A 58,031-nucleotide genomic window follows, 5' to 3' on the forward strand; every position below is an offset into this window, starting at 1 on the left:
ATAGAGCATACTATTATTTATTGAGGATATTGTGGAGTACATTAAACAAGATCTTTTTAATCAAGAAGTCAACTAAGTAAAAGGGCAAATAAATATTTTAATAATTTTGAATAACTAGATGGATATATTACTGCTGAATAACTAACTTTTTTTACTTCTTTTTTTTACAAATTCAATAAATTGTTTTGATAGTAGTCCTGTGATATATACTTTCTAAATATATAAATATGAATTCATACTTGTATATGTTTATTTAAATAAAATTATAAATATATATATATATATATATATATATATATATATATATATATATATATATATATATATATATATATATATATATATATATATATATATATATATATATATATATATATATATATATATATATATATATATATATATATATATATATATATATATATATATATATATATATATATATATATAAACGTATTGTCCCACATATATATTACACAAATATTAAAAGTATATATTTGCGCCATCACCCATATTTATTTAATAAAAATAAAAAGTATTTTTCTCATTCCTTAAATATATTAAAAATTGATCAAAATATTATATGACATAATAAACAAACTAAAATTGTTGATTTACACCTCAACCATACACACATAAAAAAAAATCACACAGTGTTTTACGATAGTTGATCAAATGATACATGATCAATACGAAACATTTTTATTTCCATAGCACTCTTCCTTTAGGTTTATAGTATTGGTTTTATCATGTGCTATGCGATACTTTGAGTTGTTGAAACATACCTGATACTTTAAGCTATGCGTATTTGATTTGTCCTCATATTTGAGTAAAACACTTTTTACATGGTGAAACACTTTTACGATACCATTTTTTGCATCGTTTAATTTGGAAATATTTTTAAGTACCACTCGAGTGTAAATTAAAAATGAAGTTTAAAAAATCCTTGTGCATTGATGAAAAATATTAAGAGCAAAATCAAAACAGTGAATTAAAATATTTCAAATCGATAAAAACTTCTCTGACATTTATAACTTTGTGTCCAGAGGACATTTTATATGTATATTTATGTATGGGCCCACGTTTTTAACCGATTGCACCTTCTCCTGATTATTTTTTAATGGTATTTCACTTAATGTCACTTCAAATTTTAATTAACGAGTATTTGTTTCTTTTTTATGTTAATCCAATGAAAAAAAATTATGTACCATAGACAATAAACAATGTCATTGGTCAAAGTTAAGACGATGTAACGAATAGGCTATATAAATATTTCTAGAGTAGCCATAAATAAAAAAAAGAACTATATGTAAATACTCGTCAGCTGAGACGCAAGTTCTCGATTATTGGCAGATTTTGTTTTTTTTTCTCGATTGGATTTGTGAAACATTTCTGGGGTCTGAAATCTTCATGGATTTTAGCGTCTTGCTTTAAAATCCGTGAGAATAATCACTCGAACGAGCCATCACCACGTCGTGATCGAAAATGAACGATATAAAGTCATTGGAACATCCAACATTGAAGGTAATTTTTCTGGATATATTATTGTCTTCGCATATGGTTAATTTAATTTTTTCAATGTTTTAGTCAAGATTCGATTATAATCTGTATTGTGTCATTATTGTTATCGAGAGCTATTTTAAAAAAAGGTGACAATATTTATTTTTAATGAAAAAATGGTTTTCAATCTCAATAATGGCGTTACACGATGGCGTTTTACAATTGAGATGATTTAAATTATTGGCCTTGAACCTTTGTTCTATTTTAACGTCGTCATGTAAATTAAGTTTAAATAGAAAATGTAGATTTAATCTTAAAGGTTGTTAAACTTTTTTTAATCCACATTCAAACTGTAATAATGTTGTTATTATTTTCAGTCCAGAGTTTGTTTTCCTTTGTTAATGGATTATTGATTTTATACAGCTGCTAAAAAAAAGCGTAATAAAAAAGTATTTTTAGTTTTAAGTGCAAGGTTCAAAGAATTGTCTGCATTTTAAAATATTCTTGGCTTACTCCGTTAAGTTTCTAACTCCTATCTTAATAATGTAACCATTAAACATTTACGGATTAAGCTAACTATAAAAATATATCGCTAAGCGGAGTGTCTATATTTTTTATTTATTATAATATCCATTCAATCTCAATTGTAAAAGATATTTTGGTTAACACATAGTAAAATTATGCATTATTAGAATGTTTGGAATGTAATTTTATTATTTTTGTGCTGGTGTAGGCCTTGTGGCCTGTTTTTAAGAGTCGTCGATTCCCAGCTGTCAATCCATCTCTTAGATGGTCTACCCGGGAGTCGTCGTCTACATTTGAGGTTGGCCGTGCAGCACAATGTGGGGGAGTCTGGATGTTTCCATTCTCCTCATATGCACATACCATTGTCTCCTTTGTTGCCTTTCCCACCTGATGACACCTTCGATCTCGCATATTTCTCTTATCCTGGTGTTCCTTATTCTATCTCGTAGACTCTAACCGGATATGCAGAAGCATATCCAGTTAGTGACACCAAGGATGGTGTCTTCGTTTCTGACACTATTAGGGCGTTTGTGCACTACCCGTAATTTTACCGTCCGGCAGTCCGGTTTTGAAAAATGAAAGCGACTACGACAGTTTAGCGTGATCAAATTAACGCGTAATGTGTTCACACACCGATCCGAAGAAAGATAAGACAAAAGCACAAGCCGATCCAAGCCAATCATCGTTTTAAAATGCTTACTGATGTGCCGGATGGTTAAATTCCATGTATTTCCGTGTAGTGCACAAACATCCTTAGAGTGTTTTTTGTTACTGCTGTATCCGTTCTACATTCGATCCCATATGTCATGATAGCGGGTCACCCACAAGTTTTTCCATGTATTTCCGTGTAGTGCACAAACATCCTAAGAGTGTTTTTTATTACTGCTGTATCCGTTCTACATTCGATCCCATATATCATGATGGGGGCTGCACATAAGTTAAATATATTGAAATTTTGCTGCTGATCTTCATGTCAGGGTTTTCCAAATAGAATTTTATAAAGTTAAATAATAACTTGTCGCTCTATTGACAGGTGCCATACGAAATATTCAACAAAAAGTACCGCCAGGCTCAGAAGACTCTGGATGGGGAAGTCCGGCAGGTGCAGAATGTTGTAAACGAAATACAGAGCGGACTGGACAAGGAGAATGTTCCCGCCGGAGAGATCAAAAGACTGCTCGGAGGAATGGTAAATAGTAACGCTTTAATTTGCAAACTTACCACACAAAAGCAGAAGCTGTGGAATATATTTTTTTAAATTGTTTGTTTAATACATTTTTTTAAATCTCAACACAGATGAAGAATTTTTTATTTATTTATAATTTTTTTTTACAATACTGTGATATAATTTTTTATATTATATTTTTTTAATGAACGCCCCACTAAGCATAGCCCGTGATGAGACGTTCATTTACATTTACTAGATGTATTTATTGATTTGACGTTTAATTTGTAGAACTCCATTTTAATTTATGAATTAATTTTTAAATCAAACACAGATTTTTTGAGTCTACTAAGTAAAATAAATTAAAATTAAAATAAATACCGTGACAATTGTTTCGCCTAGGTATGGCATTTTCAAACGAATGTGAAGATTAAAGATTGTCTCCCATAAATTATTGCTGCACATGTTAAAACTATCACTTACGTACCTAGAATTGTATAGCTACATAAGGACCGTCAGTCCATTTAATATTCACATTCGTTTGAAAATGCCATAACTAGGCGAAACAATTGTCAAAATATTAATTTTTGTGTTTTTAATAAAATACAACTTAGTAAACTCAAAAAATCTGTTTGATTTAAAATTTCATTAATAAATTTACTGGATTTGTTGGAATAATGTTACGGCTTTAGGTGGAAAGGCTACAAAGCATGAAGCGCAAGGCTTCCGAAGCCATCAGTGAGGAGATCCGGGCGGGATGCGTTTGCAAACGGAGGCTGGAGCATCTCAAGGAACATGCGGAAGCAGCGTCTGACTCCAACACACCTCAGGTTGGTTTTATACCTTATTTCAATTGGGTCTCCTAATTATATTGCATTCCTAGAACTTATAACTTTCCTTCTGTCAATGCACTGTGAGTAAATGTCTATGGAGAAGGTTTTCCCAGCTAGATATTTAATCTGATTATAATCTTTAATGAAATGAAAAGTAAACACGATTGGTTAATCAGGGCCTCCAACATCAGCAATCTAATTTCATTTATTGATTTGACAGCCACTTTGTGGTAATATCTATCCATTTTTTAAGTTTTACTTAGTAAATACCACTATTTTTTCAAATCTATTGTGGCACGTGTTTTGATGCATTTCAAACAGGATGCGGAATGATGCCGAATGCATTGAAATATGCGTCACAATGGATTTTAAGAAATAGTGGTATTTACCAAGTAAAACTTAAATCGAAGCTGAGGGCTGATCACCTTTCCTTCATGTGTTAACAATCAAGGTAACACCGCGTTTATATGAGGCAGTGCCCTATGCACCACTGGGTGCGGACAAGGGTTTGAATGAATGAAAACTTAAACTAAAAATAGTATAAGATTTTAAAGTTAAAAATGTTTTTACACGTTAACAAATTTTTTAGTTTGCATTTATTTATTTTGATCATTTATATATTTTGAATTTCTGTCCTCACTGGGTTTTTCCGTGCTGAGGGCACTCCCTAATCAGACAGTTTTGCGCCATTCTATTCATCTTCTTTGTTTTTTTCATATCTTTAAGTTAGAATGAGCCGTTTATATATTAAGACAAAAATTTTAGGCCATGTTACTTCAAACATTATGGACTGAAATAATGCACTCTGTCATGATCAGTTTCAGCGACAAACTTTAAGTCATATTGTATTTAATTTCCAAAGTATTTTTTTGGGAATTTGGAAGTTTTTGACAAATGAACAGAAGTTCAAAATTGGATAATCCAATGGACTGCATCAAATGACCATGATATCTTCCAGCGCAGAATCCGTGCTTTGCCAGAAAGGTGTGTGAAAGTGGTACATAGCTAGCAATGGCAATTATTTCGATTGATATATTCTTTCACTTTGATATCAAAATATATAGTTAAATTTAGCAAATGAAACGACAGTTTCAGATGCATACACCTAATACAAATGATAAAGCATATTGGAACATGAGAATTTTGTACCAATCGTTGTCCCTTATCCATTTTGTATTTATGTACGAAGCCTAAATGATAGGAATTTTGGAACCCATTCCATGATATATTTCATTTTGTATGACTTAATTTAATTTAAGTATGTTTGCGTATTTGTATTTTCTCCACGCGTCACTGTGTACTTTAGTAATTCGTAGGTAGTAATTTGTGGCTACTGTGGAATTGTAATAACTCGCTCCTTCACTAAATACTTTATTCTCACTTTAGACTCGCTATTTTCTTATTTTTATAGATATTTTCAAAACACAAATACAATACTTTATAGTTGGTTTTATAACACACAAGAAAATATGGTTATTAAATATGTAAATAATTCTTTATCAATTCTATGATAGTATACATAAATAAACAATAATAAAAAATAAAAACTAAATTAAAATTTAAGATTTTTTTTTCGGTATCTTTTCAGTATACTTCTTTTCTCTAAGTATAAATAGAAAAAATATCCTTTTGAACTAGATGTTCTGTTGTCATTTGAAAAAATTAAAAATCGATTGAAAATCGTAAGAAAATAACACACCTTTGGTCACAAAAAACTGTGCTTATAGTATGACAACTATAATTTGTGACGTTTTGGGAAAACGGCGAAATGTACAAAAGCGGAACGTTTACCTATCCGGGAGTATAATAATTAATGTCTGACTTTCTCTGGGGAGTGGGTTCTTTTTATATGAAAAAGATTTCTTTTAACAAAATCTATGTGTGTAAATTATGTAAAAATAATTTAAAAAAAATAATAAAACTCACCATGTCTAAGTTTTATTTTATGACAAAATTCCATACAAATATCCACAGATGTCATTGCTATACAAGTTACATCATACCAACTGACAGACGGACTTCTACGTTCATTAATGACAATACTCCTTTGAGGAAAATTTATGACAAAATTATGATTTTTTTTTTATGACAAAATTACATACAAATATCCGCAGATGTCATTGCTATACAAGTTACATAATACCAACTGACATACAGACTTCTACGTTCATTAACCTCGACGCTCCTTTGAAGAAAATTCGCACCGACACTCATTTACGTCAATACTCCCGGAAAGGTCGAGGCCTCCCTGTATGGGAATGTGCGAGTGTGGATAGGGTAGGGTAGTTTAGGAGCTTGCTATTAGGATTCCACCGGTGATGCTGTGTTACTTGATAGCCTGATTTGATGTGACAGAGTACTGAGACTGCGCACGAGAGCTTGGGGCTCTGCTGCCTGTCCAAGGACCCGGGCTATGTCCCTGGCAGTGAGAAGGTATTCCCGCTTCAGTATACATTATTACCTTTTCCCCTCATCCGACCCGAACGCCCGTTTGGCCCATGGACCATGAGGCATCACTATCTTAAAAGCATTTTAGATGTGAAATATTTACTCATCAAGTGTCTGTTTATTGGCAAGTACAGTATACCCCCCTGTAACGTTGAGATAGGTACCGCGTTTATCAATGGGAACTTTGCGTTAATGTTTTTAAATTGTATTTTTATTTTAAATGACTCATTTCAATCTTTTCCTCAGGTTAAACCGTAAAAATACATATAATTTATATTTGAAGTAATAACTTTGTTTTAAAATCACTAAAGTGATTTTAAAACAAGTGATTTTAAATTTGTTTATAGTGATTTTAAACAAAGTTTGTAATTGTAAAAGTACAGTTTTAAAGATTAACCACTTATAACATTTCCTGTGATAATGCTGTATCTATCTCAATGTTATAGGGGGTTTTACTGTATTTCAGGCTTGGAATGCATTTGAAATAGTGTAAAATGCTACAGAGAAAACCCTTTTTTTCTTTTAAATGGTCTGTAGACTAAATGGCAATCGGGCGACCACTAGTAGCCATTCAAGTTCACCCTCGATACAAATTAGGCTAAGTTTACAGATCTCTGTGCAGATCATACACATCTACGCAGTATACGTAGTTCTGTAGGATCAATTTCACTTTCTGCTTCGTTTGTTTCATGCCAAAAATCCATTACTTGAGCTCTAAGGGCGCTTGTCCACTACCCGGAATTCTGTGTAATTTTACCGTCCGGCATATCAGTTAGCGTTTTAAAACGGTTGACTTGGATTGGCTTGTGCTTTTGTCCATCTTTCTTCGCATCGGAGCTCTTGATCCGTGCGTGAACACATTGCGCGTAAATTCGATCACGCTAAACTGTCGTAGTCGTTTTCATTTTTCAAAACCGGACTGCCGGACGGTGAAATCCCATGTAGTGGACAAACGCCCTAAGAATACGGAACTGTTTCAAACTATCGCCAGACTTGTCAAACTAGATGAATTTACTTATATTCAGTTCTCTGTAGCGCATATGGTAAAATGCACACGTCCAAGAGGCGTGTAGTTTTTTGACAGTAATTTATGATAGAAATTAATTAATAATGATTGTGATTTCATTTTAAAATGATCAAATCAAGTAGAATGTTGAATGTCACCATTTGTTTGGTTGAAATAAAATACAGCAAGCCCAGTATGTAACCTTAGGCGTGTTCTACATGTTTAATATATTTCTGAGCTTTTCTTTTCTCGGATACAGTTGAACATAATTTTTTTGACATTCTCTGTCAGTAATAGAACCGCCATGTAACACTGCATGCCTAGAACCAAAATGTTATCTCATTTATTGATTCGACAGTCGCTTTGTGGTAATATCTATACTTCTTAAAATCCGTACTTGGAAAGTGGTTAAAATCCAAATTATTGAGACACTTTATTTTCTTAACTGTCAAAATAATCTATTAATATCACCAGTTAATGAATATGACAAAACCAAGTTATCAATACAGATTTTATAATGCGTTTGAAAACTTTTTTATAAAGGATTTTAAACTGATTTTATGAAGGGAGAAATAATAAAATAGCTGACGACTTATCTGGTGTAATTGATTAATTAAAAATGAATCGTTCAAAATAATATCACTGGACTGCGTGTAAATATTCCATTTAATAAATTACGTAGATATTTAGGGTTCCAAAATACACTAAACATGTTTTAATGTAGATTATTTGATAAAGCTATTCACCCATTTTTATGTACAAACCTCAATATCATAAATATTTATTGAAAATAAATCTACAACCCATTTTTTAGAAAAAAAATATTAATTTTATTTGATTCTGAAAACTACACTGTTTATGTAAGAAAATTTGGTATTTTCACTTTTTTTGCACTTATGTTAGGAAATTTCTTAAAACTTTCTACATTGTCGCGAATATGAACAAATTGTGATGTCATCAGGTGTGACACAAATCTTGCCATAAACATTCTGTATAGAGCCTTTTTTGCAAGCGGAGAAGCTTTATACTTGCCGTTACAGGGAATCCAAAGGGAAATACTAGGTTAGCAATCACACACAACCAGTCTTATAAAAATGATCAATTTCATTGAAATATAACAAAAATACTTGTTTATAAAAATGGTTATTTGTTTTTTTTGTTGTGTAGTTTTGAATATCCTTTTTAAAATTTGAAATTTTCTATCCCAATTGTTATATCTCGGAACTATGCAAGTTAATGGTTAAATTTCATTAATTGATTCGGCAGTCACTTTGTGGTAAAATCTGTCCATTTTGAATTAATGTTTTACTTAGTAAATACCACTATTTGTATAGTGTGAAATAGTGGTATTTACTAAGTAAAACTTGAATATTAAAATTAATGGTGTAGTTGGATAGACGGTCGACTGCGAAACTGGTGTCGCGGGCCTGATTCCCGCCAATTGCAAAACTAATTCAAGAAAGATTTATTTTCAATTGGTCTGGGTGTTTGTGATATGTTTTTCACATTTACCTTCCCTATTCTTACTATCCTACCTGCAGACAAGCCTCTAAAAGTCTTTATTTTTGCGCTTTTGCTTTGCAGATTATTCCTTTAAAAAAAATAACCTTAAAAGAATCGCTGTGCAAATTTCAGCCTACTAATTAAATTGGGCTTGCAATCATGATGCCAGATGTTGTTCATTTCTTCAATCGATTCATCAATTCACTTCACCGTATAGAAGAAAAAAAATGTGTAGGGATAGGAAGAATAAAAATGTGTAGGGGTAGTAGGGCCGGGCTATAGAATGTGGTTTTCTAGGCGTCGCTGAACCAGTGGAGGAAAACCCGGCTGGACAGAATGCTGATAGAATACTTCCTGCGTCAGGGCTACTACCAAGCAGCCAACGATCTCGCCGACAAATGCAATCTTAGGGATTTGACTAATGTTGGTGAGTAAAGTCTCTAATATCTCGATCAATTTCTTGGGCTGTGTGAAGTCATTCAGAAGTGCCAGTCAGGGGTGGCGCTCGGCACTGACGGACCACTCACCGGATCCGTTGGTTCTGATGGCATGATTTATAAAAGTATCAGATAGATTTTGGACAGTATGTTAGGGATTCCTTAAGGTGGAGTCTGACCGGAGCATTTCGTCGTAACATAACGTCGTAACATCGCTCGTGAGCATCACCGAGCATCCGAAACTATGGATGGAGCGCTCGGCTCGGTGTACTCACTGCCTGAATGCTCTGCTCCGGTCAGTCTCCACCTTTAAAGGTTGGGCAAAAAAATTTGATTCATATTATTATTTTTTTTTTTAATAAGTTATAAATAATATCGATATTTAGAATTAAAAGATCATTTATATCTTACAATTAGTTATAATATTATAAAAATTAAAGTTACAAAAATAAGAGAAACGACAAAAACTAAGCACACTAAACCAATTTTGTTTACGCAAAAAGTAAGTTATATAAGTAAGCCGTGATTTTATTAAAAAGATAGATATATAAGATAGATATAAAAGATTTAGATATATTTTTATGTATCAAGGTAAATAAACGATATGCAACAAATTGATACAAATATGCAACATATATTTTGCATAGCTAAAAAGTTTTTATTTGTGAGTTACTCGCACCCCTACTCCATTTCTTTCAACAACGGATGTCGTCAATCAGGTCAGGAGTCATTTGATGTGCAGTATTATGCGCACGGCATAAAAAGGAGGTGGACATTGAGCGAGCAGCATTTACTTGAAATTTAGTTGGTGATTTTTTATAATGTTGCATACATTTATTTAACCGCCTTACACATATGAATATAGGTGATACGCGCGGTTTTTCTACACCATTCTGCGCTAACCCGTTATCACCTACGCGCACAAAAAAAGATATCTGTTCCAAAAATATTGCATGCGTACCGCATACACTGACAAATTTTTGTCAGGTTTCACGCCTGACAATATTTTGTGACAATAAACGTTATAATTTTTTTGCTTCTTTATAAAAAATATGGCTGAAAATAACCCAAAGGTAGGGTGGTTAACTAATCTCCGAGAGATACTTTTGTTGCGTGATCAATCCTGTGCTCCAGATTTAAGAGAAAAGTGGAATATAATATAGAATTAGCGAAACTAATTAACTAACCTTGCTAACCATACACACAGCTCTTCTCTATCACTCTCTCTTTTATGGTGGGGACTGACTGGAGCATTACGTCATAATGTAACATTAACGTGATCAATCCTGTGCTCCAGATTTAAGAGAAAAGTGGAATATAATATAGAATTAGCGAAACTAATTAACTAACCTTGCTAACCACACACACAGCTCTTCTCTATCACTTTCTCTTTTTCTGACATTTCGTCGTTATGTAACATTCGCGGCGAGCATCCGAACATCGGATAAAGTATTCGGAATGAGCTCGGCTCGCTGTAGTGACTATACGAATGTTCGCATCGTAACGTGTTACGTTACGACCAAATGACTCCGGTCAATCCCCACCTTTACAGTTCACTTTACATCATTATATTAGTTTAAAAGGAAGAATCTAAGGTTGTAATGGTGGTCTTGCAGATATATTCCTGGTTGCACGCGAGGTGGAGAGGGACTTGAGCAACCACGACACGGGGAAATGCCTGCAGTGGTGCGCCGACAACAAATCCAAGCTCAGGAAGCTCAAGTCCAATATGGAGTTCAAGATTAGGATACAGGTACGCCTCGTATGCCCGTATGCCCATCCACACTAACGCCAACCAACTGTCTTATTATTATTTAGATGGGAATTGCATTTATTATTTACCTTGCTTATTATGCACAAGGTTTATAGATCATTTAGTGGATTTTTGTTTCTTCCAACTAAATAAATATGTTTAAAGTTTTGTACTGACATTTCTTGGCGGAAATGCATTTTATAGAATAAAATAACAACTATGTAATTTTTTCCAATTTTATTTGACCAACAATCGGGTTTCATTGTAACCGACATCATCAGACTGGTTATATACACAACAAGGCAGGAGTTGAAACCACGATTTTATATAATTTTTCTGACAAATTGAATTTAAATTGAACGAGTTTAAGTATTGTATTATATCGCTCACTCCTTTCAACAACGTCATAAATCAAAATTTACAATTTTCAGTTGTGCATTTTTTCGGAATGCCCAGAAAATGTACTGTATCCCAGCAAAAGCGGCATATTTTTAACTTAATATTTTCCCGCTACAGGGCAGAAAGTGTTGTTTTTGCATTTTGAAGAAAAGTATTGCTAAATATATTCTTTTTTAAATATACTAAATATTTTTCCAATGGAGAAAAAACATTCATCGTAACGGACATCATCAGACTGGTGTGAGGCTAGACAAAATTCTATGTTATATACACAACAAGGCAGGAGTTGAAAACCACAATTTTATATAATTTTTCTAACAAATTGAGTTTAAATTGAATGAGTTTAAGTATTGTACTAAAATAATAATTATATGTAATTTTTAGACATATCATCAAAGATGAAGAAGAATATGGAAGTCTGGGCATTTACGGGGCTGACGACCGTCGTACGCTGGTTTAAGTGATCACTTTACACACGTGTAACATTCACCAATTCTACCCATTATTGACAACCACACTACTTAAATTCTTGGAAGCTCTATATATATGAACCAATTTAGAAACCTTGTTCTTGAATCACTAGAACTTCACTAGAGACATCTATTGGTGAGGTGTAAAGAAGTTTTTTATTAAGCAGAAACTCTTATATTAGTATGTGAGGTCCGAATTCTGGATTATAATCACACACATGAGAAACGCCAGAAAATAACATTTTCATTTTTATTATTAAGCTTATAATTTGACCAGATAATTTATTTACAACATTTTGAGTGTGTCCAAATACTTGTTCACAAAATTAGGATAATCTCCAATTACAGGAGTTATTTTCATATTATTTTTTGTCAAAAAATGTAATTACATGTAAGTTATGGTAAAGGTTTTAGGCATGATTTGATATAATTTTATGTTGGAAATGGATTTTGTAGGTGAATTTAAATAATATTATTTAAATTCATATAGTGGGAAAAATTACGTAGTAGTTATTTTATTCTATAAATAAATATGTTTTTCTTTGAGTCTGTGTTGGGAACAGGAGAGATAATTTAGTGTGGGCCAATCAGGAATTTGTCAGCATTTGCTCATTGCTGGGAAGAAACCACGTTGCACTCTTCAGGAGAAGGCGGACTGTTGACTGTCATCAACTGAAGAGGGTTGGGCATGTTGTGTCCCAGCTGGAGCCGTCTGTTGGTAGGGAAGGAAGCTCAGATTGGTATTGTGGGTTCCAGGAGTACATCGAGATGGTCCGACAGGACAGGCGCCTGGAGGCGGTGAAGTACGCCAAGAAATACTTCTCCAATTACGAAGAGGGACAGCTGCCCGAGATCCAGCAGTGCATGGGCATGCTGGCCTTCTCACCTGACACGGGTAATATTCCCTTCCATTTGCAGGCGTAATTTTATTTTGAAAAAATAGATAAATTGTATAATAATAATAATAAATTTGGATTACTTATATAGCGCCATTTTCGTAAAATACTACCTCAAGGACACTTCACTGTGAATGAATTGGGGAAAATATTATGGAAATGATTTAGCAAACAAATGTGTTTTTAGTTTTTTTCTAAAGATCATCTCACTCTCTCTATTTCTAACCATCGGTGGAAGAGCATTCCACGCCATCAGCCCCGCAACAGCAAAGGCACGTTCGCCAAATTTAGTGCGCTGGTTGCGAGCTGGTAAGATCACTTTGCCCATTGCAGTTGTTGTAGCCGATCGTAGCGTGAGACGTCTATCGACCAATTCATCTGGAATACACAGCTCTTTTAGATACTCTGGAGCCATATTGTGTATTGATTTATACATGAGTAGACAGAGTTTATGCTCCCTTTCGGGAAAGCGTAACCAGTGCAGTTTGTGAAGTAGTGGGGTGATGTGGCTGAATTTAGAAATTCCAAAAATCTCGCTGCTGCGTTTAACACTGATTGCAGTCGTTACTTTTTATATATTCAAAAACATAAATTAAAATCAAACACTGATTTTTTGAGTCTACTAAATTGTATTTTATTATTAACACATTAACTACCAAAAGCCGACTAGTCACCTTATCGCTGCCAACCATAAACGACCATAAACACCGATTACATAGTCGGTTTTTCTACCCTACGTACTGGGAATAATTCTCACAATTATGTACATCATTATATCGATTTCAAATTTGAACTATTCATTTAAAAATGATATTTATCTTTAACTAAAAAATATTAAAATTGACATGAAATATTTTAAGCCTTTCAAAAAATCGTTTGTAAATAAAGTGTTAAGGATAAATTTATTATAAAAATAAATTTGTGACTATTGTTTGCCTTGTTATGGCATAACTGTGTATTTGCGTGGTATGTAACGTGTGGGTTGGTCATGTAGAGGTGCAGCCATACGCGGAGCTGTTCAAGCGGTCGCGCTGGCAGCAGCTGGTGTTGCAGTTCCGGAGGGAGAACTACCGGCTGCTGCAGCTGCCGGCGGCGAGCGTGCTGGCGGTGGCGCTGCAGGCGGGGCTGAGCGCGCTCAAGACGCCGCAGTGCTACTCTGCGCCCGCGCGCGTGGCCTCCTGCCCCGTGTGCAGCGAGCCGCTCAACTCGCTGGCCGCCTGCCTGCCGCACGCGCACTGCTCCCAGTCGCGCCTCGTCTGCCGCCTCTCGGGCGAGCCGCTCAACGAGCACAACCAGCCCATGATGCTGCCCAACGGCCAGGTCTACGGCGAGAAGGTATACTGGTCGCCACATAAGAAAGCCAAACTAACACTTCAAGAAATCATTTGTGGTATATTCTTCTCCGTCTTATTCCTCATTGCTGAGGGTTGTGACCCTTGCAGGAGCAATGACTCTTCTCCAGTTATCCCTTGACTGCGCTGCACGTAGCGCTCCGACCACTGAGGTGCCTGCTGCTGCCTTAATTTGATCAGTCCATCGTGTGGGGATCTTCCTCTCCCTCTCTTTCCCTCCAGGCTACCGATCACAACTAGTCGTTCCAGGCTATCCTCGTTGCCACACGCAACGTGTCCAAAGAACTGGAGAATCCGTCGGGTACAGATATTGGCCAGAGTCAAGCCATCCAAGCGTAGTTCTGTATTATTGTGTATTGTGTTATATGCAAGCATGTAAATGTAGTAAAATCACGTGTTTCGATAAGCTGGACTTCTGTTTGTATACATTGACCATGTCTGGAGTTTCCAATTTGGGACAAGGAAATGCGTTGTCCGGCAAACCAAGGAAGTTGTGTTAAATGTTTATAAAAACATTCAGAATAAACGTGAAGCATTGATGGATGGCTTGTAATATATTTATATTTTTTCACCACGGTCACCCTACGAGACTTTGGCATTCTTAACTGGCGACAACTCTACCCACCCCACCCTACCTTCCCTCATACAGAGTTACTATACACCCATGCATACAAAGTATTCTTGAACAATCAATTCATTTTTGGATATAACGAAAAACTAACAATTATGCAATCATACTAAATGTCTAGGAATCTTAACACACTGTTTGCGGGCACTTTTTTTGTCAATCCTGACCCTAATAACATTCAGACAGTCTGCCTCCCGACCCTCAGAATACAAATTATAGTAAACCCTACAATGTTGAGATAGGTACCCCTTTATCTTAGGGAATGTTATAAGGGGTCAATGTTTTAAACTTGTGGTGCCTCATTCGGCCCCGACCACCATAGACGAACTGTAGATGACGAACCATAGATGACCTCGCCATTGCAAACAGCATGACATCACCACGCCTTTAAAAGCGATGACGACGCAAAGTACCTTCTCTCGCCACCTCACCAGCAGCCATCCATAAACTGTATTTTTACATTGAAATGGGTCATTTAAAATTAAAATACAATTTAAAAACATTGACCCGCCTATAACTTCCCCTCCAATAATGCGGTACCTATCTCTACGTTACAATGTTTTTTAGTGTCTCTCGCTAGAGCTTTAGAAAGCAAACAAATAGAACGCTTATAAGCATCTCCTGCTTTGTATGTAAATAACGCTTTTAAGTGTTTCCCGCAAACAATTTGTTAGCCTGTGCGGGGTAGTGAGTATCCGCAAACAATTTTATTTTAATGATATAATTTTATCTTTTTTAAAATATTAAATTGTAGTATACACAATAACATATTTTTAACTAGAAATTTGAAAGGCTCTTTTTATCATCAGCATTTTTACAGGTCAAATCTCTTTGTAGCGAATACCGAATTAACGAAATTTCCAGTATAACGAAATTTCCAGTATAACGAATCTGCAATTCATCCCTGGAAAACTTCCATATTAAATGTACTGAACCAAAATTCAATGTAGCGAAGCCGATCTCAGAATAACAAACTTTAAAAAAAAAAAAATACAATTCATTTTAAAACATTGAGAAGTCCAAAAGAAAATTTACGATTTTTTTTTATCAATAATTAAAAACCTATGTGAGCTTTTAAATTCACTTTTCTTTCATTGCCTATAAATTTATTTTTTTCCAGTAAAGCGATAATAAAAATTAAAAATGTGTCATATACTAAACATCCAGTGTAACGAATTTTCTTCTTCTCCGTCTTAATCCTCATTGCTGAGGGTTGTGACCCTTGCAGAAGCAATGACTCTTCTCCAGTTATCCCTTGACTGCGCTGCACGTAGCGCTCCAACCACTGAGGTGCCTGCTGCTGCCTTAATTTGATCGGTCCATCGTGTGGGGGATCTTCCTCTCCCTCTCTTTCCCTCCAGGCTACCGATCACAACTAGTCGTTCCAGGCTATCCTCGTTGCCACGCGCAACGTGTCCAAAGAACTGGAGAATCCGTCGGGTACAGATATTGGCCAGAGACAAGCCATCCAAGCGTAGTTCCTGGCGAATGGACTCATTGGTGCGTCTAGCTGTCCATGGAATTCGGAGCATGCGCCTCCAACACCACATTCCGAAGGCATCAATTTTTCTCCTTTCTGCTGCTTTTATAGTCCATGTTTCAGCAGCATAGAGAAAAATGGAGTGGACCAAGCTCCTGACAAGCTTCATCTTGGTGTTGTTACTCACACCCCGGTCTTTCCAAATTTTGTCTAGCTTAGACATGGCACTTTTGGCGATGGCGATACGACGTCTAATCTCTCCTTCACAAGTTCCTTCATTGCTGATTTGAGATCCAAGGAACTGGAACTCGTTTACTATCTCTAAACCTTCCAGTGAGTTCCCGAGATCACCAAACTTCTTAGATCGATCTATGATCATGATCTTGGTCTTGCTTTGGTTAATCTCTAGTCCCAGTGCCTTGCTCTCAATCTCTACTCGTTTAAGGAGATCTACCATCTCTTTTGGGTCTTTGGCCAAAAGTGTTGTGTCGTCCGCATATCGTATATTGGACAGCTTTACGCCACCAATGGACACTCCTCCATTCCATTCGTAGAGAGCCCTGCGCATGATGTATTCCCCATAGATGTTAAACAGGTCAGGGGAGAGTATGCATCCCTGTCTTACACCTTTCTCAGTGGGGAAGCTTGCAGTGTTTATGCCATTGATTCTTACGATTGCCTTACTTTGGGCATAAAGTCCATGGATGAGTTTTATCAAATAGGATGGGACTCCCATCTCCATGAGTACTTTCCACAGATGTTCCCACTTCACGCAGTCGAAAGCTTTCTTGTAATCGATAAAGCATAAAACTGTTGGCGTCAGGAACTCTCGGCTTTTTTCGATCACTTGGCGGATGTTGAGGATCTGCTCTCTTGTTCCTCTTCCTTTCACAAAACCAGCTTGTTCCTTTGGTATTTGCCATCCAATGTAACTGTGTAATCGTGCTTTTAGAACATATAGCATTATCTTGCTGGTGTGAGAGATAAGTGCTATTGTCCTATAGTTTTCACACTTTTTGGATGAGCCTTTTTTGTGAAGAGGAATGAAAACAGATTCAGCCCATTCCTGAGGCCATGTTCCCGTTCTCCATATGAGGTTGCAGAGATCCAGCACTGTTTTTATGCCCTTATCCCCTAGTTCTTTAAGAAGCTCGGCCTGTGTGCAGTCATTGCCGGGGGACTTGTTGCATTTTAGTTTTTTCAGTGCATTTCGAATCTCTTCTTCCAAAATGTCGGGTTCCATGGTTTGATTCTCAAAGGAAGGACTTCCTGCTGTTGAGGTCTCGGCATATAGTCCGGAGCAGTAACCTCGCCATCTCTCCAAGACGCTGCCAATGTCCGTCAGAACGCTTCCATTTTGGTCCTCTATTGCCCATGTCTGTGACGAATTTTCATTATGGCGAAATAATGTTTGGTCCCGTGAAGTTCGTAATACCGAGATTTGTCCTGTAGTATGGTTAGAATTGTTCAGCACTAAAATGGTGTATTCGGCTCAACACAGGCCATGCCTAAAGAGCCGTAATACGTATAATAAATGTGTATATGAAATGAATATGTATATTGAATGTATCTATGTATTATGAAAATAAATAAATAAAATTCAAGTGTCATTGTCTTCCTTGCGTCATGTTGGTAAATTTATAATCAAGTTGATTTTGGTTTTTGTGTTTCAGGCTCTAAAAGAGATGATGAAGGAAAGAGGTGCCATAATTTGCCCGAAGACCAAAGAAGTTTTCTGTATGAAGGTAGTGGAGAAGGTTTATGTGATGTAGAAATAGATTTTCTGAAACAACTTAAACACATTCGATTTAAGACAACATACTTGTACTGTTTGTAAACTTTATTTTTTAACTCATATAAGATAAGGTACAATATTATATGATCTGAACACAAATGCTTGTTTTATTTTTTACTTGTAAGCGGTTGGTAAGATTGGCTGCTATGTAGTATGTACAGGGTCATTCATTTCATGGTGTCAAGATGAAAGTGCTGGCATTTGACACCTGTCCAACTCAGCTGTCATCTAAAGTGTTATATTACTTATGTTACTGCCGTAACTCTCGCTATGCCACTGGGGGGCCCGTCGTCTGTAGCACAGCTATGGCTCTGCCGTTGTAAGTGGCAGAGACTCACCGCAGCTCAGTCCGGTCGGCGTAGCCGAACAATATCCACTGGCCCTGAAAAGGGCCTCCGACTTGGGTATCGGTCTAATGGATACCAGACTGAGGTACGGAGAGCAGGATCACAAGGAGATCGCACTGACTCGTGTGTCGAAGCGTACTCACTAGCCTTGAGAAAGGCTTTCCAACGGTCCGTTGTTGGTGCAGTGAGACGGCGAGTCAGGCGAAGTCCGGCGGCGAATTCTTGAGGCGAAGGAGCGAAATGGAGAAATATAAAAGACCAATTCGGTTTTTTCACACTGCTTTATTCAAATTTGGGTTTCTACAGCCGGCACGGTTTTGTGCCGTGTCGGCGCTTCTCGGCGCTGAATAACGGTAAAGTACCGTTGCTCGGATAACGGGACTATACCGTTATCCGAGCTTTGTCCGTACGGGCCCCTCTCTGCTGGCGACCGCGCTCCCCGCTCCCCGCCTTCCCTTCCGGGCGCGCGGAGCTCAGTCGACCGATTTGTCTCGTATGGACTACATCAAATTACATGTATGAGCTAGGATACAGGCTTATTTTAATTTATACATTTTATCCTTAATATTAACGCTTATTTTATTCCTAATACTAATGGCTCAGGGCCAGACGTCCGCAACAACTTAAATGTTTGCCATTTACGACAATGCATCGTTCAACAAACGAACCATGAGTTGAAATCATTAAAACTTACTATAAAAGTGGTCATTTAAACGTAGCCACTTTTCGCGCATTATACGCGCTGATTATGGTCGTCATAATCTACCAACTACGCAAATAATCGGAAAAATTGTGAAGATTTTTGAAGAGACTTTCCACTCTGATGTCGTAAGGCTGTCATAATGTCGTCACTGATGTTTGGTGTGCTCTATGGTCGAAAGGTGTCATTGGCCCGTATTTTTTCGAAAATGCCAAAGGGCAGACGGTTACAGTCAATTCGGAGCGATATAGTCGAATGATAACCTATTTTTTTGGCCGGTTATTGAAGATCATGACTTGGACGATATGTGGTTCCAACAAAACGGGGCAACAATCCCCACAACACAATTAATTATGGCTTTATTGCGTGAAAAGTTTCCTGGTCGCGTAGTTTCACGTTTTGGCGACGTCATTTGGCCATTAAGATCATGCGATTTGACTCCGTTTTAATTTTTTTCTGTGAAATTACGCAAAAGACCATGTTTATGCGAATAATCTTTACATAACATTACCCAAGTTATGGCCGAGAAACCCCCCGAAATGTGCGTAACAGTGGTTAAAAATGACCTCAAAAGAATCGCATGGATGGAATCTTCCCGAGGTGCCATTTGAATAATATTGTTTTTCACACTTAATGGCAAAGTCCAAACTTTATAATGAAATAAAATTTCCATAAAAAATGTATCGCTGTGTGTGTTTTATTTAGCTTTTCTTTCCAAACCGAAAAATGAATGACCTTGTATTTCATATTTTATATCCTTAAAAGCTTTTTCTACACTATTGTCTTCATGACGCCATCCGCATTGCTCCATGCTGATGAACTTGTGGCAGCCTTGATCCTCAGAGCAACTCGATACGAATTCCCAGTGGCCAGTACATCACACAAGCTTGTACGAGTACAGGTATGTAACTCTGAGTGCCCTAAGCTTTCGCCGCTATCCTCCTTTTCCTTTCCTTTCTCCCATCCGCCTTTGTGGTGTAATGGTTAGCGTGTTTAGCTACCATGCTCGTGGTCCCAGGTTCGATTTCCGGGGTGGGGGGTGAAATAAAGTATTAATGATTTTACACTGTAATATTTATTGAATATTACCCTGGACTGGTCCCTGAAGCGCAGGAGTGATCGATCACCTTACTTTCATGTAAATAATTATTGAAATAACACTGCATCTATACGATGTAGTACCCTATGCACCATTGTGTGCAGATAAGGTTATAAGAATCCATTCTCCCTCCATTTCCTTTCCCATAAAGCAATAATTTTCTTCACCCTAAGCTGCTTCACTTACGTCATTTGTACCTATTGAATATATTCTGGATATATTAAAATCTGTAGTCAGGACTGATCACCTTGCTTTGATGTGATCAATAATTGTGTTAACACCGCATCAATCCGATGCGGTGACCTATGCACCAATCGTTTTATCATACATGGGAAAAGAGAGAAGTTATGGAGATTATATAGAGGAAAAAAAACCAGAACACTTTGGCCATATGATGGGAGGAAAATACGGTTTATTATTACAAATGTGGTTTATTATTACAAGGCAAAGTGGAAGGCAAACGCAGCATAGGAAGAAAGGTTACATCCTGATTTAAAAACTAGAGATAGTGGTTCCACTGTAGTAATTTTGCTGTTTAGAGCAAGCAGCTGGAGACAAAAAAAAAATTGTCACAATGATTGCCATCCTTCAGCGTGGGCTGACACAATAAAAAGAAAAATTGGAGACACAAAAAACAGTGTAACACCTTTAATGAGCAAAATTTCGCATGAGTTACAGAGAAAAGGCAAGTCCCTTTTTCACGACATTCAATTGTGATCCGGGACTTCCGCGCCAGTCGAAACAAAAATGTTTCGCTTAGCGAGTGTTTTGCTATATTAATCTTACTCATTAGAGTAAGATTCCGGAATGAATTATGCTCGTTATGAGAGGTTCCACTGTATATGGAAGTCTGAGCATCCCAGTGCATGGATGTATCGAGAACCTTACCAGTGTGATCTAAGATCATTGCATACATAAAAATTTTAAGAATTATGTGCAATATGGATGTTCAATAATGGGCAGAGTGGTGAATGTTACACAAGTGTATAAAGTGATCGCTTAAGCAGGCCAAATGCCAGGTCGTAAGGCTCTTGAGATGCTCAGACTTCCATATACTTCTTCTTGGTGTAGACCTTGTGGCCTGTTTTTATGAGGGATTAGCCTCCTGCGATGTCGATTCCCAGCTGTCGATCCATCACTTTAGTGGTCTGCCCGGAGTCGTCTACCGTAGGGTTGGCCGTACAGTGCAATGTACGGGAGTCTGGGTGGTTCCATTCTTCCATACACGTGTTTCATATAAAGTTGAGACGCTTTAAAAAAAAAAAGACATCTCATATGTAGGGAGAGTAATCTAGCATCCGATATAATAATAAAAAAATAATATAGTGAAATAATAAAATAAAAATTAGTAAATAATGCAATTTAAAATTTGGAGATCCATTTTATTAATCAACAATCACATGTGTAACAATACGTTTCTTATTATATTTTATTATGCATTACGGTTGTCTAGTAAAAAATCAACCCGAGGAACCATATTGCTCATTTGTGACTTATTTGTCAAAACTTTTTTTTAAAGAATCGCATTTGTGGATAACTTTATTAGGATGTCATATCGCTATACTATTCTATACTATACTCAGATAATTTGATGGAAGTCTTGGCAATGGTTTATATATCAACACTTGAATGCATAGTCGTGTTTTTCTCCGGAACACTTTAAAAACTTAATTTTAACACTTGTGTGACGTTCTCGAAAATGGTCAACATATTGACGTGCCCTACTTAAAGTGCTCTAACTACATTTTTGTCAATTTTGAGATATTTGGTGTACGTTATCAACAGACCATTACCTACAAATATAAATAAATAAAAAATAAAAAATTACACTTAGTTACAAAATTACACTAAGATGCTATCTACACCGAATTTTCGAAATGAACTGAACTCCTAAAACGCTAACTACTTAATTTTGAAATAAATATTATTTTATCATGTTTTTGAATGTTTAATATATACTAGTTTAGAATTTCAGATAAAACTGTTAATTAATAAAAAAAATACGTTGAAAAAACAGATTTGCAGATAGAGTACTTTACGTAGGGGCTGTCGATATTGTAGGGGTAAAACCATAGAGGTAAGCTCGGCTGTTCAAACTCAAAACACAGTAAGGGACATTTTTTTGTAGTACGTTTTTTTGTTGCATTTTTGGACTAAGTAGATTCTACTTAATCCAAAAAATGCAAAAAAAAGTCCCTTACTGTGTTTTAAGTTTGGACAGCCGAGCTACTCGGTTGGTTGATTGGGTGATTGTTTACTTCGTATGAATCATAAACAATTTTTTTAACACAAAAAATGTTTTCGTATAAAACACCAAAATATTACTCCAACCTCTATGGTTTTTGGCTCATCATTTCAGAGACATATATATTTTTTTACATTGTTATAATATATCTTCGCTCCATTTAAATTGGACAACAATACTTAAGTATTGTCCATGCTTTATTTATTTTTCGTTTCCATTTAGCAATATTGAAACAAATATTGGTTTCAGGAGGGCGAATTAGTATAAAAACTTTAATATTTATTGGAACCAATTCCATGAATAGCCATTTAATGAATTTTTTTTATTATTATTGCACATTTGCATTCTTAACACATTGTTGTCGGGACACAAAAGCGTTTCCGAAGATATGACGATTTAAACACAAATGTATAATTTTTTAAAAATATGTAAGAAAAAAAACGTTTACACCTGGCATTAATAAGAGTGCATATCTGCCCGACATCAATGTGTTAATTAACTGCCCATACGCTGGTTAAATGCCAAGGGGCACAATGCAAAAATAATGAACTCTTTATTTCAAAAATGGTATCTAACTCTTCAACACTGTTGTAACGGACCAGCTGAGCACACGGTTTCTGTCGCTCGGTCGATTTCGACGGACCGCGCTGGTTATGAGCAAATAAATATCTGTGCCATTGTATGAATAAATCATTCCACTCACACCGAGTTCTTCGTTTCACTTTGATCCTCACCGACCCTTCGCCACTACCTCGATTTCGAAATCTTCTGGGACTTGACCATCGCTACACCCACTGGACTACGAATAGACTACACGGACCTACAGCTCATAACTTTCGGGATTTACGACCCCGAGAGCGACGGAGCGGAGAAGTCACAGCCACACCTATACACAGTCTAGCGGTGTGTTGGACAGACGCTGTTTGTGCGACACAACTGTCATATTCGAAAGGCATCTATTCTAGCGTTAGAAATGTCCATTTCATTTAGAATCATGGGTGTCTTTTTCGAATTTGAATATGTTGACGAAATCGTCAACATATCTAAATCTAAATCTAAATAGATACCATTTTTGGAATAAAGAGTTTTTTTTTTTTTGCGTTGTTGGCCTTCGGCATTTAACCAGCGATATGTGTGTGGGTGTGTAAGTGTATGTATAACGTTGACCATTTCAACAATTCTATAAGAATTTGTACATTATTAGAAAATGAAATGGGTTACAAGAAGAGGATTTTGGTTTTTAAGATATTCAGTATATACAAAATTAGTTACAAGAATGGAAACATTTATCCAAGTATTTTATTTTTATTTTTCAAGACAGGAACATAGGAATAGTTTAATCATAATTTATGCAGTGCTATTTTCGTTAAATACTACCTCAAGGGCGCTTAATATCCCATTGCTGGCAAAAAAAAAAATTGTTTTGGCTTAGTAATGCAATGTTGTAATAATATTTTATGATATATTTTACCATTAAGAATAACAAAATAAACGAAAAAGTCATTATTTATTCAAACAAATTGATCACCTAAATCAGTGTTCCGCAAACTTTTTCTATTCCAGGTATACCTACCAAATTAAGAAATTTCAGAGGTGCATATTTACCATATTATGGTAACATATTTAACATATTATGTTTAATGCTAAATGTGAGCCTATTTAACTGAGCACAGGCAATCAAAATTTGGAGCAATTGTGTTATTTTCACAAAAGTAGACTTTTTCCGCGACTAACTAATCACCACGGTACACCAGTGTGCCGCGGCACACACGCGGCGGAACAATGACCTAAATGTCGAGTAAAATTTCAATTGTTTTCCAGTACATATGCTTGTATTTTAATCAAGTCTAACAACTGATTTTTAATATAATGAAATTCTTTCAAACGCATCAAGTCAGTCTATAGTCAGCCGACGACAACAGCTGTCATTATTAATGCGTTATGTGGCAAATGTTGAATGTGTTGACTGATTAAAATAACATTATAACTGCGTATCAAACGTTGATCAGGAATCAAAAAAGGGTTATTAAATAGAAGTAAATAAATAATCACACTGCTGCCTTAAATGATTATATTAAAAACATTATTTTTACGATACAGTAAGTCGTAACATGACATTTTGACAGTTAATATAAACTCTGATAAAATAAATAGCTTGTAAGGCGTGACTTTTTAATTGACTCATAGAGAAGTAAATATACCAGGGATAAGTCATGAAATATTACACAGGTAGGTACTGATGTAAATTATTAATGGAAATCTCACTACGTGGTTGTTAGTTTTGGGGTTTAAGATGCGTAGGGTCCCATGCGTGAGTAATGTACTAGATAATATGTTGATTTTCAACTGGATGAGGATGTGGACCGGCCATCAGTTTTTTTTAGTATAAAGATTTCATTACTACATTAAATTTTTAAGGCAATTGTGAACACGCGCAATAATATGATTATGTTATTTATTTCTGACTATAGTTCTGTGAGAACAGAAAAGTACGTTAGAAAGGGGTCTCTACAGATGGCCTGGATACATTTCATCATTCGCCAGCCATGGAGAACATTGGATTGCAATGCTCACTTTGATATTTTAAGACAAAAGAATAAACTAAAGTATATTAAACTACATACATACAAAGCAGAAACATACTAAAATAATAAAATGCAATGTAGATAATATATCGCTCACTCCTTTCAAGAACGTCATAAATCAAAAAACTTGATTTTTCAGGAGAACGTTTTTAAAGTTTAAAAATATAATAAAATGTTTTAAAAATAAATATCAAGCCACTTATTGAACTTTTTCCCGTGCAACAGATCTTTTTAGGTAAAACCTGATGGTTTTTACTCCATTAAAAAAATATTTAGTTTTTTTAAAAAAATAATTAAACGATGCCTTTTATTCAAAATGCAAAAACAACACTTTCTGCCCTGTAGCGGGCAAATATTAAGTTAAAAATATGCCTCTTTTGCTGGGATATAGTACATTTTCTGGGCATTCCGAAAACATGTACAACTGAAAATTGACAATTTTTGATTTATGACGATCTTGAAAGGAGTGAGCGATATTAATAAAGTATAAAATTTCATGTTCCTTCAATTGAAACCATCTAAGTTACAGAAAAAATATATATTTTTTTAAAAATTTATATTTTTAATTTGCTGTTATTACAAAATTTATTCTATTTTGGTAAGTGTGAAATGATTTATTTTACAATCAATAATAAATAATTAAAGGAGAAAACTTTACATACCCATACAGTTTTTAGAAAATTCTTGAAACAAAATTGTCATTTTCAATATCGTCAACATACTTTGAAAACTGAATCAAATTGAGTGGATACAACCAAATGTTTAATAAATTGAAAAAGTTTTGCATCTTAAACTCAAAATTCAGATCAAAATTGTAATTAAATATCAAAGTTTTCAAATGTTTGAAGTGGCTTATGTATTTCATAATTACTCATACATGGATTGACAATTTTTCGCAGTACGCTGTCAATTTTTGCTGTTGTAAAAAATCCTAATTAACACTAAGCAGTCAATATAGAATTCTGCAAAAGAATGATCTTATTAAAACATTATTTAGAAAAATTATGAACACGGATGGTTCCATATGATGTTTTTCTCTAATTATGACACTAAACTTGGACTCACGGTCCAAAATTGCTAAAAGTACAGTCTGTACACATTCCCACATTTTTGTCCACATTTTTGTCCACATTCAAACCAGCTTTATAAAACATTGGAAATAATATATCCCTACTTTTGGACTGTTAAAAGTAATAAAACAATTCGTACTTATAATTAACAAAAGCATAGTCAAAGTGTACAAGTATTGCTTTTTGTTCAACGAAATTACAAAATTGTATCAACCGAAGTTAAGAAAAAGGTTGTGATACTCCTCCATTTTACATAATTACACACCATTAATTTTAAACATTGAAATAAAAATATTATTTTGATTTATTAGCCTCGGTAGTGCAATAGTTGGTGCGTTTGGCTACCATCCATAAACTCTGGGGTTCGTTCACCGTGACAGACGCAGCCACATTTTTATCGGGTTTACATACTTTTTCTTAACTTCGGCAGATGCCTAAATATACATGTTGCTATATAAAAACAACACGACACAACGTAATAATCTATGAATTTAGCAAAGCCGTAAGGTACGGGTACTTTACGCACATTTGTGACCATTTATGGAATCACACTATTCTGACATAAAAAATGGTCACAAATGTAGGAATTATTCGATTTGTAAAAGTTGCATACGGTTCTCGAATCCTAATAAAACGAGTGTCACACAAGGCCGGACACACTTACCAGGCACTTTCTTACAAGGGAGGGAAGAGTAATATGCCAGTATTAATTTACAGAGTGTATATTCCCATCCTTTTTCAGTAAGTCACGAGGCAATAGATCCGGCGTTGTATAGGAACAGTTTTTTGGTCTATGTACTTTCTTTTAAATACACAAGAACACGATATGGTTCTAGTGTTGAGAATGCTGTAGCCCATAACAGTTGTAACACTCATAGATTTCTAACAAGGACATATTGATAGAGACAATACAGAGAGAAAAACATGTAAAAAATTAAATGCTAATTTTATGCATCACACATTTAAATAGTAAAAAAAAAATGGGATTTTTTCACTAATTTATTTTATACAATTAAATAGTATAAATATTTGTTTATCCCTTTGAATAACGCGCTCTGTTGGATAGATTAATTATGAAAAATCTGCCCAGTTGTAGAGAAGTTTCAAGCCCATTTTTTTTGTCCATATCGATACTCGTTAAAGCTCTGGTTAAAAACTCGCTACATAAGAATGTTTTATTAGGAATCGAGGCAGTGGTGGAAAGTTAACCTTTCAGGTGAAAAATAGACCCACCTTACAGCAATCAATAATAATTAATTAACAATATAATATATTATATAATTGTATAGTCTTCTAGAACCAACATGGTTTAGTACAATCAGGGGTTTTATTGAATCGTCTCCCGTAAACTTGGATCTAAAACTGAGCCGAAAAAGGGTATGAATGCTGTAAAAACTTCATACATATGTATTACAATATAGATAAGTATTCCCGCAAACTTTATCCTCAATAGTGTCCCCTAGAGTAGAATATGCAACACAGTTTTTCCACTACTTGTCTGTGTCTCTTTCACTCTTCATTCTGTCCACAATCACTGAACGAAACAAAATTTAGAAATTATGATTCAGTACGAAGAAAAAAATATATAAATAAATGTGACAAAAATATTTGAAGAATTTATATATAACAGATTGATGCACATTTATTTTTTCAAAACATGAATTAGGATTAGACTATTTTTAAAAACAATAATTGACATTCGTTTGAAAATGTCATAACTAGGCGAAACAATTGTCACATAATTGAATTTTAAGGTGGAGACTGACCGAAGCATTTTGTCGTAACATCGCTCGCGGCGAGCATCACCGAGCATCCGAAACTATGGATGGAGCGCTCGGCTCGCTGTACTGACTGCCTGAATGCTCGCATCGTAACGTGTTACGTTACGACGAAATGCTCCGGTCAGTCTCCACCTAAATATGTTTTTTTAACAATAAAATACAACTTAGTGGATTCAAAAAATCAGTGTTTTGATCAGTGTTGTTTCATTCTTATATGTATCAATAAAGTTTGATACATACAAGAATGAAACAACAAGTAAACAGCTTTTTCTATTTTCATTTTATTGGCCAGTTACCAAAATAAAATTAATAAAAAAAGTGAAAAAAAGGCTATTCAATTGTTGTTTATTCTCATATAAAATGCTGGTCCACAAAGAATCATGGTAAATGCTAAAAAAATTTTGATTTACAAAAAATAATAAACAGTCACCAATTTTTTGTTGTTGTTGCCAATTTAAACTTTTTTCAATATGAACAGAGAATGGTCAACGTACCATTTGTAATGACTCAGCCCTGAATGGAATTGATACAAACATGCAAGATATTCGATCGACGTGTATAAAATTTACATCGTACTTTAATTTGAATTTTGATAAACTTTGAATTAAAAAAAATAGCAATGTCCACTATACTCTATATCGTGTGAGATTACCCTATATGACTACGAAATATGTATATACAAAATTGAACATTTCATCTCGATAATTGCAAATACTCCACACATCACCACGTCCAATTCGTAAAGTCTGATCTGCATCGATGAATTATTAGTAATACGTACATGATTATGAATTATTCCTAGTACATACAATGAACTGTGTCAAACTTGGTGAGAATTTGAATTTGTGAAAACCAATTATCAAGTCAGGATACGGCCCTATGATTTTTGGCACGGACTCTAAATCGGAGGTTCTCGGTTTGGTCCGATTGTGCCACAGCTTGACTCCTATTTTGTAACACAAGTAATAAAATGATTAAAGAAAACGCTTGTTTTTTACCACTTGAGTTTTATTATAGACTACATGTTTCAGAAGTTAAACTTCCATCATTCAGGTCTGTATAATAACTGAATAAGTTATTATACAGACCTGAATGATGGAAGTTTAACTTCTGAAACATGTAGTCTATGATAAAACTCAAGTGGTAAAAAACAAGTGTTTTCTTTAATCATTGTAACATGTCTTACCACAAAGTTAATGCCGAAACAATAAATAAAATAAAGTAATGAAATATTTTCCAATATCAAATATCGCTCACTCCTTTCAAGAACGTCATAAATCAAAAAACTTGATTTTTCAGGAGAACGTTTTCAAGTTCAAAAATATAATACAATGTGTTAAAAATAAATATCAAGCCACTTATCGAATTTTTGACTGTGCAACAGATCTTTTTACGTAAAATTTGAAGGTTTTTTCTCCATTAGAAAAATATTTAGTACATTTAAAAAATATTAAAACAATACCTTTTCTTCAAAATGCAAAAACAACACTTTCTGCCCTGTAGCGGGTAAATATTAAGTTAAAAATACGGCTCTTTTGTAGGGATATTACACATTTTCTGGGCATTCCGAAAACATGCACAACTGAAAATTGTCGATTTTTGATTTATGACGTTCTTGAAAAGAGTGAGCGATATTGGAATTTTTGTTATTTATTATTCTTCTGATTATGCCACTCTACGCCGAAGGTGGCCAATCATCACGGCAATTTTTCACTTTGTCTACAGACGCTGTAAACAGCAATTCACTGCTGCAGCGGAACCACTCAAGACTTTAAGCCATTTTATATCATTTTGCTATGCTGTGTTTACCTTCCACTTTCTCTCGTGGTATAACATGTATCAATTTGTATTTCTCTCCTCTCGTAAAATGGCCAAAGTACTCTTTTATTTGTTTCCGAGTATAGTGTCTATAACTTTTATTTGTTTCCGAGTATAGTGTCTATAACTTTTATTTGTTTCCGAGTATAGTGTCTATAACTTTTATTTGTTTCCGAGTATAGTGTCTATAACTTTTATTTGTTTCCGAGTATAGTGTCTATAACTTTTATTTGTTTCCGAGTATAGTGTCTATAACTTTTATTTGTTTCCGAGTATAGTGTCTATAACTTTTATTTGTTTCCGAGTATAGTGTCTATAACTTTTTTCTCTTCTCCTGTGTGTCTTAAAACATCTTCAATTCGGACTGTCTCAATCTTTTGTTTAAAGAAAAATATCATTTTTATAAGATATATTATTAAAACCATTTTCGTCCGCCTCCGTAGTGTAATGGTCAGCACGCTCGGTTATCGTTCTGGAGGACCCGGGTTCGATTCCCAGGGGGGGTAAAATAAATATGAGTGATTCTTTCACTGTAATATTTATTCAATATTACCCTGGACTGGTACCTGAAGCGGAGGGCTGATCACCTTTCCTTCATGTGTAAACGATCAAGATAACACTGCGTTTATATGACGCAGTGCCCTATGCACCATTGGGGTGCGGATAAGGGTTTTATTATTATTATTATTATTAAAACCATAAGATAAAAACAGTCTTGTTGACCTAGATTTTGCAAATGGGTGTGCGAATTCCGAATGTTTAGATATTTATATATTACACATTACACTCTTTGATATTATCCGCTGAGCATGCTAATATGAGGAATGATATAATGATAAATCATCAAAATTATTTTATTTACTGTTTCGGCATTCACTTTGTGGTAAGACATGATGAAATTGTAAATGAGAACACTTGTCTTTTACCACTTGAGTTATATTTATTTTAAGGACAAGTTTCGGAAGCCACAAATGCTATTAAAATTATTTATGTTTTAGTTTACATTAAGACCCGAAGATGGAAGCATCTGTGGCTTCCGAAACTAGTCGGTAAATAAATATAATTCGATTGGTAAAAACAAATATTCTTATTTACAATTTCATTGAAAAGCATATTAATTCAGTGGGATGGTCACAAGCGTCTGTGAGCACTTAAGGCCGCAACAATGAACAGTAGTCACGGCATTTATGCGCTGCCAATATCCGAGATTCAAGCCTCCATTTCTCAAGACAGAATTTTCAGATTGTAATAGTTTTTAGGTTAAAACGCGACTTATTTCTCCATACCGCTATGGCTTAGGTGACATTTTCCAATTCTAAATTAACACATTGTTGTCAGGCGGTTTTTTCATCAATCCCGACCCTAATTAGTATACGAATCACAAGTAACTGCAAACCCTATTCCCATTTGTATAATGTTTTTTGGCCTCTCGCGTTCTACCAAAAGTAAGCAAATAGAATGCTTATAAGCGTCTCCCGCTCTCTACCAACAGTGTGTAAAAGACACTTTTATGCATTTCCGGCAAACAATGTGTTAATAGTACCTATACTTCAGCATCCATTTCCTTTCCCATATAAGGGTGATGTTCTTCACCTACATAACCAGATTTTGTTTTAATGCCGGCAACAGTTTTGACCACCGATTGTTCTTAAAATATCTTCAAACTAATTACAAATGGTGGCTGGACCAATGTTGAAATTTACACATTGACAACAACCATTAGCTGTCACTTTTAAAGGGGGATTTTTTTCTTTCTCTTCAACTCCCTTTAGTAGTAAAGGAAGTAAAAGGAAAGATAGTAAAGGAATAATTGATAAATTGTTGGGTAATATATCCAAAATTAAACAAGGTTTATTTGGTTGAATTCTACATTTATTTATGTATATGTTAATAAGTGACACGTTTCGTCTACACTAATAATGTCCTAAGAAGAAGTGTTTGATAATGTCCTAAGAAGACAAAATGCGTACATATACATAAATAAATGTAGAATTCAACCAAATAAACCTTGTTTAATTTTGGATATATTACCCAACAATTCAATATGGAATTCTACCTGTCTGCAGTTACAAAAAATAATTGATAAGTCAATACATAAAGTGGATGTTTAAAATAACAGGTTAAAATGGTACCATACATGATGAATTATGAGAGATACAACAGTAAAAATGTAGCCTACGTACGATATAAAGCTACATGGGTATTCTCCGATCAGTGTTTGTGTAATGAAGGAAACATCAACATTTCATTAATTGATTCGGCAGTCACTTTGTGGTAAAATCTATCCATTTTTAATTAATGTTTTACTTAGTAAATACCACTATTTCTTAAAATCTACTGTGACACGTGTTTCGATGCATTCTGTTTGAAAATGATGCGGAATGCATCGAAACACGTGTCACAGTAGATTTTAAGAAATAGTGGTATTTACTAAGTAAAACATTAATTAAAAATAAACATCAACATATTAATTGAAGCATGTAGCTCGGGCTTCAAATCAATCTAAATTATCACAAATGTATCACTCGCAAACTTTAAAAACAACAACAAGAGACTGCAAAACTGGCGTTGCGAGTTCGATTCCCGCCAATTGCAAAATGAATTCGAGAAATATTTATTTCGTTTCGAGTGTTTGTGATGTGTTTTTTTTATATGAAACTTTCCTATCCTCACTATGCTACCTGCGGACAAGCCTTTAAAATAAAGTTTACTGGAGGTTACCTTCATTAATTGATTCGGCAGTTACTTTGTAGTAAAAATCTGTCCATTTTTAATTTAAGTTTTACTTAGTAAATACCACTATTTCTTAAAATCTATTGTGACACGTGTTACGATGCATTCTGCATCATTTTCAAACACTTTATGTACAACTCATTATTTCATTATTATTTCATTACTCAATATTTGGTCATTATAGAGTTGTACATACGGTGTTTAAAAATGATGCGGAATGCATCGAAGCAATAAATCATAGATCGCAATAGATTTTAACACACTAAAGAAGGGAAAGGTATTTTTACCTGTTTGGTCGATTAATGCTCAAGGACGGGAAGGGTATTTTTACCTCATTTCAATGTCAGGAAACAAGGAATTATTTAATGTTTTTATACCAATATTATTTACCTATCTCTTGTTAAGGTCTAAACTATATGTACATAATTATCAAATGCCGTCGCCAGCGTCTGCAGGCATAAAAAATACCCGTCAGAAATGTGTTAAGAAATAGTGGTATTTACTAAGTAAAACTTAAATTAAAATAGTAAATAACATTGGATTATTTATATACTTATAGAATTCGCGTTTTATTTATTGAACTCCATTTCAATTATATATTAAATGTTAAAATCAAACACTGATTTTTAGAGTCTACTAAAATGTATTTTATTGTTAAAAAAACATCAAAATTAAATTTGTGACAATTTTTTCACCTTGTTATGGCATTTTCAAACTAATGTCATGAGAAACTAATGACATTAGTTTGAAAATGCCATAACAAGGCGGAACAATTGTTACAATTTATTTTTATGTATACACATTTATTGTAACTGCAGACAGTTGGTAGAATTCTATTTAAAATTTTTGGGTTATACATCCGAAATTAAACAATTTTATTGGATTGAATTCTACTTTTATTTAAATACTGTACAGTGATGTATATTGTGACGCGTTTCGTCTTATATTATTGAGTCACATTGAGAGACAGTCTTAATAAGAAGAAGCAAGTCACATATGTATTATCATTATATATTTAAATAAAAGCAGAATTCAATCCAATAACCTTGCTTAATTTTGGATATATTACCCAAAAATTTAAAACATAAAACACGTTTTAGTAGACCTTAAAAATCAATGTTTCATTTTAATAATTAATACATAAATAATTAAAATATAACTTTGTTTTAAAATCACCATAAATATTTTAGTATAACTTAATACTTATCAGTCTTGAAAAAGAAGCGGTTAGCTTCGAGACCGATAGACATTATAATTAAGTTACAATAAAATATTTATAGTTATATTTTAATTATAAAATGGAAAATCACAAAGTTATTGCTTCAAATATAAATTACAAAGGTGGGGACTGACCTGCACATTTGGTCGTTACGTTACATTCGCGGCGAGCATCCGACTTCGGATGGAGCACTCGGAACGCTGTACTGACTACACGAATGCTCGCATCATGACGTATTACGATACGACCAAATGATTCCGGTCAGTCCCCACCGTTATGTATAAATGTTGGATTATGTTAAGCCGCAAGCTACAAGCTACCGTCCTGCCTTGCGCAGACACTAGGATGGAAGAGGAGATTCAGACACAAACAGGTCCCCCCCCGAGAGATGGCCGGGGGCCCTAGCTGACGTGCTGCGGCAGCGGCTGCGGGGTGGCGCCCTCGATGGGCCGGTACTTCTTGATGCGCATCCAGTGGCCGTTGTTGTAGTTCATCTGGAAGTGGGTCTCGCAGAGCATTGTGAGATAGGTGTTGTCCACCTGCCGCACGTTCTCCTGGTTCTCCGACAGCTTGATGGTCACTATGTTCCCCAGGTTCGGGCACGGGTTTTCTGCACACAAAATACCATCGGTTACTTGCAAGATGGACCCCAAGAATTATACGATGGAGACTTTGGGAGAACAAAGGAGGTGTCGGAAGACCCAAGATGGTCTGACGACATAGTCGCTGTGGGGGGTAGAAACTGGCTGCAAGCAGCAACCAAACGGAGGAAATGGAAAGAAGGGGATAAGGCCTATATCCAGCAGTGGCGGTCAGAGGGCTCATAAGAAGAAAGAAGAAGAAAGACTTACAATTTCCACTTTTTAAAATTTTTTAAAAATTGAATTGGAAACAGAAAGTGCGAAAGAAGGTAATGATACAGTTGACCAAAATTCATGAGGGAATAAAGATCTATCAGATTTAATGGTGTCTTATTTAGAAATTATAACGAGATGAATAAGAAAAATAAATGAGCTATGTGACAAATCTTGATTGATATAAGATATTGAATCTATTGTGTCTTTTGTATCGTTGTATCTATTATATTTTTTTAGGGATCAACCTTATTCGTTTATTATTAACTATGTATACACATCCACTATCATTTTTAAGACATATAAACTAAATATGCTATTAATTCTTGCGCATAATAGGTAAGGAAAATTTTCTAAGGCAACTAATAAATACTGAATAAAAAAAATACTCACCCCAATAATACCCCACTCCCCCAAACCACTTTTTATTTACATTCAATTACACTTTTTGTTCTTTTGTAAATTAACCATTTTAGTGCTGAGATTTAAAAAATAAACCAAAGATGGCAGTAAAAGTCCCGTTTTAGAAATAAATATCACCGGGCTTTAGTACAGAGCGGCCATTCGTTGGGCTCTCTTATAACCAGATTCGACTGTATTTGCCAGTTAATGAATCAATATTTGAAGAAAGAAAAAATAGTTACGTATTCATTGTATTTTACGATTATCCGAAGAAAGAGTTCATTAAGAAATTACCTCTCGATCCGGCCATGAATCCGAGTATAAGAGCTTTCTCAGGTCTGGTGACCCGGTTTGCATTCTTGAACATGTCTTGCGCTTCAACCATTTGGTCTTTCTGGAATGTGAACAGGAAATAAATAATGTGGTGCCTCATCCGGTCCCGACTACCATAGAGATGTGACGCGAGCAGCGTCCAGAGAGCGAGCCGGCATAGACAAGAACGCCACAATTGAACACGATTGAACCACGCCTTTAAAAGTGCTGACGACGGGAGGTACCTCATCTCTCGTCATCTAGCCATCAGCGTGAACTGCGGCTACATTAGTGCATTAGTATTAAAATTTGTATGCATAGTATCAGGTATGCCAAATACTTGAAAGTGGTCAGGTTAGGAGTCGTAACAATCGGCGGGTATGTATGAGAAGATGCATGAACGTGGAAGGGGCGAAGCATGTTCGCAGTGGTGTGGCATTCTATTCTCTCTGCCTACCCCTGTGGGGAAGCGGCGTGATGGTTAGTTAGTTAGTATTAAAATTTGTAACCTTAATAATTTTGTGAGTATAAAAACCTAGTATTAAAATTTGTAACCTTGATTAATTTTGTGAATATAAAAAACGTGAAAAATCAAGTACATATGTCTATTGATTAAATTTCCAACCATTTTTAAAACGCAGCTTCTGAGGAGCGCAACTAGTGGAGACGGGTGCGCGTATTTAGTGCAACACTCGTCCCCATAATACATTGCAAAATACCATGCGTTCAAAGCCTGTATTGACATTGTTTAGTAGGAAAAAAATATGGAAAATTGTGACATTTAAATACATATTATCACATACAAGAAGACCAGCGTCAGATTTAAATTTATAAAATATATTATATAAAAAAATACAAAAATGCAAACATCAAAACTATTTACTATTACATACTGCGAGAAGACAAAAGCAAACTTTATATTTTTATTTATTTTTTATTTTATTTAAACTTCATGTACAGAAAATAAAAAGTACATTGGCGGGCTTATTGCTAAAAAGCAATATCTTCCAACCGACCAAAAACGGACTAGTGATATTGATCAAAACGTTTGATACCATATATAGCTGTTTGCAATCAGAGGGTAGATAGTACTTGAACATTTAAAAAAACATAAATTACCAAAAGACGATAATAAGGAGGGCAAAGGAAGAAGGGAGTTTAGGGAAGGAGGTAGAGGGAGGAGGTTTGATGGACAGTTAGGATTCTAATGACAGATAGTAATGTCTCAGACGTTTTTAAAAGTTAATACATATTATCGTCTGATGTAATAGATTTTATCAAAAAACTAAAAAACAAAAAGATGAAAATGAAAAAAAAAAAAATAACAAAAAAGTATTCTAGGATTCTAATGATAAATAGGTAGAATCAGGTAGCAAGTTTAAGGAAGAGAGGAGGGGTCAGGGGAGGAGGAGATGGACAGTTAGGGTTCTAAGGATTCTAAGGATTCTAATTTAAAGATTATTTTTCACATTTTTTTTAAAGGTTTTTGTCTTTTGCGATACATGTGGAATTATTTTTTTAAACCCTTATATGCAACCAATGGTGCATAGGGCACTGCATCGTAGCGATTCAGTGTTATCTTGATTGTTAATTGCATGAAGGCAAGGTGATCAGCCCTGCGTCTCTTGTACCAATTGAGGATTATATTAAATAAATATTAGAGTGAAAATCACCCATATTTATTTTGACCCCCCTAGGAATCGAACCCGGGAACCCTCCAGCACGGTAGCCAAATGCGCTAACCACTACACCGACGCCAACAATTATTTTATTGGCTTTTATCATTATCAATCTTTGCATTTTTTGCATTTTTTTTATCGACAAGCTGAATAATTCCCCAACAAACAAATATCAACACAAGTTTTATTTAAAAAAAAAACTTGAAATATTTGTTTGTTTTATTATTTAAAAAAATACTTCAATTTCATACTATTTCTGTGAGTCTAAGCGGCTCATTATTATAAATAGGTATATCGAATTGTGGTAGAGTGGGTTCGAATCGAGAAACTCTAACTCAAGAGTCCGCGACACTAACCACGGGACCACAACCCGACGCAGAGTCGCAAAGCGTAGGTATTGATTCCACTCACGGTGAGGGTGAGGCTCCGCCGGGGCAGCAAGTTGGCGGGCTGCGCCGCGGCGGCGGGGGCCTGGGCGGGCGGCGCGGCCAGCACAAGGCCAGGAGGGGGGGCGTTCTGCGCCTGCAGCAGCACGCCGCCCGGCTTGACGCCGGCCAGCAGCACGGCCTTGCCGGGCGTGCCTGCGGCCTGCTGCAGCACGGAGTTGGTCAGGATGACGGGCACGCCGCTCGAGGTCTTGAGGATGTTCTGCCCCGAGAGCAGCGTGCCGCCGGGCCCGGCCGTCACCAGCAGCGGCTTCTGGCCCGGTTGGCCTGGAACAATATAATTACAGTGACTGTTGCTGGCACCTATTTATATATTATTATATATTAATAGGTGCCTATTTTATTATTTACAACACCCTGGGTGACACTAACAGGTACTTTATTGTTAACACATTGTGTACGGTGTGCACATATTTGTGCGTTTCAGAAACCTTGTGTGGTGGCGGGATGCACATTTTTGTGCATTTCGGCTACCTTCAATTTAGTATACAAAAAACATGTCATAAACTTCTAATCTGTTGGCCTTTTTGCTTTTGTTGTGTAGTGGATAGATGTCGTTGTAATATAAAAAATAATACTGATATTTACTGGTTCAAAACATAGCTAATGGTCGTAATCTGTTTTGAAGGAAATGTTACAAATTAACTTTAAACAATGGATACAGACGGTGCGTTTTTTTCTTTGTCCTAAAATGAAATAAAATACAAAGATCATTGTCCTTTACTTAAGTCGGCAGTTGGTACTTACAAAGCAATAAACGCGTGTGGGGAAAGCCCATAAATCATTTTTTATTCGCAGATTTTGAGTTTTCGGCGGTTGTTAAACTGTGTTGTTATTTTCTAATATTTTATTAGTGTTTTTAACATTTTTTTTACTTTTGTGATTTGTGGACTAACATGATTTTATTTTGAGACGTTAGAGACCATTTAACTGTTTTTGTATTGTTTTCGAGTTCAACCTCAAGTTCAAAATATGAAGTTCACTGACATATTTTATATTTCCGGACAGCTGTCTAATGTCGCCCGCCTCAAGATACAGTTTTATCAAAACATTGCCGTAACTAATGTGTTAACATCCAGTTGTGTACGGTACCTGCTACTGAGTGCTTGTATATTTTGCAGGTTTTAAGTTTTACACTAATAAAAACGAATTATTTTATTTGAGTATTTTTTATGCGTAGTAAAAATGCATCAAGAAGAAAGTAGTGAAGATGATTTTAGTTTTGATTGTGATAGTGACAGTACTGGCGACATTTCAATACAATGTGATAGTGAGTAGTAATATTGAAAGTGAATTTATCGGACATAGTAGAAAAAATTGCGTGTTTTGGACACAAGCAGCAGTTCTGGTGCATCCGATGTAGATACACAAGAGAAAGATGTACTAGACGAGGATTGGGTAGACATGGCCGAAGAAGACGCCTTGTTGGAGACAATAGAGTTTGATATTGGCTCACACAACACGGGTCACAGATTCCTGAATCTATAACTGAACCTGTCCAATTTTTTAAATTATTTTTTACTGATGAACTAGCCAATGAAATTGTTAAGGAAACGAATGCATATGCAAAGACAAAAATAGATGCCATGGAATTATCCTCACGTTCCATCGGAAAAGGTGGAAGTGTCATAACAAAAGGCGAACCAAATATTGTATTAGAATATACAAAATCAATGGGTGGAGTTGAAACGGCTGATCAATATGCTTCTTCATATTGTCTTCTTAGAAAATCTCTAAAATGGTGGCGCAAACTTTTTTTTTGGTGCATGGAAATATGTTCCATAAATTCGTACATCTTATACAAGTCGATAAAAACGAAGAAAAATGAAAAACCACTAAGCCATTTAAAATATGAGAAAGTTTTGGTCGATCAACTAGCGGGTGAATATAAAGAGCCTAGAAGAAGGCCATCTACTTCAGCTGCTTCAGAGACCAGGCTCAATGGAAAACTACATATTTTAAGAAACGGTCCTAAGCGGGACTGTGTGGTCTGCTCAAAAAGGGCAGTAAAAGGTGGGAGAAGGGAGACCAGCAACTATTGCGACACATGTCCCGGAAACCCGAGGATGCATTTGGGCGATTGTTTCGAAAAATATCAAACTTTGAGAAATTACAAAAACTAAAATTTGCCTTTTTTTCTAACCTAATTTATAATTTTCTGTTAGAAATACATATTTGTAAACAATACTGCAAAATTTTATTTCCTACCTTTCCAAAATAAATATTTTTTTTATTTTCTACAAATACCTAAGTTTTTTCTCATATTTTTGCTTAAAAAATCTCGAGTTGCGTGAAACCCATATACATTGTAGGCGTCTAGCCACACCGTCAAATTGGCACCGCCGAAAAATACGAACATGACGAATTCGCAACGGAGATTCCCGAACAAAATCAACGATCGCGGCGAGCCGAGAAGAAAGGGACGAGGTCTCCTGCACCGCTTGGTCCTAACGGACGTGTTTATCTAGCTTCACATGTTTACTTCTATATTTCATTAATTCATTAGATTAAATATTAATAGTAATTATCAATAGTAATTGTAGTGTATGAGCTTATATCAATAAACGATCTGTAAGTAAGAATTCTTTAAATATCCTTTTCTGGCTTCCCTTTTCAATAACTCACACGTGATTTATTCACGTGCCATCAGACAATAGCAACACGCTATAAATAGTCACCTCAACGTAGCAATCCGCTACACACACGCATCAGGTGACTAAATTGGTGACCCCGGACGTTCACAGGTGACCAAATTGGTGACCCCCGACGTTCCCGGTTGACTAAAACATATTTTTTACGAGTTCAAAGGGTTAAATGGCCCTCTTGAACATTTTACGTTTTGTTAGTTGGTCATTTTCTCCTGTACGACTACGATATAGGAAATGAGATTAAAAAAAAAGATAGTAGGGTACACTTCAAATGCTCTACACCAGAGGTTCCCGACCCCGTGCCCGCGGGCGCCATGGCGCCCATGGAACACTATTCGATAGAGACAGAATTTTTTTTATAAACACGAATTAAAAATGTGAATTATTTTTATTTGTTTGTTAGTTTTATTTTTAAGTGCCTAGGTTAATTAAATACGTTTGCATGTTTGCGATATTATATGTATGAGTGAAATCCTGTTTGAACTGTGCTAGTCTGGAAGTTAGGAAGTTGGCCATCCACAGTGACAAGGAGCTCAACAAGCTGCCTTCAAGCGTGACGACCATCGCTCAGGAAGGCGTCCTGCCCAACACCTTGGCCACTCTCCAGCTCAAGAGGAAGGTGTTACAATTGACGACGTTTTAATCTGTTTATTTTTTGTATTTCATTATCATCATCTTCCTATTATTACCCATGTCTTCATAAGCGCCCTTGAGGTAGTATTTTACAAAAATGGCGCTATACAAATTATCCAAATTATTATAAGATAGTAGTAGTAATAGTAGGTCATTACTTCTACAAAAATACAGGAAAATAGACAGATACCTGTGATGAGCAGCTTCTGCTGCTGGCCCAGGATGATGGGCTTCTGGCCGGGGGACTGCTGGATGAGGATGGGGTGCTTGGCGGAGGCGTCGGCTCCCTTGGCGGGCGGAGCGGCGGGGTGCGGCGCGGCGGCGTGGGCCGCGGCCGGGCCGGGCGGGGAGCCCTGCGTGGCGCTCGGCGTCACGGGCGCCACCGCGGGCGACTGCACCGTCGACAGGGGAGGCAGGGCTGCCAAACAAACAAGGATAATCACTCCCATTGCGCTATTGTCAATTGTTATTACCAACCACATTCGCCTCATGAATTTGTTTTACTATACTTTTGTCACTCATTTGTTTCACATGCCCAAACCATCTCAACACACCTTCTTAATTTTATCCATAATGCTCATCTTAGCTTTGCATTTGTACCTTTATATCACCATTCGAACATCTATCATACATCTTCTATTTTTTAGTACTACTACCATCACGCAGATTCACCACAGAGGTAGGCAGAGAGGATGGAATGGATAGTCATACATGCCCTCCGATTACAACAACTTTTGATATGACCAGATTAGGTTCTGATTAATTAATCCGATTGTGCTTTTTTGGCCTTCCTCGTTCAGTTCTCCCGCTCACATTTGCTAAATATACTTTACTCATCTATTCGCTCCACATGTCCGTCCCACCTTAAAGAACTCTTCTTAATTATTTATTTAATTCATCATTTTAGCGCTTGCTTTTTTATTAAATTAACAACCTTAGAAAATAAAGAAAACCTAACATATGGCAAAAAAGTCATTTTCAGAATTATTCTTTGGATAAGTTAATCTTTTTCTTGTATCTAACATAATTAATAAGACAATGACGTTGAATGACGGCTACCCGAGCTTCCTTTCAGACCTTTCCAGCATAAACATTCCATTTCTCACTAACATCTTATTAATCTCCCCTAACAAACTTGTATATAAAATAATTTGTAAATATCTTAAAATTAATTATATAAATTTGTAAAGGTGTATGATAACTCACTAAAACAACTAACATTAATAATAAAACTAACCCCACTAACAGGAATACGAACACTTGAAAGTCAAATGTAAAAAGTGTAAATAAAAAATAACTCGATACTGGCTATAACACCCAAGATGGGTGAAAAGCCATTAAAAAGAAGAAGAAGAAGAATAAGACATTGTTTGCGGGAAACGCTTAAAAGCGTTATATTTGCTTACTTTTGGTAGAATGCGAGACACCAAAAAACATTGCACAGATCGGAATTAGGTTTGCTGTTACATGTGATAAGTATACGCCCCTAATTATTTTACTAATTAGGGTCGGGGGTTGATGAAAAAACCGCCCGACAACAATATGCCAAAAGCAAAAAAGAACACCAAAAGGTCATATTCAGTCCATCGATGATCAAAGTCCAACCTTGATCCTGCGGCGTGGAAGGCATGACGTAGTTGTTGAGGCCGCGCGCGTACTCGGGCAGGGCGGGGGTGGCGGGCGTGGCGGGAGGCGCAGCCGCGGTGCCGACGGGCGAGGCGCCGGCCGGCGTGGCCGCCGCGCTGGCCGCCTCCGCAGCTTCCGCCGCCTTCTTCTGCAGCTGCTGCTGCTGCTGCTCTTCCGCTTCTGAAAAGGACAGAAAAATATTATTTAATTAGAGTTCACGCTTAATTTGTTTCATGGGCTACATGATCACTAAAGTAAGACTTAGTACAGAAAAAAAATCTTTTCATCGAGCATTTCATTATTTTATTTTATTTATTTAGAAATATAACAGAACATTAACACAAATGCATTTACAATAATGAATAACAAATAAAACAGGTTATTGTAACTTTCCAATTACAAAATTTCACAAATGTTAAATGAGTTGAAAAGTAAACAGCAAGAATAAAATATAGCAAAAGTTAAGAAGATTAATAGGCAGACTTAATTTAGATACGTAGCTATTCATATACTGATATGTAGTATCAATATATTGATATGTAATTAGCATCAATATATAAATATCTCCTGTGAACAAACCCAGCGCTGTAAACAAAAAATTGTACACACTTAAAGTATTGTCGTATTTCTCATCTTATCAGGGATATGTAACTTTTTTTTCTTTTTTAATTTTTATTTATGGTTCACAAACAATGAAAAACATATTACAAGAAATGAAATACAGCGCAATAAAAATTGTTTGAATGTTTTCCATCAATTAGTTTTTCAAACTTACAGAAACAAATAAGGGTGCAGGTTAAATACACATACAAAGAAAAAAAAATTGGCTGTAAATAAAAGAGTAATAACAATTAAAAGAAATGAAGAAAATAAAATAAAATAAAAATTATGACGTAACATTCGCGGCGAGCATCCGAAATCTGTTGCAGTACTCGGCTCGCCGTACTGACTAAACGAATGTTCGCATCGTAATGTGTTACGTTACAACAAAATGACTCCAGTCAGTCCCCACCATAAGAATCATTATTTTTCAAATTGTCATCTTTTGTTCTCCGACTCACCGAGTAATTTCCTCCTCTTCTTCTGGTGTATGGTTGCGGGCTGGTCTGCGATGTCCAGCAGCTTGATGCCTCGGTCGGAGGTGCGCACGGCGGACAGCGGTGCGGGGCGCACCACGCTGCGGATGCCCCCGCGGCTCACGGACCACCGGGAGGGCAGACCCTTCAGGGGGGCTGCAAACACAAGTTACTCTCGTGACTCGCGACATTACCAGATTACCGGGAATGTGCAGTAGAAGGCCACTGCTGTCCAAATATAGTTTGAACATTGAATATTATAACGTGATTCTGCAAAGTGTGTGCTGCGGCGCACTGGTGTACCGTGGTGATTAGTTGGTGTGCCGCGTTTTTATTGCCTGAGCTTAGTTAAGTAGGCTCAGTTTTGGCATTAAACATAATATGTTGAATATGTTACCATAATATGGTAAATATGCACCTCTGAAATTTCATAATTTGGTAGGTGTACCTTGAATAGAAAAATTTGCGGAACACTGAAAATATAATATTATTTCAATTTTATGGGTGATATTATATTTGTTTTGAATATCTTCGATGCTAAATTTGAGTAATAAACTAACTAACCATCAAGCCGCTTCTCGCAGGGTTAAGCAGAGAGAATAGAAGGCCAAACCACTTTGTCTTTGCAAACATTCTACGCCTCTTCCACGTTCATGCATCTCCTCATACATACCTGCCGATCGTTTAGACTCCTAACCTGACCGCTTTTTAGTATTTGGCATACCTGATCTTGCCAAGTCTTTTTCGATCTTCCTCTGCTCCTTTTTCCTACTAAGTTATATAACAATATAAGTTTATTTAAATTTTATGTTTAATTTTTTATTTGTCTTGAATATGTCCGATGCGAAATTTGACTGATCACTATGTCTATATACAATTAAAAATCAAGTTGTCATAGTTTTGGTGCCCTATACATCATTGAGGGCAGATAGGGTTTAAAAAGGGCAAAAAAATTAAACATGTGTTGACAACATTTTGTTGAGTGTGACCAAATACTAGTGATTCAAGCACTGTGTTTCGAAATTGAACCATATATCTAGAAGTTCCAAGAACTTGAGAAGTGTGGTGGTTGTCAATCATGGGTAGAATTGGTGAATGTTATACGTGTGTAAAGTGAACACTTAAACCAGCCTTTGACGCTCGTAAGCCCCGTAAATGCCCAGACTTCAAAATTGTTCTATATCAATGTTGAGATGTGAAAAAATAATATGAAAAACATGTCTTGAATGTTTTTCGCATATACTTTGTGGCACATTTTATAAAATTTCATAGCTTTTATATATATAATATGTCCACTCCGGACGACAACATTGTGAGCTACAAATGGAATTGTGCAAAAACAGTATGAAGCCGCGAGCATACATAAAAAATTGCATATTCGCTGCGCAATGCTCAATAAAAGCAACATTTAGGAGTTTTTTTGCCCATTTTTAAAATTAAAATCACATTTTCATATGGTGTACGGAGTGCGTAGAAGTTTTTGGTATCGTAAGGGAAGGGCGATTATCTATAACCTAACTAAGAGTATTTCAATGTTTTAGAATTAGTACATTTACCCTGATGATGACAAGGTTCTTGTTGAAACCGGTTGGAAAAAGTGTACTAATAAAAAGTGGCTAAAACAAAGTTGTTTTATTTTATAAAGTTTGAAAAACATGTCTTGCATTTGCGTGTGTACTCACTCGTGTCAGTCATTTTCCTGGGCACGCCGCGACTGCGCATCGGGATGGTGGGCGCGATGGACTTCTTGATGTTGGACAGCGCGTCCTGCGACTTCTGCAGCAGCTCGGCTCGCAGCGCCGCGCTCTTGGGCTTCCTCTTCAGCGTGAAGTGCTTCACCGGATTGGGCTGCTGTCCCACCTGTTCCGGGAAAACATTTTTTGAAAGGAAAACCTCCAAAGCTTATATTTTAGATAATTGTCTGCAGGTAGGATAGTGAGGAGAATGAAAATAGTCTAAGCGCCCTCGAGGTAGTATTTTACGAGAAATGGCGCTATATAAATTATCCAAATTTCTTATCATGAATATATCTATATATATATCTAGAATATATCTCATATTCGCTATATAAATTATCCAAATTTCTTATCATGTCCGCCTCCGTAGTGTAATGGTCAGCACGCTCGGCTACCGTTCTGGAGGTCCCGGGTTCGATTCCCAAGGGCGGTAAAATAAATATAAGTGATTTTTTCACTGTCATATTTATTCAATATTACCCTGGACTGGTACCTGAAGCGGAGGGCTGATCACCTTTCCTTCATGTGTAAACGATCAAGATAACACTGCGTTTATATGACGCAGTGCCCTATGCACCATTGGGGTGCGGATAAGGGTTTTATTATTATTTATTATCTTATCATGAAAATATATGACAAAAGCAAAAACTAATTAAAAATAAACATTTCATGTTTATCATAAAAATTACGCATCTACATTTAAAAAAAATTGTCTACTGGTAGTATAGTAAGGATATGGAGGGTAGATATAACAAATGTAATGCAACAAACACCCAGACCAATTGAATATAAATATTTCTTATATTAGTTTAAGTATCTACATAACAATACTATTGGCATTCTTTCCTTATTACGCCGTTCAAACATCTATCATACATTCATCTGAGAGATCTCATTTTGACTGCATTCAGTCTACTTTCATTCTTCTTTGTGCACTGTATGTTGAGGTATCAATATAAAAAAGGATTTGTTATGCAGGGTGGATATAAAGGTGGGGAGCATCCGATTTTGGATGGAGCACTCGGAACGCTGTACTGACTATACGAATGCTGAAATGAAATGATTCCGGCCAGTCCCCACCTTTATATTTATATCTTCTTCTTCTTATTATTATTATAGGCTTGGCGGCCAGTTTTTAAGAGGGATTCCCAGCTATTGACCCATCTCTTTGGTGGTCTGCCTGGGAGTCGTCTACCATGGGGTTGGCCGTACAGTACAATGTGGGGGAGTCTGGATGGTTCCATTCTCCTCACATGCGCATACCGTCTCCTTCGTTGCCTTCCCCACCTAACGACATCTTTGATCTCGCATATTTCCCTGAACCTGGCATTTCTGATTCTATCTCGAAGACTCTTGCCTGTTCATTTCTGACACTCTAAGCGCGTTTTTTGTGGCAGCAGTGTCTGCTCTACTTTTGATTCCATACGTCATGATGGGTCGGACACAAGTTTATTGTATTGTAGATCTTGATATTGCTGCCGATCTTCATCTCAGGGTTTTTCCATATATTTATATATAATAGTAATAATAACAATATACAGTGAAACCTCTATCTATTGTTTTTAAAGGGACCTATTAAAATAAACTATGAATGCGGGAAAACAATGAATGCGGGATTAAGAGGTCAATACGCAAGTAGATACGACCGAGTAAAGATACCGTCCTCTCAATCTGTATAGCCATTCGTAGGCTAAAATTCTAAGAAGAATACAGGTTTCAGATGCAAATGTACTTATTTAAAAAAAATATAAACCTGAGAAGAATTTAAAAATTTGTAAAGTTTATTGATCAAAATTTGTTTTTTAACTGTTTTATTTTCGCAAGTCAATAGTATGTATTCAGCTTTGCAAATAGTATTTTTTTCAGCATTGGTTATTGAATTGCTTTCAAAAAGAAAGAAAGAAAGTTTTCTTTCAAAGAGTGTGCACGCTCCTGGAAATGCAGGTACAGGCAGCGGCTCCTTTTCATCAATATCGACCTCTCCTGCTATCGGCTACACAAGTTTTCGATAGTTTCTATCCCATACGTTGCCGTTGAATGTAAGAAAATTGGAAATAATGTAAAAAAACAGACATTGTAAATGTTTCAAATATGCAGCTTAATTTGAACGATAAATGGTGATAGAAAAACGATCGATACGATCTATTTTAGTATGAAATTAATTCCGGATAGAATAAATAAACGACACATCTGGGAAAATGATTATTCGAGAAACGATAAAGGTTTCACTGTATATATATATGTAGTTATAAAGTTGGACTCACGACGGACACGAGGGCAGCCTTGTTGAGGTAGTGGCACTCGAGCGGCAGCATGTGCAGCTGGTCCTCGTGGCGGGCCAGCAGCTTACGCAGGTCGGCCACCATGTCGCAGGCCACGGGCCGCGCCGTGCTGAGCGAGCCGCTGGCCGGCAGCGGCCGCATCACCTCCGCCAGCATGCTCACCCACAGCTCCGAGTCCAGGCTGGCCATCTCCATGATCTCCTCCAGCTCGTGCCGCCACTGCAACAGGGAGACAGACGCATCACCCCACTACTTACCGACTCTGGCCAAAAATTACACACAATATTTACAAATGATAAATGTGTTATTATTTACTATGTATTCTCAAACCCGGGTCTTCCAAAATGAGAGCCGAGCGTGCTGACCATTACGCTACGGAGGCGGACAATTCCCAGGTTCGATTCCCAGAGAGGGGTCAGATAAATATAAGTGATCTTTTCACTAAAATATTTATTCAATATTACCCTGGGCTGGTACCTGAAGCGGAAAGCTGATCACCTTCCCTTCATGAGTTAACGATCAAGATAACACTGCGTTTATATGATGCAGTGCCCTATGCACCATTGGGTGTGGATAAGGCTTTGAAGAAGGAAATGTGTTACTATTTACTATGTCAGCCGCCACTGCAATATGACTGAAAATGGCAGCCTTCAAAAGGAACTGGGAGTGCGATTAGGACTCGCAGGGTCCGCATTTAACAGTATGAAGGCTGTCTGGAGATCGGATTTATACTCGGGGAAGACCAAATGCCGCCTATACAATGCCTGCATTGCTCCTGTTCTCTTATACGGCTGTGAAATATGACACCTTACAAGGGCCCAGAGAAGCCGTGTACTGAGCTTCGAGAATAGGTGTCTGCGGAGAATTTTAGGCGTGCGGTGGTTTGACTTAGTGAGGAATGAAGAGATAAGGCGTAGGTCGCAGCAAATCTTGGTCACAACTGTCACATTTTAGTTACATTTTTAATACAACACTTTAAGTGCGTCCAAATTTTTGTTTACAGCGCTGGGTTTGTTCTAAAAACTAACTAACTAACTAACCATCACGCCGCTTCCCCGCAGGGGTAGGCAGAGAGAATCGAACGCCACACCACTCTGTCTTTGCAAACATTCTTTGCCTCTTCTACATTCATGCATCTCCTCATACATACCCGACGATTATTACAACTCCTGATCCGGCCGCTTTCGAGTATTTGACATACCTGATTGTGCCAAGTTTTCCTCGGTCGTCCTCTGCTTCTTTTTCCAACTACATTCGCCCCGTAAATTTGTTTAACCGTTCTTTCTTCACTTATACGCTCCACATGTCCAAACCATCTCAACACACCTTTCTTAATTTTATCGATAATGCTTATCTCAGCCTTACATTCTTTCCTTATTTCATCATTCGAACATCTATCAAACATCGTTTTGCCACACATTCGTCTGAGGGATCGCATTTCGACTGCATTCAGTCAGCTTTCATCCTTCTTTTGCCAACTCCATGCTTCGCTTCCGTACATAAGGGTTGGAACCAGAACTCCATTGTGTACTGCCAGTTTAGCTTCCGCTGATAGATTTTTATTTGCTAAAACTGATTTTAGTGCACCATTCACTCTGTTCCCAGCATTCACTCTCCTTTCTATGTCTTTATCAATCTTTCCATCCCTAGAAAACATACTACCCAAATATATGAAATCATCTACCTGTTCCAAAATCACATAGGGTTTGTTCACATAGGAGATATTTATATATTGATGCTACGTATCAATATATGAATAGCTACATATCTTAATTAAGTCTGCCTATTAATCTTCTTAACTTTTGCTAAATTTTATTCCTGCTGTTAACATTTGTGAAATTTTGTCATTGGAATATTACAATTACATGTTTTATTTGTTATTCAATATTGTAAATGTATTTACGCTAATGTTCTGTTGAATTTCTAAATAAATACCATCCTCCCAACTGTTTCATTTCCAAGAGAAAAAGAAACTTACTGATAAAAAAAAAACAAACAGTTAATAGTATATATTTTTATTTTTAAAATTAATATAACCTCAAATGCATCAACTACGTTCAAATTATAGTATAAAAACGGTGAAAATATCTTCATGGCTTTAAGCAGTTGTTCATCGATGGAATATAAAGTAAATAAGATATTGCAGGTACTGTTTTATCAAGTGAAAATCACAAGTACATAGGAATACAATCAATTTATGTATTATTTATTATGTGCGTCTAATAGCACCTACTTGTAACATAGATAAAATATGTTAAAAACGTGCTGTGAATCATTGACATAAAAATATAGAGTAAAATAACTCATTTGTTTTTTATAAACAAAATTTTAAAATTCATCACACATCGCTGTCATATGGACTCACTCACGAATGGACAAATTTAGGTTATGTCAAGATGAATTCTGCATTTTACACATTTGAGTCCTTATATATTTTTGTTTTTATCAAATATTAAAGACATTGTAAAATAAAACAAAATAAAAACTGTATACTACAATCATAACTAATGTAACTTATATACAACAGGTCTTATGACGTCACACCCATCTCTTTCCCCCGCGTCAGTTTCGAACGCGACAGAGGAGGAAAGCACGATATGTGTGTACGGGAAAATGACAACAAACTAAAAAGTTACCTCTTCAACATTTCTGCGCGGGATATGAAAGAAACTCAGCAGTAATTTTAGTTTAACTTGGGTTTGTAGTTCTGGAAAACAGTCTTTTATATTTCTTAACACTTCGGTATTTAACTGGGTACATATCGAACCGCCAGTCCACGAATCGTTTGACGTTCCTAGCTTATTATGAAGCCACAAAGATGTGTCGCTGTCTCGCACATTCGCCATCTTGGTGTAAAAAAATATCACTGACAAGTTCAGTGTTGCAACTCCAGTAAGCGTTCCGACCTTTTTCGGTCTAAATTTGATTTTTTCACACTGTAAAGTGTAGACGCAGCAGTATAAAATAGGGATAATATTAGCTGTACTAGCAACATTATTTTTTGCCAAAATTCGAATCGAAACGTGTGAAATATTGATCTAATAATACATAAATAAATAAAAACACGCAGTCGTGTAGCATTAATATTTAATTATAAATGAGTGCGAGAAATGTGTGTAAAACCGTTTCCATTTTTAATTCAGAAATTCCGAAACATGAAGAAAATCAAAAAGAAGAAAGAACATCCATTGATTTAAGTCATACGAAATTAAATGTTCTTCCCAGATTTGAAATGAAGAATTTAAAGGTGATTTTGTTAACATTTTAATTAATAGTTTAACATAAAAGTAACAATAAATTATATTATACAATTTTAAATTTGATTTTTAAAGGTATAGATAATATATCCCTCAACTCCTTACCATCCATTGTTTACTTTGTGTAATACCACTTTTTTAAACACTTATTTGTGACTACCGGTTTCGGAAAATTATTCCATCAGCTCATTAAAATAAAATAAAATTATTACAATTAATTTATTATCGTAATAATTTTATTTTAATTACCTGATGATGGAATAATTTTCCGAAACCGGTAGTCACAAATAAGTGTTTAAAAGTGGTATTACACAAAGTAAACAATGGATGGTAAAGGAGAGTGTTTTTTTACCATACCAAAAAGTTATCAATGCTTTTAATATACAAAATATTTCCCTCAACTCTAAAATCTGAAAAAGTATTTTAAAAATTGGGTCATGTTCTAAATTTTCCTTAAATTTAATGAAGTTACATAAAAGACATTCAAATTGATTGGATAAAGTGAAAAATAAAATATTTATTAAGTAAAATGAATTAATTATGCTAAATATACATGTTTTTTTATTTCGATAGATTTTTTTTCAATGTTGGCTACCTGGATTTGAATACCTGGGGTCAACATAAAATAATATAGTATAGTAACACTTTATCTCACTGTCTAAACTGGCCTCTGAAGCTCAAAAACGGAATATTTCCAATTTCGTACCCTATTTGGGAAGAAAAAGAGAATTTCATGTGATTATTTTTGAAAAGAATCTTCTTCCCAATAGGAAGAAGACTTTACAAGAACTCCAACAGATGGCACTTCTGCTTGTGCATGTTATTTTCTTGTTGTATGGAATGTAAAGTAGTTCTAAATATTAAAGTACAATGGATGTAAAATCACAGGCAGAATAATGAATGTTTGAAGTGATCACTTTAAACCAGACGATGATAGGTCGAAAGTCTTGTAAATTGCCAGATATCCATATTCCCTTCGCAAAAAATCTTCTGTATTGAGATATCTTTAAAAATCTTTAAAACTATTATATTGAAATATTATATTATATTATATTATTATATTATATTACATTCCACGCCATCGGTCTTGCAACAGTAAAGGCTTGCTCGACAAATTAGTACAATAGTATGCTGGTAAGATCACTTTACCATTAGCAGTTGTAGCCAATCGAAGCGTGAGACGTCTATCGACCAAATCGTCTGGAATACACAGATCTTGTTGATGCTTTGGAGACATATTATGTATTGAATTATACATGAGTCTCTTCTTCTCCGTCTTAGTCCTTATTACTGAGGGTTGTGACCGTTGTGGAAGCGATGACTCTTCTCCAGTTATCCCTTGACTGCGCTCCACGGAGCGCTCCAACCACCTTAACTTGATCGGTCCATCGTGTGGAGGATCTTCCTCCTTAAGATACTCTGGAGCCATATTATGTGTTGTTTTAACCAGACTTACATATTTCCTTAGATAAAAAAATATGTAATCTATGCTAAATATCATATTTGCATACAAAGATTTGGACTTGCTTGAAATATTATAAATAATTACTAAAATAATTTTTTACAGCAATTATATCTGGAAAATAATGACTTGGCTGAATTGCCCGAGAACATTTTTAAAGAATGTCCAAATCTGCAATGGCTAGATGTGAGGAATAATAAACTTACCACATTACCCGCATCCATAACAAACCATAAATACTTACAGACAATATTACTCCAGAATAATCAAATTTCGCATTTGCCCAACTACTTGGGCACGATACAAAGCCTTAAACATTTAAAATTAGCTGGCAATCCTGTTATTTATCCTAAAATGAATATAATCAAGTCTGGCACTGAAACTGTATTAAAATATTTAAATTTTCACTATGAGAGAGAAAAAATAATAACTAATAAGTTTGATAATGAGTGGGATATAGACCACTGTGTTAATACATCAGTGGAAACTGCTGAAAGTTCGGAAAATGTTAACAAAAATACTGAAAAGGATGACAATAATTCAACAATAAAACAGGTTTATCCCACATACGAGGAATTCCCCACTGAACCCAGCATACATAACGATTCCCCAAAAGAAATTGTCAATGTTTTTCAAAGAAAACAGGAGCCTGACTTGAATGTAGAAAAAAACGGCAATGCAAATCAGTTCAAGCTGCCAATATTCAATATAAAAAAGCACAACAGGGAATCAAAGAATATTAAAAAGTTAACCGAAAAGATGGCAGGAGTTCACCCGAAGCATACTATTTGCAATGTAGAATACGGCAAAAGAAATAAAAATGAAGAGCCGCATAAAACGCAATCGATGCTTTTCAAATATTTTAATAGCAACAAATATGTGAAGAAGACTAAAGTATTGAGCAAGCAAGAACATACATTGAAGATTGTCGAAGCTGCGATGGAAGAAAAGTTAGTAGAAAAGAAAAAGGAACTGTTGAGCAAAAGGGAAAAGGTTCTTCAAGATAGAAAGTAAGGAATATTATTTATTTATTATTTACTAAACCTTTGACGGGAAAGGAAGGAATATGTTCAATCCAGCCAAAAACATACTAGTGATAGTGATATCAAGATTTGTATTTGTGACTTATACAACTGAAATGAGTGGTCAAAAAAGTTGAATTCAAAATAAAATAGTTGTTTTTTATCACTTGAATTTTATATTTAATTAAGACTAGTTTCGGAAGCTACAGATGCTTCCATCTACGAGTATAAATATAAACTTTAAATAGAAATATTTTACATGTATTTATATCCGTAGATGGAAGTATTTATAGCTTCCAAAAGTAGTTTTAATAAAATATAAAACTCAAATGTTTTATTTTGAATTTAATCATGCTATATGTCCGCCTCTGTAGTGTAATGGTCAGCACGCTCGGCTACCGTTCTGGAGGTCCCGGGTTCGATTCCCAGGGGGGTCAATAAATATTAGTGATTTTTTCACTGTAATATTTATTCAATATTACCCTGGACTGGTACCTGAAGCGGAGGGCTGATCACCTTTCCTTCGTGTGTAAACGATCAAGATAACACTGTTTTTCATATGAAGCAGTGCCCTATGCACCGTTGGGGTGCGGATAAGGGTTTTATTATATTATTATTATATCACAAAATGAATGCCAAAACAATAAATAACATGGTAAAAAAAGTTTTTTCAAACATTTTTATATTGGAGTCCTAGTCATTATTTGCCTTTCTTATGATGTATTATAATCAGTAAAACGATTTCTATTTAAATAAATAACTTTGCATGAGGATTGGGTAGTATGGCTGTGGCCTGGAACTTCACCGTATCTGTCTCGGTTATGAAAACCACATAAAATTCAACAGATGACGGACTGTCACTTGCTTTGCAACGCAACACCAAGCCTTCCTTTCCACTTCTTAAGTGTTTAAGTTTTCATATTCATTTGATATCACTTTAGATAGATAATACACATATTTCTTTAGCTTTCTGTCCTCCACTGCTGGATATAAACCTCTTCTGTATCCTTCCTTTTTTCCATCTGTAGCTGTTTTCAGCCAGTTTCTACCCCCCACAGCGGCTATGCTGTCGGACCATATTTTTTGAGGTCTTCCAATGCCTTTTTTTTACTATCCCAAGGTCTCATCTCAAAATTTTAGGGGTCCATCATGTGGGGCCCTGTCTTGCAACATCGCCCGTTGCCACTTGAGTCTTGCGACGTGATCCATGTTATCCGGACATGTAAGGCATTGCATAGATCTGCCTTACCGACAGTCACAAAATTAAATAAAATATATTTTATTTACATATAAAGATAATAATCCTTTTATTTCAAGGTCTTTAGAAGCCCTGAAGCATTGGAGAAACAAATACAAAGACGAAAAAGAAAGCAACACACACATTTACTACACATTAAACCTATCCAACTTGCCATACGGAACCGACTTAGAGCGGGTGAAGATCCTCACCAGGGCAGATATAGAACAGGACTTGCCCGACAAGTACAGGAAGAACATCAAGAATAGGTGCAAGATGGTTGTCAACAGGCCCAAGGAGAAACCTCCGATACAGATGAGGATTTTGGAAATTGCCAACACCGTTGATACAATTAATGTCAACAATATACACGAAACTCCGAGAACTCAACAAAAAGCTGCAATAAATGAAATTAAAAAGGTAGATAGATCCTCCATATTATTATTATTATTATATTTCTCCAATAAAAAAAATGCTGGAATAATCTCAGAAAAATTGACGGACCAAACTATAGCTGGTCACAAACTTAGGTCGCAATAGACCTGCAATAGAGATGCAAGGTCCCTTGACCTCACAAAAAAAAAGTATTGCTGAGTAGAATTATTATTTCCTACTTTCTTTTTAGTGAACAGTACTAAGTAAACGTAATGTTTACACATGCCCGCAACGGTGTTATACTTACATGATATACTAATTCACAAGTTACATCAGCCCAATTTTTAAGCAAATAAATTGGTCTGGTTTTTCAGTGCAAGCAAAAGAAAGACAGGATAAAATGTTTAAGATTAATTTAATAAAAAAAACTTATTTGTATTTTTTTGCAGTTGACCGAATTGAGGAAAAAAATATTAAAACTAAAATTGGACAATGAAATTGGATGCTGAACCAATACCCAAATATACAATCCATTTTTTTACTAACTTAATACATATTTACAAATGCTTTAATAAAAAAATACTGAATTATAAAATAACTTTTTATTCAATAAATTATAAGTTACAGGTAGGATAATTCATTTTGTTTGTTTTTTTCGGTATACATAATAACAACAAAAGAAAATAAAAAATAATACATTTAAAATATAAATTGGTTAAAAAATATGTTTATGCTTTATGTGATGATACAAAGTGATGGATGGTGGTTACATTTTCTCAACATTCCATGGTTAAAACAAAAAAAAAACATGGGTGTAGTGAACTGTCCGACAGTCAAACAGAAATTTAAAAAAATATATTAAAATGATTTAATAAAACAATACAAGTATGGTTATATATTTATATTAGATTTTATTATACCTTTAGATAAGATTGAACACATAATGAGGAATCGTTTTGTTATTTCTTATGTAAATAAATATTTAATAATAAAAATATTTATTATACTTTTTTAAAACAAATGTTAAAAATTCAGCCCATGACAAGTGTCAACACTCTTTATTTGTTATAAAAAGGGATCATGCCGTAAATGCAAAAAAAAACTCTATAACAAATATTATTCATGACAAAGCATGCATAGATTTTTACACACTAGAAAGCACCTGTTTTTTTCGTGATGTGATGATCTTTTTGTACGAGATTTAAAAAAAAACCGGATGTGTAAAATAGTCCATCTTTGTTTTAAAATCTTTTGTGGTCAGTGCTACAAATTCGGGGTCAAAGTTTCCAAGCTCCAGCCTACTCTACCACAACTTGATTTCTATATTTCTATATTAATGAGCCGTTTAGACTTATGAAAATATGATTAAATTATAATATATGTATATATGATAACAACATAAATATTTTTCAGTATAAAATAAAAATATATTGTTAACACATTTCAGACGGGTAATTTTTACTCTTGCGGACCGCTGATGATATGATAATTATGTACATATAGTTACGACCTTAACAAAGAGATTGGTATATAATATTCATATAAAAACATAAGATAATTCCTTCTTTTCTGCTTTGAAATGAGTCCGGTGCAGAAGGTAAAAATACCCTTTCCGTCCTTAAACATTACTCACTGCTTTACTCGACAAAAACCAAGTGTTGTCTCTTTAACGCCTGCATCCTAACAGTGTTGCTGTACGGATGTGAGTCATGGCACCTCACCAAAGCTCAAAGCAAGAAACTAGCAAGTTTTGAAAATAGATGCCTGAGGCGAATACTGGGTATAAAGTGGTATGACTTCGTCAGGAATGACGATGTGAGGAGAAGAACTCAACAGCTCCTCATACTGGAAGTCCTGAAGAGGAGAAGGTGGACATGGTTGGGACATGTCCTTAGAATGCCACCTGAGGGCATCAACCCCTCATGCCTCTTCTTCCAACCCCGAGGATTCCGGTGCCCCGGAAGGCCGCTGACGACCATTCACCGACTATACTCAGCAGAACTTCGAGACGCCGGACTGACCTGGGAGGAAGCCAAGGAGATGGCGCGTGACAGAGTGACTTGGAGACGTCTCGTGTTGGCCATATGCTCCACCTAGGGAGCGAACATGGAAAGAAGAAGAAGAAGAAGTCCTTAAACATCAATCGACTAAATAGGTAGAAATACCTTTCTCTTCTGAAGTGTGTTAATATACATATGAAGACTGTATTTGTTTTTCTTTTAGCTAATTATGGATATATTTTTTCATACATTTATAAAAACAGTAAACACATTGCGAGACCGAGTAAGAAACACCGATATCTGGAGCATGTGTAAGACAGAGGATATCGTGAAGTGGGGACGAAAACGAAGGTAATACTGAACATATAAAAGAATATCAGAAGACAGACTTCCACGTATCGCCCTTCAAGGAAATCCTGAAGGATGCAGACCCTCAGGCAGACCTCCGAAAGGTGGAAAGACAGCTGGGAGTCAACATCCCAGCGACATGCGGAGGCACATACAGATCCCTAAGATCTACAAAAAGAAGATAAAAACAGTCCTTTTTTCTCTTTGATGTGTAATTATACCAATAAAATGCACAAAAGATACCCAATATCAGGACGGTAATATACTATGCAAAATTGCATACAAATCAAATGACTTTTCTTTAGATTTAAATACATTCGCTTTCTACGTTATGTCCACACCGGTTGATATATTGTTATAAATTTATAAAAAGAAGTTTATATGTTGATTATGCGGTAATTACACAAAAAAACAGGAAAAAATCATTCTAAAGAAAAAAATGTAAGTGTATTCAATAAAACTATTATGAGTAAGTGCAGAATTTTTTTATTGTGTAGTTATAAAAATATTTATAATTTTTTTTACACTATGTAATATGAATTAAAACACGTTTTATAATAATACTTTCATGTATAATTTTACTGATAAAATAGAAATTTAAATATCGTATAAAAAAGTCACATCGAACATTGTATAAAGACACAGAAAAAAGATATACATAAAGGAATTGTAAAAATGTATAATGTATAAATCAGTATAAATATGTATTTTTAAATCAGAGGTTGGTATGATAATATCATAAAAGGCGAGAGGAATGTCTCCCTTAGTTTGTCAGCATCCTAATCAAATTTTTAAAAAAATAATTATTTAAATTTTTTCCATGCCTTCTTTGGATTCCAAAATATACAT

At 35.5% G+C, this 58,031-nt stretch overlaps 3 protein-coding genes across 4 annotated transcripts; 2 read left to right on the forward strand and 1 right to left on the reverse strand.

Annotated features, from left to right (window-relative positions):
- The first annotated feature begins 1,305 nt into the window (after window positions 1-1,305).
- Window positions 1,306-18,289, forward strand: Kaz (E3 ubiquitin-protein transferase Katazuke). 2 transcript variants are annotated; one of them, XM_088272521.1, is made up of 9 exons: window positions 1,306-1,524; window positions 3,059-3,214; window positions 3,883-4,020; window positions 6,379-6,456; window positions 9,278-9,407; window positions 11,034-11,170; window positions 12,796-12,934; window positions 13,930-14,270; window positions 18,069-18,289. In XM_088272521.1, exons 1-9 carry the CDS (start codon window positions 1,486-1,488, stop codon window positions 18,165-18,167), a joined length of 1,257 nt encoding a protein of 418 aa, XP_088128647.1. In that variant the 5' UTR covers window positions 1,306-1,485; the 3' UTR covers window positions 18,168-18,289. The 2 variants fall into 2 exon arrangements, with proteins under 2 accessions (XP_088128647.1, XP_088128648.1); XM_088272522.1 differs by lacking the exon at window positions 6,379-6,456.
- Window positions 18,290-34,045: 15,756 nt separating this feature from the next.
- Window positions 34,046-50,343, reverse strand: Nelf-A (Negative elongation factor A). Its single transcript, XM_088272523.1, has 9 exons — window positions 50,118-50,343; window positions 47,464-47,700; window positions 45,146-45,323; window positions 43,449-43,619; window positions 42,367-42,567; window positions 40,952-41,179; window positions 37,446-37,747; window positions 35,338-35,437; window positions 34,046-34,397 (listed from the first exon to the last, which is right to left on the reverse strand). Exons 1-9 carry the CDS (start codon window positions 50,325-50,327, stop codon window positions 34,189-34,191), a joined length of 1,836 nt encoding a protein of 611 aa, XP_088128649.1. The 5' UTR covers window positions 50,328-50,343; the 3' UTR covers window positions 34,046-34,188.
- A 92-nt stretch (window positions 50,344-50,435) lies between these two features.
- Window positions 50,436-55,429, forward strand: LOC148301906 (uncharacterized). Its single transcript, XM_088272520.1, has 4 exons — window positions 50,436-50,728; window positions 52,306-53,210; window positions 54,540-54,879; window positions 55,284-55,429. The coding sequence occupies exons 1-4, from the start codon at window positions 50,579-50,581 to the stop codon at window positions 55,341-55,343; spliced, it is 1,455 nt and encodes a 484-aa protein (XP_088128646.1). The 5' UTR covers window positions 50,436-50,578; the 3' UTR covers window positions 55,344-55,429.
- The last annotated feature ends 2,602 nt before the right edge of the window (window positions 55,430-58,031 follow it).

The sequence above is a fragment of the Brachycentrus maculatus genome, unplaced genomic scaffold (assembly GCF_059751285.1).
Source record: "Brachycentrus maculatus isolate JH-2025_06_01 unplaced genomic scaffold, ASM5975128v1 h1tg000503l, whole genome shotgun sequence".
NCBI classification, from domain to species: domain Eukaryota; kingdom Metazoa; phylum Arthropoda; class Insecta; order Trichoptera; family Brachycentridae; genus Brachycentrus; species Brachycentrus maculatus.

Coding starts and splice junctions, on each gene's coding strand:
- Nelf-A (XM_088272523.1), bottom strand. CDS start 50,327: ATGGCGAATGTGCGAGACAGCGACACATCTTTGTGGCTTCATAATAAG. Junction 45,324..47,463: donor AGGCTGCCCTCGTGTCCGTC/GTGAGTCCAACT, acceptor TTCCCGGAACAG/GTGGGACAGCAGCCCAATCC. Junction 43,620..45,145: donor CAGGAAAATGACTGACACGA/GTGAGTACACAC, acceptor TTGTGTTTGCAG/CCCCCCTGAAGGGTCTGCCC.
- Kaz (XM_088272521.1), top strand. CDS start 1,486: ATGAACGATATAAAGTCATTGGAACATCCAACATTGAAG. Junction 11,171..12,795: donor AGTTCAAGATTAGGATACAG/GTACGCCTCGTA, acceptor TGTGGGTTCCAG/GAGTACATCGAGATGGTCCG. Junction 12,935..13,929: donor GGCCTTCTCACCTGACACGG/GTAATATTCCCT, acceptor TTGGTCATGTAG/AGGTGCAGCCATACGCGGAG.
- LOC148301906 (XM_088272520.1), top strand. CDS start 50,579: ATGAGTGCGAGAAATGTGTGTAAAACCGTTTCCATTTTTAATTCAGAA. Junction 50,729..52,305: donor TTGAAATGAAGAATTTAAAG/GTGATTTTGTTA, acceptor AATTTTTTACAG/CAATTATATCTGGAAAATAA. Junction 54,880..55,283: donor CAATAAATGAAATTAAAAAG/GTAGATAGATCC, acceptor ATTTTTTTGCAG/TTGACCGAATTGAGGAAAAA.